Raw genomic sequence first — 72,089 nt, 5'->3', positions numbered from 1 at the left:
TCCAAACCTTTTTTCATGTGCTACTTCCTGCCTATCTCTGTTTTCCTCAACTTCTTTCCTTTCCATCAGCTTATCTTCTAGATGACTGATTCACTCTTCTGCCTCATTTACCCTGGTTGTTAGAGTATCCAGTTTAGACTGCATCCGATTCATAGCATTTTTAGTTCAGCCTGATTAGATCTCATTTCTGCCCTTAGAGATTCTATATGTCACTAATGCTTTTTTTCAAGACTAGCTATTGATTTTATGACTGCTATCCTGAATTCTATCTCTGACATCTTGCTTATATCCATATCCATTAGTTCTGTGGCAGAGGACATTGTCTCTGGTTCTTTTTTTTGTTGAGAGTTCCTCCTCCTAGTCATTCTGTTGAAGGATGGTTGAGTGAATGAGCAGAGTCCAAAATATCAACCACGACCCAAGCAAGATGCACCTGGCAAAATCTGGAGTGGTCAGAAGCCACCACTGAAAAACAAAGCCAAAATGAAACACAAGAATAAAATTTAAAAATTAAATTAAAAAAATGAAAAAGAAGAAAAGGGTGAGGGGAAGGGGGACTATAATCTCTCAGTGTGGACAAAGCTGGATGTTCCAGTTGTTCCTGGGTGTATTTTGGTCTGTGTGTTAGAGGACACTACATCCTAAAATTACAAGGAAAGTAAAACTTACATATATATAAAGGTAAAATTGAATAGAGTGAAAAAAGGGCTAAAATGAGGCATATAACTATAAAAATATAGGTGTGAAAAAATACAAGTTAAAAAGTGACTATGAAATATAAGTTGATATAATAAACATCTAGTTGAAATGAGGAAAAGGTTAAAAAAAAACAGAGAAAAAGCATAAGAAAAAGAAAAAAAAAGTAAAGGAGTGTTTTATCTGAAAAATAAACAAGTCATGAGGCTTTCCCCTGACGTTGGGATTTAAAGTCTTATGGTATCCATAGGGTTGTCATACACCTGTTCTGCCAGCCTGTCTTCTAGGGGAGGGGCCTGCCATGCTGTTTCTCAGGTAACCTTGCCTGCTGGAGTTTCCCCACCCCCTGTCAGGGGGATGGGCTTAGTAGAAACCGGTCTTCTGTGTGGCTTTTGTTCCCTGGAGGGTTTCTGTTCCTCTTCAGAGGATCAGAGCAAAAATGGCCACACCCAAATCTCTGGCCCAGAGCAGAAAAATCGCAGTCTGCTCTCTTTAATAAGCCTTCCAGGACAAACAGTCTCCACTTCTGTATGCCCCATGGAAAACTGCAGCCTCCCATGGTGCGAGCCCACTGCAACCTTTTAAAAGGTAGTTCCAGGGGCTGGGGAGTGCCACTGCCCTTTTTGATTCTAAAACCATGAGTGGCCACGGGCTCGTGCTGGCACCTGAAGCTCTGTATCATGTCCGGGTGCCCCTCTAAAGCCCTTTTTGGGCTGCTACCACCCTATGAGTTTTTGTTTAGTCAGGTGCATGTTCCGGGCTTTTTCAGGCTGCCCAGGAAAAGAGAGGTTACTGACAGGCCTGGCTTGCAGTTTATGGCATTCTGAGCTGTGAGTCCCTTCCTGGGCTCACTGACCATAACCTGCTTCCTGGCTCCACTGCTCAGGCACTCTGCCAGCCCAGGAAGCCCCTTATGCTCTGTGGCTCTTCATATCCTGAGACCACAATGCCCCACCTAGAATTCTTCATTTTCATTTCCAGAGCCCCTTTCAGAGAGGGATGTCTCTCACTAGAGCAGATTTCTAAGGGTTCTGATTTTATGCTCCAGTGTTATGTCACTTTCCAGGAGCCAGCTTATGGAAGCTCTCTCCCCCTTCTGTTTATCTTCCGATATTTCCCCTCAGATTCATGACTCTGCACATCCTACCTTGCAAAAAGCAGTCACTTTTCTGCTTGTAGAGATCCAGATATATATTCTTACATCTCAGGCTGATTTTGTGGGTTTTCAAAATGATTTGATAGATATCCAGCTAAATTCAGGAGACCAGGTGAAATGGGGTCCCCTACTCCTCTGCCATCTTGCTTCCCTCTAGCTAGCTTTTCAACAACAAGGTGAGAATGGATTTATATCTTTGTTGTGCTAAGAGAACAATGAAAGAAAACAAACAAAATCCATCAACTCAGGATTTTATATCTAGCAAAGGAATCTTTGAAAATCAGAATAAACGTATTTTTAGCAAACAAAAAATGAAAGTTTGTCACCAAAAGATCCATACTAAAGGAAGATGTAAAGAATGTTCTTCCAGCATAAGTAAAATAATCCCAGGTAGAATGTCTGAGAAACAATAAAAAATGAGAATGAAAGAAGTTATAAATATATTGATAAATCAAAATGAATAATAATTGTATAAAACTACCATAATAACACCATAAAAACACACCATAATAACAGTGATAACAACAACATCTTGTGTGTTTAAAAGAGAGACAAATCTAACATACGTGACAAAATTCAAATATGTCAGTAGTGGGCCATAAAACTATGGTGCTCTAAGGTCCTCATATCTTTCAGGTGAATGGTAAAGATAATGACTAATCTTTTTATTTTTCTTCTTTTTTTTTTACTTTTTAATGACTAGTCTTTTAAAAGTCAAGACTAGCTTTAAAATTCTCTAGTATAAGGGCGCCTGGGTGGCTCAGTCGTTAAGCGTCTGCCTTCAGCTCAGGTCATGATCCCAGCATCCTGGGATCGAGCCCCACATATTGCTCCCTGCTCAGCGGGAGGCCTGCTTCTCCCTCTCCCACTCCCCCTGCTTGTGTTCCTTCTCTCGTTTTGTTTCTCTCTGTCAAATAAATAAATAAAATCTTTTAAAAAGTAAAATAAAATAAAATTCTCTAGTATAGCAGTGAAAGAAATAGAGATAGAGAATTTAACTTCCTAGCAGAGTGAGAAAATGCAAAGAGAAACATGTATAATAACCTAAAAAAAACAACAACAAAAAGAAACTGAAAAAGTAAAACAATTAGAAAGCATAAAATAAGCTGTGGAAAATCCAAAAGTATCAGTATTACAATAAAAAATGACTTAGTACTCCATGTAATTTAAAAGACAAAAAAATCTGTCGATGGACATCTTGGCTCTTTCCACAGATGAATGGATAAAGAGGATGTGGTATATATATACAATGGAATATTATGCAGCCATCAAAAGGAATGAAATCTTGCCATTTGCAACGACGTGGATGGAACTGGAGGGTGTTATGCTGAGTGAAATAAGTCAATCAGAGAAAGACATGTATCATATGAACTCACTGATATGAGGAATTCTTAATCTCAGGAAACAAACTGATGGTTGCTGGAGTGGTGGGGGGTGGGAGGGTTGGGGTGGTTGGGTGATAGCATTGGGGAGGGTATGTGCTATGGTGAACGCTGTGAATTGTGCAAGACTTTTGAATCACAGATCTGTACCTCTGAAACAAATAATACATTATATGTTAAAAAAAAAAGAAGATAGCAGGAAGGGAAGAATGAAGGGGGGGAATTGGAGGGGGAGATGAACCATGAGAGACTATGGACTCTGAAAAACAAACTGAGGGTTCTAGAGGGGAGGCAGGTGGGAGGATGGGTTAGCCTGGTGATGGGTATTAAAGAGGGCACGTTATGCATGGAGCACTGGGTGTTATACGCAAACAATGAATCATGGAACACTACATCAAAAACTAATGATGTAATGTATGGTGATTAATATAACATAATAATAAAAAAATTAAAAAATAAAATAAAAAATAAAAAAATAAAAGACAAAAAAGCTCAGATTAAATTTTAAGACTAATTATAAGATACATATATACAACATAAGGAAAAAATACATTCCAGACAAATGTTAACCAACAAGAATATTGTATAGCTATAGTCATAGCAAACAAAAAATAAACAGAAGCATTACTGAACATAAAGATGACTTTATACTGAAAGAAGTTTTAGCTCACTGTGATGACACACCATATTTCATCAAATCAAGAGTTACATAAATTGTAGGATACATAGATATGTGCTAAATTAAAAGAATATAGCTAATTATTATTGTAAGACACCATCAATTATAAGACACAGATTGATTTCAGAAATGTGAAAATAAGGAAGAATTGTAAATCTTAGAATAGATGAAATAAGGTAAAACTTTTAAATTTGTTTTAAATTTGTATCAAATTTTGTATCAAAACATTTACAATAAACATTGACAAATATAAAGAATAATAAACCCATCATGACTGTGAGTGATTTTAACTTCTCTCACAATAACACAGAACAAGCAGGTAAAATATCAGTAATGATATGAAGGTTTTGATCAACATAATTGACAAGCATATGCAAAAAGATAAACATACCAATTTATTTATACCTACATCTATATATAAAACAATGTATATATATATGTCCACCTATATATGTGTATGTATATTTTTATATATTTAATGTATATGTGTATATATTTATACACACATCTATAATTACATATATATATAATTGCTGAATATGCATTCTTTTCAAGACCACATGGAATATTTCTTAAAAATGATCACACATTGGTAAATTTTAAAGCATTGATACCATACAGGCCATATTCTCTAATGCCAACAAAATTTAGACAATATTCATAATATATTTTTAAAAACCATAATTCCATGTATGCTAGAAAAATCCTCATGAATTTAGAAACTAAGAAACATAATTCTAAATAACTCATTGGTAAAAGAAGATAATAATGGATAATAGAAGATATTTAGATCTTGATAATGATAGCAATGTTACACATAAAAATTGTGAGATTTGAAAAATCTTTACAGCAAATTTTATAGCCTTAAATGCTTATATTAGAAAAAAAAAAGGTTAAAATTTAATGAACTAACCATTCAATTTAAGAAGTTAAAAAAAGGCAACAGAATAAAGCCAAAGTAGAAGAAAGGAAGAACTAAAGATAATTGAAATTAATAAAACGAACTAAATACACAGAGTATCAGCAAAGTCAAAGATTGTTGAAAAGACTAGTAATATGAACAAGTCTCTGGCAACATACATAAAAGAAACAACAAAGAAACAATTGTAAGAATGAAGAAGTGTAATAGTTACAGATGCAAAACATTAAAAGATAATAATATATTGAGTTTATGCTAAAATTTGAAAATTTAGATGACATGGACAAATTCTTAAAAATATATAACTTACTGAAATGGAATAAACTAGAAACAGAATATCTAAATAATTTTATAACAATTAGAGATAATAAATCTGTTATTTAAATTATCCTTCCCCACCCCACCACAAATACTGTAGATCAGACAATTTTACTGGACAGTCCTAATAAACATTTGAGGAAAAAATATATATAATTTGAGACAACTATATTCTTATAGTATAATAAGAAATATATTTGATCCTTATCCTCTATTCCTCACAGAGAGCTCCTAAAACTTTTGGAATTCCCTGAGTGATAGGAATATCTTTTGTTATTCATAATGAGCCCCTTTAAACACATCTGAGTTTATGCTAATAAGGTGACTTAGGGTGGGGCCCTTAGATAGCCGCAAGATGGGGCTGGTCACCAGAAACTAGTTTGGCTGCCCATCACTCAAAAGACCAGTACTCAAGAGATGAGCTTTGATTGGAAAGGAATATGAGCTTTAATCAGGAGGCTGGCCACATGGGGAAAAGGCAGACACTTGACTGAAGGCCAACTCCTAGGTTTCTGCCTGGCCCAGAGATTTTTAAAGGGGTTTAATCAGTTAAGAGCATGCAGTGGTCTGTGACATACCTTTTTTTAAAAAAACATTTTATTTATTTGTCAGAGAGAGAGAGAGATCACAAGCAAGGGGGAGGGTAGAAAGAGAAGCAGACTCCCCACTGAGCAGGGAGCCCAATGTAGGACTCGATCCCAGGACCCTGAGATCATGACCAGAGCCCAAGGCAGCCGCTTAACTGACTGAGCCACCCAAGCACCCTGTGACATTTCTTGATTACATGTAGACTCAATGATGTCAGCTACAGAGTTATCTCCATGCTCAGAGGTTGTGCAAGAAGTTCTAGCTCTTTGGTGCCCAGGGGAGTTGTGCAAGAAGGTCAGGTTCCTTGGTACCCATGGGTTGTGCAAGAGTACTCTGTTCTTTCTGCAAAGTAGGACAAAGTCTACAGATGTGCAAAGGTATGTCAGTAAAGTCATTTGTGTGCCTTAAAAAAGAAAAACATTTTGCTAAAAGATTGCTTGGCTAATCAGAAAGCTAAGTGGGCTTCAAACAGACTTGCTGTCCTCTGTGGCCTGGGGATGTTCTGGTCCTTTATTCCCCAAGGCACAGTGGTCTTCAAGTCTCAAAGAAAGTAAATTAGTTCTGTTACAGATGAAAGACCTTAAGTCAGTCAGCAAGCAAGCAAGGAGTATGTTAACTTTAAGTAAGTTAGCCCTTAAGACCAGCTAGAGTGCTGTGATAATTAGAGGGTTTGAACTTTTGGCCCAACCCACCAATCTTCAGGAAGAGGAGGGGTTCTGTTTGGAGTTTCTCCAAGGAAGAATGCACTCATTGGTGGGTGCAATTTTTGTTCTCCATCTACCTTGCTAGTGTCCCACAGCCAAGATTTCACCCAGCCCTGATCAAGTAGATAAAGTCTGCAGACTTGCTCTGCCCCTGTGATCTCCCACAGGCCCCTTGAAGCCAGTGGAACTGCCCCACCCCCAGGCACACCTTTAGTCCTGCTGTAACTCACATGCTCACTCTGGCCCAGGCTTCCTTGTCACCCTGCTGCAGCCAGTGGGCTTGCACCTGACCCCAGGCTCGCTCAAAGCCCAAAGCCCTGCTGAAGCTGGCTGTGTTGGCCTGCTCCCACATGCTCCCATAGCTTTGCCATAGCCAGCAGGACTCTCTTGCCCTGGGCACCCCCATAGTTCCACTGAAAGCCAGCAGCCTTGCCTGGACTCAGGCTCCCCCATGGCCCTGCTGAAGCTTGCAAGCCTGCCCTGACCCCAAGCTCCTTGGTGCTCCTGCTGAAGCTGACAGGCCTGCTCCAGCCCTAGGCTCCCAAAAGCCTATGCAGAAGCCAGCAGACTTGTGCATTCCACAAAGGGGACACCACTTAAACACCTGGCTCTGGTGACCAGGAGCACTTACATTGCTGAGCACCAGGGGACTGAAACAATTGGCAAAGTAGTTCTTGACAGGCTAACTACCCAGGGCACAACACAGCAGACTGAAACACACCCCCAGTCCTCCTGTGAAAAGGGCCTATTTACTTGTCCTAGAGCTCAGCCTGAGGGGCAGATTTCAGGTTAATCAAGTCTAGATGTTACAGAGGAGCTTTTAGAGAATATAGGCCAAGGGACACCTGTTTTGCATTCTCCCTAGGCCTCCCTACAGCTTGCTGGTACTGCTCAGAAAGGAGCTTATAAACTCATCTGGAGCCCCAGTTGTTGCAACTGTTGCCCAAGGGCCACCTTTAAATTACCTGGTCTGAAGACCAGCAGGGGTTATAATTGTAAAGTATGTTTGCATACTTTACAAGCTGCTGCTGGTGAGTCTGCTTGAAATCAGCCTGAAATTACATGCTGTTATCCCTCCCTTTGGAACACTGACAGGTTTTGGCATAACCTCAATAAGTGAGACCTATCAAGAATAAATCAGGCTACTGAGAAATATGAAAGTATGAAAAATAGTGAGGCCAAGGAGTAATGAGGTGCCACACATAAGTGAAGAAGTCTTCTTGGAAGGGATCTTCCAGTCTCAGGTATCAGAGCAGGCATCAGGTAGATCAGAAACTACCTAACCAAAGTCCTTACCAAATTCCTGACCTAGAAAATCATGAAATATAATAAAAATGGTTGTTTGAAGTCACTAAGTTTTGGGGTGGCTTGTTAAGTAGCAATAGATAACCAGAGCAATATTATACCCCTTTGTCCTACATAATGGTTTTATCCTTTAACTCCACTTTTTCCAACAATAACATTTCTCCTTTAGTATGTCAAAACATTTTTTTTAAATTCTCCTTTTCACCTTTTTTTTTTTTTTTTAAATGTTTCTCATAAGCATCATAGTTTGTGTCTTAATCCAATATTACAGATTCTCTTTTGCTTGGAGAATTCAGTTCTTTAAATTTTTAAAAAAATATATTTATTTATTTGACAGAGAGAGAGCATGCACAAGTAGGGGGAGTGGCAGGCAGAGGGAGAAGCAAGCTTCCCACTGAGCGGGGAGCCCTATGCGGGTCTCGATCCTAGGACTCCAAGATCATGACATGAGCCAAAGGCAGACACTTAACAAACTAAGCCACCCAGGTGCCCTGTTTGTTTACATTTATGTTGATAACTGAGACTTGGTTAATACTTCTATCTTTTTAAATATTTATTATACCTTGTTGTCATTTCCTCTTCTCTTTCTTTCTTTGGCTGACTCACTTTTCCCCTTTCCTTAATTTTTCTGGTTTTGTCAGCTTTCATTTATTCCCATTTTCCCCAATGTTATTTTGAAAGTTCTACTAGTTTTTTAAATTCAATTTTGATAATGGCTTCATTTTCATGTCTCACAACCTTAATTTTCTCTATTACTATTAATTGATATTTAATAACTGTATTTTTGCCAGGATGCTTTACTTACCCATAACCCTCTTCTCACCCATAGACTAAATTGGGACCTTTGCTCACTTAAACTTCCCTATTACCCAAGATTCATCTTTCTCTGCACTCTGACACAAACTGCCATCAGCCACATCGACTACCAATAGCAACAAGAAGAACAAAAATAACTACTACAGTGATTGCAAAGACTTTTAGACGTTTTAATTCCAGGTAATCATTATGTTTTCCTTATATCATTTTCATGACTCTTCTGTTTCAACAATCTTTAATTAACATTTAAATATTTTTGGCAGTATAGTATCATTACTCACTTAACATTAATTATATACACACACATTACAAGATTAATTGCTAACTACTCTTTTTTTTTTTAAAGATTTTATTTATTTATTTGACAGAGAGAGAGAGGGAACACAAGCACGGGGGAGCTGGAGAGGGAGAAGCAGGCTCCCCTCCGAGCAGGGAACCTGATGCGGGGCTTGATCCCAGGACGCTGGGATCATGACCCGAACCGAAGTCAGACGCTTAAGGACTGAGCCACCCAGGTGCCCCTAACTACTCTTTTCTTATACTTTTCATCATAGGTTAGCTTAAGAACACTGTTAACATTCCATTTACATTTGTTTAGGGCACTTCCTTAAATATTTTCCTCAAATAGAGGAAAGTAAGTGGCACTGTATCTCATGCTATATATGTACACATTTTTTTTTCCTTTTCCTATTTTAGCTTATTTCAGGATTCATTGCTCTTTTTCTCTTAATCATCTACATATATTGATTGTTTCACTGTCTTCTGGCTTTCTGTGTGTATTAGTTAGGATACAGATTAGGTTTCTGCAACAAAGGGAACATACAAAGAGTTATCTAAATAAGATGTAAGTTTATTTTTCTTTCATATAAAAGTCAAGGTAGGTAATCTAATGTAGGTATGTCAATTCAACAGTGGAAGAGACCCATGCTTCTTGTATTTTATTGCTCCTTCATTCTCAAAACATGGCTTACATCTCATGTACAAGTTGGAATAAATAGCTTTCACTATCATATTTAAAGTCCAGGCAACAGGAAGGCAGAGTAGAAGAGGGGAGGGCTTGTTTCTTCCCTCTAAGTGTATGACCCATATTTTGCACAAGTTACCTCCATTCCCACCAAATTAGTCACAATTTAGTTTTATTGCTGTTTAACTACTAAGAAAGAAGGTTAAAATGGATATTGGGGGATTTGTAGTTTTTTTCAACATTCTACCCTATTGACCATCTAAATGTGTACCCTTCCTCCCACATATAAATATGTTCACCCCTGTCCTCAAGAGACACACTTGCATCAAGCTCAAAGTATCTGAATGATGAGAAGTTATTGCCATCTTGTCTGGATGTGGCTTCCTGTAGCAGTGACCAATACACTAATAGACAAGTTATCTGTACACACACAATATACAATGGAGGAAAAGAGACAATATGCCTGCATTAAAACACCAATGTGGAAAAGAAAAAAAAAAGGGTCCATAAAAATTATAAGATCTTACTGAGTAGAAATTGTAACAATTCTCTTTCTTAATTGTGAAGTAATCTTGGTGAGCCCATGTTTCTTTAACCTTGGAGGCATTCATTCCCTTGTCCATTGACTTTCTTATTGCCTGGCTTTTCTTTCTGGGAGGTTCTCCCTTATCAGTTACCTTACAGGCACTGTTGGAAATGTCTTTCTTTTCCGCTTCTAGAATACTGTCTCTCTTTTGGTAGCATGGAAGATTAAATCCCATGCCAGCCCTTTCTTCTGTAAATCTCAGAAGAACCTATAGCCTCAAATGTGTACTACAGGACCAGAAAGCATGTCAATTGGTTGTTGTGCTAGTGCAGATAAAAAATTACAGGGGAGGGGCGCCTGGGTGGCTCAGTCATTAAGCATCTGCCTTAGGCTCAGGTCATGATCCCAGGGTCCTGGGATTGAGCCCCACATCGGGGTCCCTGCTCCACCGGGAGCCTGCTTCTCCCACTCCCCCCCTGCTTGTGCTCCCTCTCTCTCTCTGTCAAATAAATAAATAAATAAATAAATAAATAAATAAATAAATAATATTTTTTAAAAATTACAGGGGAGATGTGCCCTGAGGCCACAACCTTCCAGGATCCTTATTAGACAGCACTATTGTTTGGATTATAAAAATCTGGAATTAATTAAATGTCCCTCAATATGCAAATGGCTAAATTGCAGTACATCCACATTATGCATAAGGAGCCATTAAATAGTATGGTATCAGCCTACATGAACTAACATGCAAAAATGACTCATATACTACTAAGTAAAAATCATAAGTTTCAGAAGCATATGTATTGTATTTTTCCATTTATAGTAAGAAAACCATGTATCCATATATATGTTAAAAGGCATAGGAAAGTATCAGAAATATACCAAAATAGTTAATACTGGTTATCTCTGGTAGGAGAAAAGAATAAGGTGAGAGTAGTAAAGGGGGAATCTTCCATTTTTTTTCTGAGTATTCATATTATGGCAATATTTTAATATTAGACAAGTCAGTTTTAGTCCCTTTAATTCCTGTTGTCCTACACCCTCTCTCCTTTTTAGATAATGTTTGTGAAATATTAGTTTACTCTTTGAAAAGGAGGCCACAGAAGAATAACAAATGACAAGAGTTCATTTTTGGATTCTGATTTTCAAAATACGCTTTTGAATACTAACAGTCAAGATATATTCAATAGTTTATAGATTAGGAAGAATGAATGAACACATAAGAGTTAGTTATCCCACTCTAGTGGTGGGAGTTATCCATCTAGAGATGGAGATAGAGAGAGGGAAGTAAGAGGTACAGACTAGTGAGGGTCACTGAAAAAAGTGTCAATCTGATCCCTCTAAGAAATGGAACATTGGAAACCTCTAGATGGTTTTGTGCAGATGAGAAAATTATATCTTTATCTTGCTTCTCACTGTTTTCTTAGGAGGTGAATGAGAGAATAGAGTTGGTGGAATGGGGAGCTTAGTACAAATGGGCCTATGTTAGGCTCATGGAGCCTATCCTCTGTGTTCAAGGATAAAAAGTTTATATTAGATACAGTAAAATTGAGGTAAGGCTTAGAGGTATTATGGTCAGGCTGAGAACTCCAGAGATTTGTTTAGACCAATGAAAAGATGTTGGTTGAGGTTCCACACTTTTCAGTAGAAGTCAGTTGGCATAGATGTCAACCACTATGGACTAGGTAGTTCCTCCGACATGAAATGGACCATGTTGTTAATTTCCTGGAACTTAAAAACAACCCAGGAAAGATGGGAGAAAAATAACCTTAAATTACTTTGGACTTAACTGAAAAAAAAAAAAAAAAAAGCAACCCTAATTTGATGGGATTTTGATCTAGAAAATAATATCATCCTTTGCAACCAGAGTTTGTAGCCTATAAGAACTATTTTCAGTTAAGATGGTGGAGGAGTAAGGGACCCTAAGTTTGGTCCCTGGAATTCAGCTAGATAGTTATCAAATCATTCTGAACACCTGTGAAATCAATCCGAGATCTGAGAAAAGAAATGTTGCAATTCTACAAATAGAAAAGCAACCACTTTTGGAAGGTAGGAACTGCAGAAACTTGAATCCGGGTTGATATATCTGAGGATATGGGGGAAGAGGAGGTTAGGGAGCCAGCTTAAGAAGGCTACCACTAAGTATTATAAGCAGCAGAGTGCAAAATTGGAACTTTTAGAAATCTGTTACAGTGGGGGATGTCCCTAGCTTAAAGTTGCTCAAGTGGCAAAGCAGGGCAGAATCTGAGGTGGGACAGCATGGACTCAGGATCCCCGGAGTCATAAGAAGAATGGGGGTGCCTGAGTGTGGCAGAGTTCTCAGGCATTGGAGCAGGAAAGCCGGCTGAAAACAGTGAGTGTAGGTGCTGGCTTTATGCTCTGTATTGCCATAAACTGCAAACTGCTGCACAGTCATGCAACTGCTTTCAGGTCAGGAGACCAGCAAAAGGCAGAAGCATGGCGAGATCCCCCTCCCCCCAGGAGAAATGGTATGGGTCCTTGCTGCAGGAGTCCATAAAATTTGGAGTCTTGAAATTCAGTTCCATGTTTGAGATAAAAAAAGCTCCATCACAGGCTGGGTGAACAGAGTTCGGATGGAAACCAGGGATACAAGAGTTAATGACTGCTTTTCTGTGAGGGCTCACTAAAGAGTGGGGGGCATGAGCTATCAGTTCCAGGGCTAAAGAGCGGGGGGCCTGCCATTTTAACCCTGCCCATCCGTGCTGAATGCCTTCAGGGAGCAAAACAGCACCACATAGTGGAATCAAGGGCCAGTTACACTGATCCTGGCCCCCTGGCAAGGGAGGCACATTTCCACAAGGGCAAGGGCAACTGAGAATCAGCACAACAGGCCCCTCTCAAAGAACAACACAAAGTTTACTGACCATAGAGAACTGCAAAGTTTCAGTTCCTGGGGAAAAGAGTATATAGCATTTGTGGGGTTTTTTATTATTATTATTATTTAGTCTTTCAGATTTATTTTTTCAGTTATTGTCTTATTTTTTCAATATTTTATTCTTTTTAAAATTTTTATTTTCATATATATGATATATATATCAGATATACATATAGTTTTATTTTTGGTTTCCTTTCATTATATTTTATTTTATCTTTGTAAATATATGTTTTTCTTTCTTTCCTCTTTTGGGATCTAGTTTGTTTTAACAAGCAGACTGAAACACACACAGAATCTAGTTTTTTGTTTTGTTCTGTTTTGTTTCTTGTTTGATTTTTCTTATTTTGTTTAGTTTTTGTTTTTTTCTGGTTTGTTTTGGGTTTTTTTTTTCTTGTTACTGTTGTTGTGATTGTTGTCTTTTCTCTTTCTTTCTTCTTTTCATTTCTGGACAAAATGACAAAATGGAGAAATTCACCCAAAAAGAAAGAACAAGACAGAGTAGTACTCAGTGCTAGGGATTGAATTAATACAGATATAAGTAAGATGTCTGAACTACAATTTAAATGATTATAAAGATACTAGGTGGGCTTGAAAAAAGCATAGAAGACACTAGAGAATCCTTACTGTAGAAATAAAAGAATTAAAATCTACTCGGGCCAAAATTAAAAAATGTTATTACTGAGATGCAGTCCCAAATGGAGGCTCTAAAAGAGAGGATAAATGAGGCAGAAGTGAGAGTCAGTGATATATAAGATAAAATGATGGAAATAAGGAAGCTGAAAAGAAGAGAAAAAAGACAACTACTGAATCACAAAGGGAGACTTCGACAACTCAGCAATTCCATAAAGCAAAATAGTATCTGGATAATTGGGGTCCCAGAAGATAAACAGAGGGAGAGAGGGGCAGGAGGTTTATTTGAACAAATTATAGCTGAGAACTTCCCTAATCTGGGGAAGGAAACAGGCATTCAAATCCAGGAGGAACAGAGAACACCCCTCAAAATCAATAAAAATAGGTCAGCACCTTAACATATAATAGTGAAGCTTGCAAATTTCAAAAATAAAGAGAAAATCCTGAAAGCAGCTTGGGACAAGAGGTCTTTAACCTACAAAGGTAGAAACATAAGGCTGGCAGCAGACCTATCCACAGAGACCTGGCAGGCCAGAAAGGACTGGCATAATATATTCAATGGGCTAGATGGGAAAAATATGTAGCCAAGAATACTTTATCCAGCAAGGCTGTCATTCAGAGTAGAAGGAGAAATAAGGAGTTTCCAAGAAAAAAAAAAAAGGAATTTGTGAACACTAAACCAGCCCTGCAAGAAATATTAAAGGGGATCCGTTGAGCGGAGAGCCCAAAAGTAACAAAGACCAGAAAGGAACAAAGGAACAAAGACAATCTACGGAAACAGTGACTTTACAGGTAATACAATGGCACTAAATTAATATCTTTCAATAATTACACTGAATGAAAATGAACTAAATGCTCTAATCAAAAGACAAAGGGTATCAGAATGCTTAAAAAAAAAAAACAAGACCCATCAATACACTATTTACAAGAGACTTTTTTATTTTATTTTGTTTTGTTTTTTTACAAGAGACTTATTTTAGACCCAAAGGCACCTCCAGATTGAAACTGAGGGGGTGGAGTACCATTTTTCAAGGTAATAAACATCAAAGGAAAGCAGGAGTAGCAATCCTTATATCAGGAAAACTAGATTTTAAACCAACAACTGTAATAAGAGATGAAGAAGGACAGTATATCATAATAAAAGGGTCTGTCCAACAAGAAGATCTAACAGTTGTAAATATTTATGCCCCTAACTTGGGGGCAGCCAAATATATAAGCCAATTAATAACAAACTTAAAGAAACTCAATGATAATAATACAATAATAGTAGGGGATGTTAGCACCCCACTCACAGCAATGGACAGATCATTAAAGCTGATCAAGAAGGAAACAAGGGCTTTGAATGACACACTGGACCAGATGGACTTCACACATATATTCAGAGCATTTCATCCAAAAGCAACAGAATACACAATCTTCTTGATATACAATCTTCTTGAGAGCACACGGAACATTGTCCAGACTAGATCACATACTAGGTCACAAATCAGGTTTCAACCAATACAAAAAGATTGAGATTTTTTTTTTTATTATCCAGCATATAGTTTTATTGTCATAAGGGTTTTTTTTAAATTTTTTATTGTCATGTTAATCACCATACATTACATCATTAGTTTTTGATATAGTGTTCCATGATTCATTGTTTATGTATAATACCCAGTGCTCCATGCAGGACGTGCCCTCTTTAATACCCATCACCAGGCTAACCCATCCTCCCACCCCTCTCCCCTCTAGAACCCTCAGTTTGTTTTTCAGAGTCCATCGTCTCTCATGGTTCATCTCCCCCTCCAATTTCCCCCCCTTCATTCTTCCCCTCCTGCTATTTTCTTCAAAGATTGAGATTTTATCATGTATATTTTCAGAATAGAATGCTTTAAAACCTGAACTCAATCACAAGAAAAAATTGGAAGGAACACAAATACATGGATGTTAAAGATCATCCTACTAAAGAATGAATGGGTCAACCAGTAAATTAAAGAAGAATTTAAAAAATTCATGGAAGCAAATGAAAATGAAAACACAGATCTTCAGAACCTTTGGGATGAAGCAAAGACGGTCCTAAGAGGGAAGTGTATAGCAATACATGTATTTCTCAATAAACAAGTAAAGTCTCAAATACACAACCTAGTCTGACACCTAAAGGAACTGGAAAAAGAACAGCAAATAAAGCCTAAACCCAGCAGGAGAAAAGAAATAATAAAGATTAGAGCAGAAATCAATGATATAGAAATAAAAAATCAGTAGAACAGATCAACAAAACTAGGAGCTGGTTCTTTGAATGAATTAATAAGATCAATAAACCCCTAGTCAGACTTATTAAAAAGAAAAAAGACCCATGAAAGAGGAGAGATTACAACCATCACTGAAGAAATACAAATAATAAGAGACTATTATGAGTAATTGTATGCTAACAAATTAGGCAATCTGGAAGAAATGGATATATTCCTGACTGATACATGAAAAGATGCTCAACATCACTCATCATGAGGGAAATACAAATCAAAATCACAATGAGATGCCACCTCACACCAGTCAGAATGGCTAAAATTACCAACACAGGAAACAACAAATATTGGTGAGAATTCAGAAAAAGAGGAACCTTCTTACAATTTTGGTGGGAATGCAAACTGGTGCAGCCACTCTGGAAAACAGTACAGAGGTTTCTCAAAAAGTTTAAAATAGAACTACCCTATGACCCAGCAATTGCACTACTAGGTATTTACCCAACGGATACAAAAATACAGATTCAGATGGGTACATGTACCATTATCAACAATATCCAAACTATGGAAAGAGCCCAAATGTCCATCAACTGATGAATGCATAAAGATACTTTGTGCCTATATATATGTGTGTGTATTATATATATAATGGGATATTACTCAGCTATCAAAAAGAATGAAATCTTGCCATTTGCAATGATGTGGATGGAACTAGAGTGTGTTATGTTAAGTGAAATAAGTCAGAGAACTACAAATCCCATATGATTTTACTCATATGTGTAATATAAGAAACAAAGCATGAACATATGGAGAGGAGAAAAAAGAGAAAGAGGGAAGCAAACCATAAGAGACACTGATAGAAAACAAACTGAAGGTTGATGGAGGGATGTGGGTGGAGTATGGGCTAAATAGGTGATGGGTATTAAGGAGGGCACTTGTTATAATGAGCAATGGGCATTGTTATATGTAAGTGATGAATCACTAAATTCTACTCCTGAAAACAGTATTGCACTATATGTTAAAGAAGTAGAATTTAAATAAAATTTGAAAAAAATTAAAAAATAAGTTTAAAAAGGAGATCAAGGTTTTCTTGTCTTTTCTCCTTTGTTAATTTTTTGTTTCTTAAATTGCACATATGAATGAAATCATATGGTATTTTTCTTTCTCTGACTTATTTCACTTAGCATTATACTCTCCAGATGAATCCATGTTGTTGCAAATATCCATTGATAGATGAGTGAATAAAGAAGATACACACACACGCACACACACACACACACACACACACACTGGAATATTCCTCAACCATAAAAAGAATGAGATATTCTAATTTAAAAAAATTAATTCTACAAATAAATGAGATCATAAGGTATTTGTCTTTTTTTTTTACTTATTTCACTTATAATACCCTCCATGTCTATCCATGTTGTCATAAATGGCAAGATTTCCTTCCTTTTAGTGTATGAATAGTGTTCCATGGTATATATACTACATTTCCATTAACTATTCATTTGCTGATGCACACTTAATTTGCCTCTATGTCTTTGCTATTATAAATAAAGCTACCATGAATATGTTGGTACATATATATTTTTGAGTCAGTATTTTCCATCCCTTCAGAAAATGGGTATAGAATTGCTGAAAATCTTAAAGAAAAAAAAAAAAAAAGGAGGCACCTGGGTGGCTCAGGTGGTTAAGCGTCTGCCTTCAGCTTAGGTCATGATACCAGGGTCCTGGGATGGATCCTTTGTGGGGCTCCCTGCTCGGGGTGAAGGGGGGGGTCTGCTTCACCCTCTGCCCCTCCCCCCACTCATGCTCTCTCTCTCTCTCTCTCTCACACACACAAAGATAAATAAATAAAATCTTTTTAAAAAATAAAAAAAGAATTGCTATAGCATATGCTAGTTCTAGTTTTGATTTTTTGAGATATCTCCATACTGTTTTCTATAGTGGCTGTACTAGTTTACATTTCCTCCACTGCTGCACAAAGGGTCTGTTTTCTCCACAGACTCACCAACACTTGTTACTTCTTGTCTTATTAATAATAGGTATTCAAAGAGGTCTGAGGTGATATTTCACTGTGGTTCTGATTCACAATTCCTTTATTAGTAATGCTGTGCAACTTTTCATGTACCTGTTGGACATCTTTATGTCTTTTTGGGAAAACTTCTGATTCTTTGCTTACACTTTAATTGGATTGTTTTTATTTTCTACTTATTTTTATTTCTTATTGTTGAGTTGTATGAGTTCTTTACATATTTTGGATATTAACCCCAGACAGATAAATGATTTTCAGATATTTTCTCCCATTCTGTAGGTGGCCTTTGAATATTACTGATGGGTTCCTTTGCTATGCATAAGTATTTTAGCTTTTTTCAATTGAAAGACAATTAAAATACGGTGTTATAATAGTTTCAGTTGTATAAATAATGATTCACCAATTTTACACATTATTTAGTGCTCATCAGGATAAGTGCACTCTTAATCCTCTTTATTTTACTCATTCCCCAACCCACCTCCCCTCTGGCAACCACCAGGTTGTTCTTTATATTTCAGTCTGGAGTTTTTGTTTGTTGCTTTTTCCCTTGTTCATTTGTTTTGTTTCTTAAATTCCACATATGAGTGAAATAATGTTTTTCTCTTTCTCTGACTTATTTCACTAGGCATTGTATCCTCTAGGTCCATCCATGTTGTTGCAAATGGGAACATCACATTCTTTTTTATGGCTGAGTAATATTTCATTATATACATATAAGATATATAATGAGTATATATATTAAAAATATAAATATATTTATATATATGAAACATATTTATCCAATTATCTATGGATGGACACTAGGTTTGCTTCTTTATGTTGGCTATTGTAAATACTGCTGCAATAAACATAAGGATACAAATATGTTTTTGAATAAGTGTTTTCATTTTCTTTGGGTAAATACCCAATAGTAAAATTACTAGATCTTACAGTAATTCTATTTTTAATTTTTTGAGGAAACACCATACTGTTTTCCATGATGACTGCATAAATTTGCATTTGCACCAACAGTGCCTGAGGGTTCCTTTTTCTCCATGTCCTCACCAACACTTGTTATTTCTTGTCTTTTTGATTCTGGCCATTCTAGTGTGAGGTGATATCTCATTGTGGTTTTGATTTGCATTTCTCTAATGATTAGTGATGTTGAACATCTTTTCATATGTCTGTTTGCCATTTGTACATCTTCTTGAAAGAAAATGTCCATTCAGTTCCTCTGCCCTGTTTTTAATCAGGAAAAAGCTTTTTAGGTTCATATAATTCCACTTATTTATTTTTGTTTTTATTGCCTTTGGTTTTGGTGTCAAATAAAAAAAAAATCATCTCCAAGACTAATGTCAAGGTTTACCTACTCCCTTTGTTTTCTTGTAGGATTTTTATGGTTTTGTAAATGTAATTTCGCATAAGGCATAAGAAGTGGTCCAGTTTCATTTCTTAGCATGTAAGTTGTCTGGTTTCCCAAAGTATACAAATATATATACTCCTGTGGGATTTGAGCATAAGCCCCACTGGCCACCATATCTGGTATTGTAGAGTTGTTCTCTAGGCAGTAGCCACAAAAATCAGGGTGCAAGATAAGGTTAGAAGTTCCTTTTCAGAAGATACCAAGGGTCTTAAATGAGGCAGAAGGATAGAAAAAGATGGTATCTACCAACCACTTTCCCAAGAGAGACCCCCTCAGGAGGGTCCTGGATGTGTGCCAATCTAGTATCCTGCCTTTTAGGTCAAAGCTCCAAATTCAGAAAATAGGCATTTTTCACATAAAGAGCAGGTGTGCATTTCAGTCTGCTGTTTGTGCTAATAGGTGGCCATGAAATGCCTCTCCATCTGTTAAACTCTGATGGAACACGTGAGCAGAATCCTTATTCATCACTGAGCATGAGATCAAGGGACATCTACTTGGTGGTATACATAAAAACCAAAGTACCAGATATAAAAACAAGGGCACAAGATGTGTGTGCAAGTTCCCCTCCAGGTGATAATGGAAGAGGAATTTTATAGCAATAAATGCATACATCAAGAAAAAAAAAGATCTCAAATAAACAATTTAACTATATTCCTCAAGAACTAGAAAAAGAAGAAATTTAGCATAGAGCTACTGGACACAAGAAAATAGCAAAGATAAGTGAAGTAAGTGAAATAGAAACAGAAAATTAATAAAGATTGATACAAGTAAGCGTTGTGTTTTTTGAAAGGATAAACAAAATTTAAAAAATTTAGCTTGACTAAGGAAAAGAGAACATGTAAATAAATAAAAACAGAAAAGGAAGGAGTAATTAAAACATATCACAGAAGTACAAAGAATCAAAAATAAGTACTTTGAATAATTATATACTTACAAAATAGAAAACCTAGAAGAAATAAATTCCTAGAACATTCAACCTGCCAAAAATGAGCCATGAAATTGAAACTCTGAACAGATGAATAAAGTGCAAGGATATTGAATCACTAATCATAAACTTCCCATCAGGGAAAATGCCACGGCCAGGTGGTTTCAATGGTTACAAATGCACCAAAAAAAAAAACAATAAAATAGCTAGGAATAAACTTAACCAAAGGGGTAAAAGAACTGTGCTCTGAAAGCTATAAAATATTCATTAAAGGAATTGAAGATGAAACAAACAAATGAAAATATATATCATGCTCAGGGATTGGAAAAATTAATATTGTTAAAATGTCCATATTACACAAAGCAATCTACTGATCCAATACAATCTCTGTAAAAACACCAACAGCATTTTTCATAATACTAGAACAAATAATACTAAATTTGTATGGAGCCACAAATGACCCTGAATAGCCAAAGCAATCTTGAGAAAGAAAAACAAAGCTGGAGGTATCAATGCAAGAGTTCAAAATATACTACAAATCTGTAGTAATTGAAACAGTATGGTAAAATTCTAGGGAAGATGGCAGAGTAGGAGGATGCTAAACTTACCATGTCCAGTGAATACAACTAGATAACACCCACATCAGTGTAAATAACCCAGAAAATGACCCAAAGACTGGCAAAACAGACTCTCTACAACTAAATGTAGAGAAAAGGCCACATTAGTAGGCTGGGCACAGACAGCTGGTCTAACAGAAGGCCCTACCCACCAACAAAAGCTTCTCAGGTGACAACACAGGAAAAGTGCCTGCTACTTCAGTGGTATTGCATTTCTGGCAAATGGCTGGTCTGACTTAACTCAAACACAAGGTGGCCCCAGACTGGGCCACTAAATACAGAGGGACAAAACTCTGCTCACAGGGCAGATATTATAGAGAACTGGACTAAAGACAAAAGCTGTTCAGCCTCAAAACAGGACACATGCAACACATGGAAGGCACCCCTGAAGAGCCAGGGTCTGGTGAACAGGGGACAGTGTACTGCAGGGCACTACAGGAACTTTTCATCATAAAGCCACTACTCTCAAGGGCGGGAGACACAGCTGACTTTCCTGCATGCAGAAACAGTAACAGAGAGTTACACAAAAGGAGGAGACAGAGGAATATGTCCCAAGTGAAAGAACAGGGCAAAATCACAGCAAACGACCTAAGTAAAAGGGAGATAAGTAATATGCCTGATATACCTTTAGGTATGTAATGTATAACACCATATACATAAAATATGTGGAGGAGAGGAGTAAAAATGTGTTCAAACTTTAGTTGCCATCAACATAATATAGACTTATATATGCATAATATGTTATATACAAACTTAATGGTAATCACAAATCAAAAGCTAATAATAGATAAGCAAAATATACAGAGAAATGTATCCCAGCACATTGCTAAAGAAACCAGCAAACTGTGAGAAAAGAGAGCAAGAGAAGAAAGGAAGAGAGAAGAACTACAAAAACAACCATAAAACAACCATACAAAACCTCATGATAAAGAGGGAATTTTAAAAGCAACACATGAAAAGAAAGCAGTTACGTATAAAGGAAACCCCATAAGGGTACAAGGTGACTTTTAGGAGAAACTTTGCAGGCTAGAAGGTTGAGTCATGATCTATTCAAAGTGCTGAAAGAAAAAAAAAAACTTGGAACCAAAAATATACTATCAAGGAAGGCTACCATTCAAAATAAAAGGAACAATAAAGAGTTTCTCAAACAAAAGTTAAAGAAATTCATGACCACCAGCATCCCGATCAGAAATGTTAAAGGGCTTATTTGGGTGGAAAGAAAAACAAAAACAACCAAGATGGCAATAAGTACACACCTATCAATAATTATATTGAATGAAAATGGACTAAACATTCCAATTAAAAGACATAGTGTGATGGAATGGATAAAAACACAAGACCCATCTATATGCTGCCTACAAGGAACTCAATTCACACCTACAGACACATACAAAGTAAAAAGAAAGGTATGGGAAAGCATCATGCAAATAGGTGTGAAAAGAAAGCCAGGGTAACAATGCTTATATCAGATAAAATAAACTTTATAAAAAAGATCGTAACAAGAAACAAAAGAGGACACTAATAATAAAAGGAACAATACAAGAAGATAAAACAATTGTATATATTTATGTACCCAACATAGGAGCACTCAAAAACATAAAGGAGCTAGTAACAAACATAAAGAAGTAATTGATATTAATACAATAATAGTAGGAGACTTTAACACCCCACTTACATCAACAAATAGATGATCCAAATAGAAAATCAACAAGGAAACAGTGGCTTTGAATGACATATTGGCATGATGGATCTAACAGATATGTTGAGAACATTCCATCCTAAAACAGCAGAATATAGATTATTTCAAGTGCACATGGAAGCGTTGTGCTTATATTAGGTCACAAAACAAGTCTCAACAAATTCGAAAAGGTCAAAGTCATACCATGAATCTGTTCCAACCACACCACTATGAAACTAGAAATTAAGTACATGAAAAAAATCTGAAAAGAAAACAAATAAATGGAGGTAAAATAATGAATGAGTGAACTAAGAAATCAAAGAGAAATTAAAAAATACATGGAGAAAAAATGAAAACACAATAGTTCAAAAACTTGAGTTCACCAAAAGTTGATTTAAGAGGGAAAATTAACACTGTATAGGGGAGGAGCTAAGATGACGGCATAGTAGGAGAACCTTAGGATTGTCTCCACCCTCCAACACAACTGGATACCATCAAATCATTCTGAATACCAAAGAAATTGATCTGAGGACTGACAGAACAAACTGCACAGCTAGAGAAGAGAAGAAACCACATTGAAGAAGGTAGTAAGTGCAGAGATGTGGTTTGGGGGAGAATTTGATTGTTGGTGCTGCCAATGGGAGGGAGAAAGGTGAGAGAGAGGAGTTCACAGGCAAATGCACAAGGAGAACACTACTCCAAAGCCGTTGGCTGGGAAAACAAGAGGGGCTTTTTCATGAGTTTTTGCAACCAGTGGGGCTCAAAGAATGGAGTTTTAAATGTAGGTGGGCTTGGCTGAGATAGAGCCCTAAGGGCATTCCCCTACTTCTGGAGAAAAGGCAGGCAAACAATCCGTGGGAAGACAGAATGATCTGAGGATCACCCAAAGCACATCGGGGAAAGACTATTCCTACTTCTTGGAGTCCATCTGTGAGAGGTGGTGTTCACAGATGTCTCTCTTGGGACAGAATAGCTGGTGGGAGCCATTTCCTTCCTCTGACCCTCAGCATAGGTGCAGAGATACCTGCTGAGGGCAGCTAACCCTAACACTGGCTGTTTAGCTTACTTGCTCCAAATCCCACAACCCTGCACTCTGGTGTGACTGCCCTTCTCAGTCAAACCTGCATCTGTCTGAGTGTGGTGAGTCCGTCCCCCAGAAGACCAGTGCAGGCCCCTGCCACAGCACGACCCTAAAGTATGGAGTTTTAAAAGTCAGTAGGCTTGGCTGGGATAGAGCCCAAAGTGCACTACACTGCTCCAGGCAGACAAGCAACAAGAACAGACAGCATGAAAACGGTGATCTGAAAAAAGCCTGGGACACACAAGGGGAAGTTATTTGCTCTACTGGGAGTGCTTCCCTGAGAGCAGCAAGTATGGAGATCACTCTCCAGGGACAAAGGAACTGGCTGGAACCCTTTCTCTCCCCTGCCCCTCAGTATAACCACAGGGCCATGTGTGGGAACCACTGCAGCACCAACACTCACTACCTAACTTGCTTACACCAAGCCCTGACGCCCCACATTCAGGTAGAACTGCCCTTTCTAGTTATGCTTGCCTCAGTCCCAGCGTGGCATCAGGTCTCATTTAACAAACAGACCAGAGCACACCTAGTTAAAACTCCCCACACTCTGACCAAGGTCCAAACACTGCCCACTGCAGACAAGGAGAGCTTCTGCAGACAAATGGTCTGAAGGATAAGTCAGAAAAACACAGCAGCAGAATACGTGCAACACACACCAGAGACAGTCCCTGAAGAGCTAGGCTCTGGACACTATATGAAATGTTCTTTATAAAGCCTTTCTCTCAGAAGCAAGAAATATAATAGACTTTGATTACACACAGAAGAAGACAGAGACTTAGACAAAATGCCAAGATGGAGGAACTTATCCCAAAACAAAAAACAGTAAAAGGTCACAACGAGAGATCTATTCAAAACAGATATAATTAATATACCTGATGGAGATTTAAAGCAACAATCATAAGGATACTTGCTGGGCTTGAGAAAAGCATAGAAGACATCAGGAAGACCCTTACCACAGAGACAAAAGAACTAAAAAAAATAATCATGAGCAATACAATACAAAAATGAGCAATACAAAAAAGAGCAACACAATAACTGAGATTCAAAACAGGGTAGATGTAATTACCACAGGGGTGCAAAAAGCACAGGAATGAATAAATGATATAGAAGACAGAATAATGGAAAATAATGAAGCTGAACAAAATAGAGAAATTATGGATCACGAGAACAGATGTAAGGAACTCACTGACTTCATGGAACATAATATTCATATCATAGGAGTCCCAGATGAAGACAAGACAGGACAGAAGGTTTATTTGAGGAAATAATTGCTGAAAACCTCCCAAATCTGGGGAAGGAAATAGACATCCAGATCCGGGAGGCACAGAGAACTCCCATTAAGGAGTTCAACAAAAGCAGGCCAACACCAAGACATATTGTAGATAAATTTGCAAAATATACTGATAAAGAAAAAAATCCTAAAAGCAGCAAAAGAAGACCCTAACTTACAAGAGAAGAACCATAAAGGTAGCTGAACATGTTTCCACAGAAACTTGGCAAGCCAGAACGAGTGGCTTGATATATTCAAAGTGCTGAGTGGGAACAATCTGCAGCCAAGAATACTCTATCTAGCAAGGCTATCTATCATTCAGAATAGAAGGAGAGATAGTTTCCCAGACAAACAAAATCTAAAGGAGTTTGTGACCACTAAACCAACCCTGCAAGAAATATTAAAGGAGACTCTTCAAGTGGGAAGGATAGACCAAAGTGACAAAGACAAGGAAGGATCAGAGAAAATCTCCAGAAACAATGACAAAACAAGTAATAAAATGGCAATAAATACATATCAATCAATAATTACTGTGAATGTAAATGGACTAAATGCTCTAATCAAATGACATAGGGTGTCAAAATAGATTAAAAAACAAGACCCACCTATATGCTGCCTAAAAAAGACTCGTTTTACACCTAAAGACACCTGCAGATAGAAACCAAGGGATGGAGAAACACTTTTCATGCAGATGGAAGTCAAAAGAAACCCAGTGTAGCAATAATTATATAAGACAAACTAGATTTTTTTTTCTTAAGTAGGCTCCAGACACTACATGGGACTTGAACTCATGACCTTGAGATCAAGAGTTGCATGCTCTATAGACAGAGCAAGCCAGGTATCCAGAAACAAATTAGATTTTTTTTGTGCTTTTTTTATTGTTATGTTAATCCCCATACATTACATCATTAGTTTTTGATGTAGTGTTCCATGATTCATTGTTTGTGCATAACACCCAGTGCTCCATGCAGAACGTGCCCTCCTCAATACCCATCACCAGGCTAACCCATCCTCCCACCCCCCCTCCCCTCTAGAACCCTCAGTTTGTTTTTCAGAGTCCATCATCTCTCATAGTTCATCTACCCCTCCGATTTCCCCCCAAATTAGATTTTAAGACAAAGACTGCACAAGAGATAAAGAAAATATCTATATCATCATAAAGGGGGCTATCCAACAAGAATATCTAACAATTGTATATATTTATGCCCCCAACATGGGAGCATGCAAATATATAAAACAATAAGAAACATAAGAGAACTCATTGATAATAATACAATAATAGTAGGGGACTTGAACACCCCACTTACATCAATGGACACATTATCTAAGCTGAAAATCAACAAGGAAAAAATGGCATTGAATGACACTCTGTTCCAGATGGGCTTAACAGACATATTCGGAACATTTCATCCCAAAGCAGCAGAATACACATTCTTTTCAAGTGCACATGGGACATTCTCCAGAATAGATCACATACTAGGTCACAAATCAGGCCTCAACAAGCATGAAAGAATGAGATCATACCATGCATATTTACTCACCAGAACGCTATGAAACTTGAAGTAAACCACAAGAAAAAGTTTGGAAACAACACAAATACATTGAGGTGAAACAATATGCTACTAAAGAACAAACGGGTCAACCAGGAAATCAAAGAAGAAATAAAAAATACATAAAATAAATGCAAATGGAACCACAACAGTCCAAAACATTCGGGATGTGGCAAAAGCAGTGATAAGAGGGAAGTATATAGAAATACAAGCTTACTTCGATAAGCAAGAAAAATCTCAAATAAAAAACATAACTATACCTAAAGGCACTAGGAAAAGAACAACAAACAAAGACTGAAGCCAGTACATGATGGGAAATGATAAAAATGAGAGTAGAAATAAAGGATATAGAAATTTAAAAGAAAACATCAATGAAAGCAGGAACTGGATCTTTGAAAAAAAACTGATAACCCCCTAGCCAGACTTATCAAAAAGAAAAGAGAAAGGACCAGAATAAATAAAATCACAGAGAGGAGAAATAGCAACCAATACCACAGAAATACATACAATTATAAGAGAATATGATGAAAAATTATATGCCAACAAATAGGAGAACCTAGAAAAAATGATAAATTCCTAAAAATTTATACACTAGAAAAGTGAAACAGGAAGAAATAGAAAACTTGAACAGACTGATAACCAAAGAAACTGAATCAGTAATAAAAAATCTCCCAACAAAAGTCCAGGCCAGAATGCTTCACACATGAATTCTACCAAACATTTAAAGAAGACTTAATACTTATTCCTCTCAAATTAAAAAAAAAAAAAAAAGAAAGAAATGGAAAGAAACTTCCAAATTCTTTCCATGAGGCCAGCATTACCCTGATTCCAAAACCAGACAAAGACTCCAATAAAAAGGAGAACTACAGTCCAATATTGTTGATAGATATGGATGAAAAACTTTTCAACATGCTACTAAAAAATCGAACCCAAAAATACTTTAAAAGAATCATTTACCATGATCAAGTGGGATTAATTCCTGGATTTCAAGTGTGGTTCAGTATTCACAAATCAATCAACATGATACACCACATTAAGAAAGAGAGGATATGAACCATATGATCCATTCAATAGATGCAGAAAAAGCATTTGATAAAGTACAACATCCATTCATGATTAAAAAAAAAAAACACCCTCAACAAAGTAGGGATGGAGGGAACAGGGAAGTCCACTCTCATCACTATTATTTAGCATAGCACTGGGAGTACAAAGATTGTGAAAACAACTCTATTACCCAAAGCAATCTGCACATTTAATGCAATCCCTATCACAGAACTACAAGAAACCATCCTAAAATTTGCATGGAACCACAACAGACCCAGAATAGCAAAAGTAATCCTGAAAAAGAAAAGCAAAGCTGGTGGCATCACAATTCTGGACTTCAAGTTATATTACAAAGCTGCAGTGATAAAGACAGTATGGTACTGGCACAAAGACAGACACATAGATGAATGGAACAGGATAGGAAACTCAGAAATAAACCCACAATTACATGGTCAACTAATCTTCAACAAAGCAGTAAAGAATATCCAATGGAAAAAACACAGTCTCTTTAACAAATGGTATTGGGTAAACTGGACAGCCACATGCAGAAGAATGAAACTGGACCACTTTCTTACACCATACACAAAAATAAATTCAAAATGCATGAAAGACCTAAATGTGAAACAGGAAACCATCAAAATTCTAAAGGAGAACACAGGCTGCAATCTCTTTGACATTGGTCGTAGCAACTTCTTACTAGATACGTCTCTGGAGGCAAGGGAAACAAAAGCAAAAATGAACTATTGGGACTCCATCACAATAAAATCTTCTGCACAGTGAAGCAAACAATCAACAAACTAAAAGGAAACCTTCAGAATGGGAGAAGATATTTGCCAATGACATATCTGATAAAGGGTTAGCATCAAAAATCTATAAAGAACTTTTAACAGTGAACACCCAACAAAAAATAATTCAGTCAAAAAATGGGCAGAAGACTTGAATAGACATTTTGCCATAGAAGACACAGTGATGGCCAACAGACACATGAAAAGATGTTCAACATCACTCATCATCAAGGAAATACAAATCAAAACTATAATGAGACATCACCTCGCACTAGGCAGAATGGCTAAAATAAATGACACAAGAAACAACAGTTGTTGGTGAGGATGCAGAGAAAGGGGAATCCTCTCACACTATTGATGGGAATGCAAACTGGTGCAGCCACTATGGAAAACAGTATGGAGTTGAAAATAGAACTACCTTATGACCCAGCAATTGCACTGCTAGGTATTTATCCAAAGGATACAAAAATACTGATTCAAAGGGATACATGCACCCTGATGTCTATAGCAGCGTTATTAATAATAGTAAAATTATAGAAAGAGCCCAAGTGTTCATGGACTGATGAATGGATAAAGAAGTGATATATAGGTAATGGAATATTACTCAGCTATAAAAAAGAATGAAGTCTTGCCATATGCAATGACATGGATGGAGCTAGAGAGTATTATGGTAAGTGAAATAAGTCAGTCAGAGAAAGACAAATACCATGTGATTTCACTCATACATGGAATTTAAGAGACAAAAGAAATGAACATGGGGGGGGCGGGAAGAGCAGCCAACTAAGAAACAGACTCTTTACTATAGAAAACAAACTGATGGTTACTGGAGGGGAGGTGGATGGGGGATAAATTGAACAGGTAATGGGTATAGCAGGGGGCACTTATGATGAGTACCAGGTATTGTGCGTACATGTTGAATCACTAAATTCTACACCTGGTACTAATATTACACTCTATGTTAACTAACTGGAATTTAAATAAAAATTTGGAGAAGACAAAAAAATAACAGGGAAGATAATAGCAATATAGGCCTACCTGAAGATAAAAGAAAAATCTCAGATAAACAATCTAACCTTACACCTAAAGGAGCTAGAAAAAGAGGATCAACAACAAAAGAGAGGGAAGGAAATAATAAAAAGTAGAGCAGAAATAAATGATATACAAAATTTTAATAAACACAATAGAAGAGATCACTGAAACCAGGAGTATGTTCTTTGAAAAGATCAACAAAATTGAAAAACCTTTAGCAGACTTGAGAGAGAGAGAGAGAGAAGATTCAAATAAACAAAATCAGAAATGAAGGAGAAATTAAAAACTGACACCACAGAAATACAAAGGAATAGAAGATAATATTATGAAAAATTATATGCCAACAAATTGGATAAACTAGAAGAAAAAGATAACTTCCTAGAATCATATAAACTCCCAAAACTGAATCAGGAATAACCAGAAAATTTGAACAAATAGATTGCCAGGAATGAACGTGAATCGGTAATCAAAAAATTCCCAACAAACTAAACTCTAGGACCAGATGCCTTCACAGGTGAATTCTACCAAACATTTAAAGAAAGAAGAGTTAATACTTATTCTTCTCAAACGATTCCAAAAAATAGAAGGGGAAGGAAAGCTTCCAAATGTATATTCTATGAGACCATCATTACCCTGATAACAAAGCCAGCTAAATATAAAATGAAAGAGAACTACAGACCAATATCTCTGATAAGTATAGATGAAAAAATCCTCAACAAAACATTAGTAAACTGAATCCAACAATACATTAAAAAAAATCATTCATCATGGGATGCCTAGGTGGCTCAGTCGGTTAAGTGTCTGCCTTCAGCTCAGGGTCCTGGGATTGAGCCCTGCATCAGGCTCACAAGCAGGGAGCCTGCTTCTCCCTCTCCCTCTGCCTGCTGCTCCCCCTGCTTGTGCTCTCTCTCTATCAAATAAATAAAATATTAAAAAAAGAGAAAGTGGTCAAGTTTCATTCTTGTGCATGCTGCTGTCCAGTTTTCCCAGCACTAAACATTTAAGAGACTGTCTTTATTCATTCAGATATTCTTTCCTGCTTTGTTGAAGATTAGGTGACCATATAGTTGTGCTTTCATTTCTGGGTTTTCTATTCTGTTCCATTGATCTCTGTGTCTATTTTTGTGCCAGTACCATACTGTCTTGATGATCACAGCTTTGTAATATAGCTTGATGTCTGGAATTTTGATGCCTCTAGCTTTGCTTTTCTTTTTCAGGATTGCTTTAGCTATTCAAGGTCTTTTGTGGTTCCATGCAAATTTTAAGATTGTTTGTTCTAGTTCTGCGAAAAATGCTAGTGGTATTTTATAGGGATTGCATTAAATACGTAGATTGCTTTAGGTAGTATAGACATTTTAACAACATTTGTTCTTCCAATCCATGAGTATGGAATGTTTTCCCATTTCTTTGTGTCATCTTCAATTTCTTTCATCAGAATTTTATAGCTTTCAGAGTACAGGTATTTTACCACCTTTGGTTAGGTTTATTCCTAGGTATCTTATGGGTTTTGCTCTAATTGTAAATTGGATTGATTCCTTGATTTATTTTTCTGCTGCCTCATTATTGGTATATAGAAATACAACAGATTTCTGTACATTGATTTTGTATCCTGTGATGTTACTGAATTCATGTATCAGTTCTATCAGTTTTTTGATGGACTTCTTAGGGTTTCTATATAGAGTATCATGTCATTTGCAAATAGTGGAAGTTTTACTTCTTCCTTGTTGATTTTGATGCTTTTTATTTCTTTCTGTTGTGTAATTGTGGGGGCTACAACTTCCAGTTCTATGTTAAATAACAATGACAAGATTGGAATCCCTGACTTGTTCCTGACTATTGAGGAAATGCTCTCACTTTTTCTCTATTCAGGATGATATTACCTGTGGGCTTTTTCATATATGGTTAAAAACCACTGGGATACAGCAAATGGGCTCCTAGCTATACAGGCCCACCTCAACAAGCATGAAAATTCTCAATTAAACAACCTAACCTTACACCTCAAGAGCTAGAAAAATAACAACAAACAAAGCCTAATGCCAGCGGAAGAAAGGAAATAAGGAAAATTAGACAGAAATAAATTATATAGAAACTAAAACAAAGGGCGCCTGGGTGGCTCAGTTGGTTAAGCGACTGCCTTTGGCTCAGGTCATGATCCCGGAGTCCCGGGATCAAGTCCCGCATCGGGCTCCCTGCTCAGCGAGGAGCCTGCTTCTCCCTCTGACCCTCCCCCCTCTCATGTACTCTCTCTCTCATTCTCTCTCTCATTCTCGCTCTCTCAAATAAATAAATAAATCTTTTAAAAAAAAAGAAACTAAAACAAAAACAAAAACAGAAAATATCAATGAAACCAGGAGATGGATCTTTGAAAAAAAATAGTAAAATTGATAGAGCCCTCACCAGATTCATCAAAAAGAAAAGAGAAAAGACCCAAGTAAATAAAATAACAAATGAAAGAGGAGAAATAACAACCAGCACCACAGAAGTACAAACAATTATAAGAGAATATTAGGACAAACTATATGCCAACAAATTGGACAACCTGGAAGAAATGGATAACTTGCTACAAACATATAAATTACCAAAAGTGAAACAGGAAGAAATATAAAACTTGAACAGACCAATAACTAGCAAAGAAATTAAATCAGTAATCAAAACATTTCCTTGAAACAAAAGTCCAGGGCCAGAATGCTTCACACATGAATTCTACCAAACATTTAAAGAAGAGTTAATACTTATTCTCAACCTATTCCAAAAAAAAAAAAAAAAAAAGAGAAAGAAAGAAATGGAAGGAAAATTTCCAAATTAATTCTATGAGGCCAGCATTACCCTAATACAAACCAGATAAACACTCTACTAAAAAAGAGAACTACAAGCCAGTATCCCTGATGAACATGTATGCAGAAATTCTGAATGAAATACTACCAAACTTAACCCAATAGTACATTTAAAAAAATCATTCACCATGATCATATGGGATTTATTCCTGCATTGCAAGGGTGGTTCAATATTTGTAAATCAATCACATTAATAAAAGAAAGGATAAGAAACATATGATCATTTTAATAGAAGCAGAAAAAGCAATTGACAAAGGTCAATATTCATTTATGATAAAATCCCTCAATAAAGTAGTTTTATATGGAATGTACTTCAAAATAATAAGGTCATATATGAAAAACCCACAGCTCATATCATCCTAAATGGGGAAAATCTGTTGCATTTCTTTACAGTAATAATGAAGGAGCAGAAAAAGAAATTAAGAAAATAATCCCTTTTACAACTGCACCAAAAAAATAAAATACCTAGGAATAACCTTAAGCAAGGAGGTGAAAGTCCTGTACTCTGAAAAGTATAAAACACTGGTGAAAGAGATTGAAGACAACAGAAGCAAATGGAAAGATAACTCCATGCTCATGGAATGGAAGAACAAGTATTTTTTTAAATACATATACCACCCAAAGCAATCTACACATTTAATGCAATTTCTTTCAAAATACCAACAGCATTTTTAACAGAACTAGAACAAACAATCCTAAAGTTTTATGGAACTACAATATACCCCCAAATAGCCAAAGCAATCTTGAAAAAGAAAAGCAAAACTGGAGGTATTCCAGATTTCAAGTTATACTACAAAATTGTAGTAATCAAAACAGTATTGTACTAACACAAAAATAGACACAGATAAAATAGAACAGAATAGAAAACCCAGAATTAAACTTACAATTATATGGTAAATTAATCTTTGACTAAGGAAGGAAGAATATCCAATGGGGAAAAGATGGTCTCTTCAACAAATTGTGTTCAGAAAACTGGACATCTTCATGCAAAAGAAAGAAACTGGACCACTTTCTTACACCAAACACATAAACAAATTCAATGGATTAAAGACCTAAGTGTGAGAGCTGAAGCCACAAAAATCCTAGAAGAAAGGACACACAGTAGTTTCTCTGGGATTGTTTATAGCAACAGTTTTCTAGATATGTCTCCTGAGGCAAAGTAACCAAAGCAAAAATAAACTTGGGACTACATGAAAATAAATGGTTTCTGCATAACAAAGGAAACAATCAATAAAGCTAAAAGATAACCTACCAAATGGAAGAAGATATTTATAAATGACAAGTTTAATAATAGGTTAGTATCCGAAATATATAAATAACATATAAAACTCAATACCCACAAAACAAATAATCCAATTTAAAAATGGGCAGAAGACATGAGCAGTCATTTCTCCAAAGAAGACATCCAGAAGGCCAACAGACACATGAAAAAATGTTCAACATCACTCAGCATCAGGGAAATAGAAATCAAAATCAAAACCATAATAGATATCACCTCACATTCATCAGAATGTTTAAAATAAAAAAACAGAAGAAACAAGTGTTGGAAAGGATGTGGAGAAAAATGATCCCCCTTGCTTTGTTGGTGGGAAGGCAAACTGGTGCAGCCACTGTGGAAAACTGTAGAATTTCCTCAGAAAGTTAAAAATAGAAGTACCCTATGATCCAGTAATCACACTACTAGGTATTTACTAAAAAACAAAAACAAAAAGCAAAATCAAAAACAAAAACCACACACACACACACACACACACACACACACATACACACACTAATTCAAAAGGCTACAGGCACCCTTATGTTTATTACAGCATTATTTACTGTAGCCAAATTATGGTAGCATCCCGTGTCCACTGATAGATGAATGGATAAAGAAGATGTGATATATTGTGTGTGTGTGTTATATATTATATATTATATATTATATATTATATATTATATATTATATATATATATAATTGAATATTACTGAGACATATAAAAGAATGAAATCCTGTATTTTGCAACATGATGGATAGAGACACTAAAATGCTAAGTGAAATAAGTCAGTCAGAGAAAGACAAATATGATTTCACTCATATGTGGAATTTAAAAACAAAACAAATGAACAAAGTAAGAGACAAACCAAAACACAGACTCTTAATTATTGAGATAAAAATGATGGTTACTGAGTGGAAGTGGGTAGGAGGATGGGTGAAATAGGTGCAGAAGATTAAGAATATACTTGTCATGATAAGCACTGAGTAATGTATAGAATTGTTGAATCAAAGGGAGAGGATCAGGGGGGCAGAGCAAGATGGCGGAGGAGTAGGAGACCTGGATTTCGTCTCCTCTCAGGAATTCAGCTGGATAGGGATCAAACCATTCTGAACACCTACAAACTCAACAGGAGATCGAAGAAAAGAATAGCAACAACTCTCTGAACAGAAAAGCGACCACTTTCTGGAAGGTAGGACATGCGGAGAAGTGAATCCGAGGCGATATTCGGGAGGATAGACGGCGGGGGAGGGGCCTCCGTCGGCCGCTTCTGGCAAGTGATAGAGCAGCGGAGCACAAAATTGGAACTTTTAGAAGTCTGCTCCGCTGAGGGACGTCACTCTGGTGGCTAAGTGGGGGGTAGAACCCTCGCGGGACAGGGTGGTCTCAGGACCCTCGGGGTCACAGAAAGACCGGGGGTGCCTGAGTGCGGCAGAGCTCCCAGGTATCGGAGCGGGGAAGCCGGCTGCAGAGACAGAGCCCAGGCGCGGGCTCTCAGCTCGGGGTGACCATAAACCGTGATCCGCGGCACAGTCGGGCCACTGCTCCTCTAGCAGGGACCCAACGAGCGGCAGATCCGGGGAGACTCCCCTTCCTCCCCCGGGAGGAGCGACACGGGAGCGCACCGCAGGGATCTGCTGGGTTTGGAGATTCCACCCGGGGTCGGGTGCCAGAGATAGAAATGCACGGTCACAGGCCGGGTGAGCACAGAGTACGGCCGGAGACTGGGGACGTGGGAGTGACTGAGGGCTTTTCTCTGGGGGCGCGCTGAGAAGTGGGGCCCCGAGTTCTTGGCTCCTCCAGGGCGGAGATTGGGAGGCTGCCATTTTCACTCTCCACCTCCAAAGCTGTACAGAAAGCTTGCAGGGAACAAAAGCTCCGGAGAGCAAACCCGAGCAGATTACTTAGCCTGGACCAGCAAGGGTGGGGCAATTCCGCCTTGGGCAAAGACATTTGGGAACCACGGCAACAGGCCCCTCCCCCAGAAGATCAGCAAGAACAGCCAGCCAAGACCAAGTTTACCGATCAATGAGAACAGCAGAACTCCAGTGCTAGGGGAATACTGCACATAGAATTCATGGCTTTTTTACCATGATTCTTTAGTCTTTCAAAGTTAATAATTTTTTTTAACTGTCTTTTTTTTTTTTTTTGAATTTTTCTTTTTCCCATTTTCAACCAACATCTTATCAATCCCTTTTTTAAAAAACATTTTTATTTTTCATTTTTAGAGTCATATTCTATCCCTTCATAGTAGTTACCCGTATTTCTGGCATATATATATAATTTCTTCTCTCTTTAAAATTTTGAGATAGTTTCTTCTAACAGATCAAAATATACTCTAAATCTCTAGTGTATGGTTTTTTTCTACTCCCCTGCCTGATCACATTCTCTCCCTTTTTTTTTCTTTTTTTTAAATCCTCTTCTTTCTTTTTTCAAACAACTTATCAATTCTTTTTATAAAATTTTTTATAATTTCCATCTTTACAGTCATATTCCATCCCTTCATCATATCAACCCTTATTTTTGTACATATATAAGTTTTTCTTTCTTTAAAATTTTGGGAAGCACTTTCTTTTAACAGGCCAAAATACACCCAAAATCTAGTGTGTGGCACTGATCTGTATACCAGCCTGATCACATTTGATCACATTCTGTTTTTGTTTTGTTTTGTTTTGTTCTGTTTTTGTTTGTTTTTATATTTATCTTTTTCTTTTTCTTTTTTCTTTTTTTTCTTCTTCTTTTTTCTCTCTTTCCCTTTCTTTTCCAACTGCTTCAGGTCTTTTCTGATTTGTTTAGAGTATATTTTCTGGGGACGTTGTTACCCTGCTAGCATTTTGTTCTCTCATTCATCTATTCTCCTCTGCACAAAATGACAAGATGGAAAAAATCACCTCAACAAAAAGAACAAGAGGTAGTACCAACTGCCAGGGACCTACTCAATACGGACATTAGTATGATGTCAGATCTAGAGTTCAGAATATCACTTTAAAGATACTAGCTGGGCTTGAAAAAAGCATGGAAGTTATTAGAGAAACCCTTTCTGGAGAAGTAAAAGAACTAAAATCTAACCAAGTAGAAACAAAAAGGCTATTAATGAGGTGCAATCAAATATGGGGGCGCTAACTGCTAGGATAAATGAGGCAGAAGAGGGAATCAGTGATATAGAAGACCAAATGATGGAAAATAAAGAAGCTGAGAAAAAGAGAGATAAACAACTACTGGATCACGAGGGCAGAATTCGAGAGATAAACGATACCATAAGATAAAACAACATTAGAATAATTGGAATCCCAGAAGAAGAAGAAAGAGAGAGGGGGCAGAAGGTATAATGGAGCAAATTATAGCAGAGAACTTCCCTAATTTGGGGAAGGAAACAGGCATCAAAATCCAGGAAGCACAGAGAACCCCTCTCAAAATCAATAAAAATAGGTCAACACCCCGACATCTAATAGTAAAACTTACGAGTCTCAGAGACAAAGAGAAAATCCTGAAAGCAGCTCGGGACAAGAGATATGTAACCTACAATGGTAGAAACATTAGATTGGCAACAGACCTATCCACAGAGACCTGGCAGGCCAGAAAGGACTGGCAGAATATATTCAGAGCACTAAATGAGAAAAATATGCAGCCAAGAATACTATATCCAGCTAGGCTGTCATTGAAAATTGAAGGAGAGATAAAAAGCTTCCAGGACAAACAAAAACTAAAGGAATTTGCAAACACAAAACCAGCCCTACAAGAAATCTTGAAAGGGGTCCTCTAAGCAAAGAGAGAGCCTAAAAGCAACATAGACCAGAAAGGAACACAAACAAGATACAGTAGCAGTCAACTTACAGGCAATACAATGGCACTAAATTCCTATCTTTCAATAGTTACCCTGAATGTAAATGGGCTAAATGCCCCAATAAAAAGACACAGGCTATCAGATTGGATTAAAAAACAAGACCCATCGATATGCTGTCTGCAAGAGACTCATTTTAGAACCAAAGACACCCCCAGATTGAAAGTGAGGGGGTGGAAAACCATTTACCATGCAAATGGACACCAAAAGAAAGCTGGGGTGGCAATCCTTATATCAGACAAATTAGATTTTAAACCAAAGACTGTAATAAGAGATGAGGAAGGACACTATATCCTACTTAAAGGGTCTATCCAACAAGAAGATCTAACAATTGTAAATATCTATGCCCCTAACATGGGAGCAGCCAATTATATAAGGCAATTAATAACAAAAGCAAAGAAACACATCGACAACAATACAATAATAGTGGGGGACTTTAACACCCCCCTCACTGAAATGGACAGATCATCTAAGCAAAAGATCAACAAGGAAATAAAGGCTTTAGATGACACAATGGACCAAATGGACTTCACAGATATATTCAGAACATTCCATCCCAAAGCAACGGAATACACATTCTTCTCTAGTGCCCATGGAACATTCTCCAGAATCGATCACATCCTAGGTCATAAATCAGGTCTCAACCAGTACCAAAAGATTGGGATCATTCCCTGCCTGTTTTCAGACCACAATGCTTTGAAACTAGAACTCAATCACAAGAGGAAAGTCGGAAAGAACTCAAATACATGGAGGCTAAAGAGCATCCTACTGAAGAATGAATGGGTCAACTAGGAAATTAAAGAAGAATTAAAAAAATTCATGGAAACCAATGAAAATGAAAACACAGCTATTCAAAATCTTTGGGATGCAGCAAAGGCAGTCCTAAGAGGAAAGTATATAGCAATACAAGCCTTTCTCAAGAAACAAGAAAGGTCTCAAGTACACAACCTAACCCTACACCTAAAAGAGCTGGAGAAAGAAGAGCAAATAAAGCCTAAACCCAGCAGGAGAAGAGAAATAATGAAGATCAGAGCAGAAATCAATGAAATAGAAACCAAAAGAACAGTAGAACAGATCAACGAAACAAGGAGCTAGTTCTTTGAAAGAATTAACAAGATTGATAAACCCCTGGCCACACTTATCAAAAAGAAAAGAGAAAGGACCCAAATAAATAAAATCATGAATGAAAGAGGAGAGATCACAACCAACACCAAAGAAATACAAACAATTATAAGAACATAATATGAGCAACTCTATGCCAGCAAATTAGATAACCTGGAAGAAATGGATGCATTCCTAGAGATGTATCAACTACCAAAACTGAACCAGGAAGAAATAGAAAACTTGAACAGACCTATAACCACTAAGGAAATTGAAGCAGTCATCAAAAGTCTCCCAAAACACAAAAGCCCAGGGCCAGATGGCTTCCCAGGGGAATTCTACCAAACATTTAAAGAAGAATTAATACCTATTCTTCTGAAACTGTTCCAAAAAATAGAAATGGAAGGAAAACTTCCAAACTCATTTTATGAGGCCAGCATTACCTTGATCCCAAAACCAGACAAAGACCCCATCAAAAAGGAGAATTAGAGACCAATATCCCTGATGAACATGGATGCAAAAATTCTCACCAAAATACTAGCCAATAGGATCCAACAGTACATGAAAAGGATTATTCACCACGACCAAGTGGGATTTATCGCTGGGCTGCAAGGTTGGTTCAACATCCGCAAATCAAACAACGTGATACAATACATTAACAAAAGAAAGAACAAGAATCATATGATCCTCTCAATAGATGCAGAAAAAGCATTTGACAAAGTACAGCATCCTTTCTTGATCAAAACTCTTCAGAGTATAGGGATAGAGGGTACATACCTCAATATCATAAAAGCCATCTATGAAAAACCTACGGCGAATATCATTCTCAATGGGGAAAAACTGAGAGCTTTCCGCCTAAGGTCAGGAACGTGGCAGGGATGTCCACTATCACCACTGCTATTCAACATAGTATTGGAAGTCCTAGCCACAGCAATCAGACAACAAAAAGAAATCAAAGGCATCCAAATCGGCAAAGAAGAAGTCAAACTCTCACTCTTTGCAGATATGATACTTTATGTGGAATATCCCAAAGACTCCACCCCAAAACTGCTAGAACTCATACAGGAATTCAGTAAAGTGGCAGGATATAAAATCAATGCACAGAAGTCAGTGGCATTCCTATACACCAACAACAAGTCAGAAGAAAGAGAAATTAAGGAGTCGATCCCATTTACAATTGCACCCAAAACCATAAGATACCTAGGAATAAATCTAACCAAAGAGGCAAAGAATCTGTACTCAGAAAACTATAAAATACTCATGAAAGAAATTGAGGAAGACACAAAGAAATGGAAAAATGTTCCATGCTCATGGATTGGAAGAACAAATATTGTGAAGATGTCAATGCTACCTAGAGCAATCTACACATTCAATGCAATCCCCATCAAAATACCATCCACTTTTTTCAAAGAAATGGAACAAATAATCCTAAAATTTGTATGGAACCAGAAAAGACCCCTCATAGCCAGAGCAATGTTGAAAAAGAAAAGCAAAGCTGGCGGCATCACAATTCCGGACGTCCAGCTCTATTACAAAGCTGTCATCATCAAGACAGTATGGTACTGGCACAAAAACAGACACATAGATCCATGGAACAGAATAGAGAGCCCAGAAATGGACCTTCAACTCTATGGTCAACTAATCTTTGACAAAGCAGGAAAGAACGTCCAATGGAAAAAAGACAGTCTCTTCAACAAATGGTGTTGGGAAAATTGGATAGCCACATGCAGAAGAATGAAACTGGACCATTTCCTTATACCACACACAAAAATAGACTCCAAATGGTTGAAAGACCTCAATGTGAGACAGGAGTCCATCAAATCCTAAAGGAGAACACAGGCAGCAACCTCTTGGACCTCAGCCGCAGCAACTTCTTCCTAGAAACATCGCCAAAGGCAAGGGAAACAAGGGCAAAAATGAACTATTGGGACTTCATCAAGATAAAAAGCTTTTGCAAAGCAAAGGAAACAGTCAACAAAACCAAAAGACAACTGACAGAATGGGAGAAGATATTTGCAAATGACATATCAGATAAAGGGCTAGTATCCAAAATCTATAAAGAACTCATCAAACTCAACACCAAAGAACAAAGAATCCAATCCAGAAATGGGCAGAAGACACAAACAGACATTTTTCCAAAGAAGACATCCAAATGACCAACAGACACATGAAAAAGTGCTCAATATAGCTCGGCATCAGGGAAATCCAAATCAAAACCTCAATGAGATACCACCTCACACCAGTCAGAATGGCTAAAATTAACAAGTCAGGAAATGACAGATGTTGGCGGGGATACGGAGAAAGGGGAACCCTCCTACACTGTTGGTGGGAATGCAAGCTGGTGCAGCCACTCTGGAAAACAGTATGGAGGTTCCTCAAAAAGTTGAAAATAGAGCTACCATATTATCCAGCAATTGCACTACTGGGTATTTACCCCAAAGATACAAAAGTAGGGATCCGAAAGGGTACGTGCACCCCGATGTTTATAGCAGCAATGTCCACAATAAACTGTGGAAAGAGCCAAGATGTCTATCAAAAGATGAATGGATAAAGAAGATGTGGTATATATATATAATGGAATATTATGCAGCCATCAAAAAGAATGAAATCTTGCCATTTGCAATGACGTGGATGGAACTGGAGGGTATTATGCTGAGCGAAATAAGTCAAACAGAGAAAGACATGTATCATATGACCTCACTGATATGAGGAATTCTTAATCTCAGGAAACAAACTGAGGGTTGCTGGAGTGAGGGGTCGGGTGGGAGAGATGGGGTGACTGGGTGATGGACACTGGGGAGGGTATGTGCTCTAGTAAGCGCTGTGAATTGTGCAAGACTGTTGAATCTCAGATCTGTACCTCTGAAACAAATAATGCAATATATGTTAAGAAAAAAAAAAAGAATAAGAAGAATGTAGCAGGAGGGGAAGAATGAAGGGGGGGAAATTGGAGGGGTAGACGAACCATGAGAGACGATGGACTCTGAAAAACAAACTGAGGGTTCTAGAGGGGAGGGGTTTGGGAGGATGGGTTAGCCTGGTGATGGGTATTGAGGAGGGCACGTTCTGCATGGAGTACTAGGTGTTATGCACAAACAATGAATCATGGAACACTATATCTAAAACTAATGATGTAATGTATGGGGATTAATATAACAATAAAAAAATTAAAAAAAAAAAAAGTGAGAGGAGCAAGATGGCAGAGGAGTAGGAGACCTAAATTTAGTCTGGTCCCAGGAATTCAGCTAGATAGTTATCAAACCATTCTGAACACCTACAAACTCAACAGGAGATCAAAGGAAAGAATAATAACAATTCTGTGAACAGAAAAGCAACCACTTTCTGGAAGGTAAGGTGTGCAGAGACATGAATCTGAGGTGATATTTGGGAAGACAGACCGCAGGGGGAGGGAGCTTCTGCCAGCCAGCTACCAGAAAGTGATACAGCAAGTGACATCGCTCCAGTGGCTAAGCGGGGGGTGGAACTCTTGCTGGGACAGTGTGATCTCAGGACCCTCGGGGTCACAGAAAGACTGGGGGTGCCTGAGTGTGGCAGAGCTCCCAGGTATTGGAGCAGGGAAGCCAGCTGCAAAGACAGAGCCAAGGAGTGGGCTCTCAGCTCGAGGTTGCCATAAACTGTGATTCTTGGCACAGTTGGGCCACTACTCTTTGAGCAGGGACCCAACAAGTGGCAAATCCAGGGAGACTCTCCTTCCTCCCCTGGGAGGAGCAGCGCAGGAGTGCACCTCAGGAATCTGCTGGGTTTAGAGACTCCAAACGGGGTTCTGTGCCAGAGATAGAAATGCTCAGTCACAGGCCGAGTGAGCATGGTGAGTGGCTGGAGACCAGGGAGATGGGAGTGATTGACTGCTTTTCTCTGAGGGCTTACTGAGAAGTGGGGCTCCAGGTTCACAGCTCCTCCAGGGTGAGAGATTGTGAAGTCACCATTTTCATTCTTGTCTTCCAAAGCTCTACAGAAAGCTTTCAGGGAACAAAAGCTACCGAGAGCAAACCCAAGCAGATTACTTAGCCTAGCCCCTGGCAAGGGCGGTGCAATTCCACCTTGGGGAAAGACATTTGAGAACCACTGCAACAGGCCCCTCCCCCAGAAGATTAGTAAGAATATCCAGCCAAGACCAAGTTTACCAATCAATAAGAACTGCAAAACCCAGCGCTAGGGGACTACAGCACGTATAATTCATGGCTTTTTTCCCCATGATTCTTTAGTCTTTCAAAGTTAATGTTTTTAATTTTCTGTATTTTTTCTTTTTCTATTTTTTTAAATTTTTATTCTTTCTTTTTTCAACCAACATATTACCTTATCAATTCCTTTTTAAAAAACTTTTTAAATTTTCATTTCTATGGTCATATTCTATTCCTAAGTTTTTCTAACTTTAAAATTTTTGGATACAGTTTCTTCTAGCAGACCAAAATATATCCTAAATCTAGTGTATGGCTTTGTTCTAGTCTCACACCTGATCATATTCTCTCCTTTTTTTCTTTTTAATTTTTTTCTTTCTTTTTTCAACCTTCTTATCAGTTCCTTTTTAAAAATCGTTTTTAATTTTCATCTTCACAGTCATATTCCATTCCTTCATCATATTTACCCTTATTTTTGTATATAGATAAGTTTTCTTTCTTTAAAATTTTGGGAGTCAGTTTCTTCTAACAGACCAAAATACACCCAAAATCTAGTGGGTCGCTCTGGTCTATTCACCAGCCTTATCATATTCTTTCTTTTTTTTTTTTTTAATTCTTTTCCCCCTGGTTTCGGGTCTCCTCTGATTTGTTTAGTGTATATTTTCCTTCTAGGATTTTTTTCTCTCATTCATCTATTCATCTCTGGACAAAATGACAAAATGGAAAAACTCACCTCAAAAAAAAGAACAATAGGCAGTACCGACTGCCAGGGACCTAATCAATACGGACATTAGTAAGCTGTCGGAACTAGAGTACAGAATGACGATTATAAAGATACTAGCTGGGCTTGAAAAAAGCATAGAAGATACAAGAGAATCCATTTCTGGAGAAATAAAAGAACTAAAATCTAACCAAGTCAAAATCAAAAAGGCTATTTATGAGGTGCAATCAAAAATGGAGGCTCTAACTGCTAGGATAAATGAGGCAGAAGAGAGAATTAGTGATATAGAGGACCAAATGATGGAGAATAAAGAAGCTGAGAAAAAGAGAGATAAACAACTACTGGATCACAAGGGCAGAATTCGAGAGATAAGTGATACCATAAGACAAAACAATATTAAAATAATTGGGATCTCAGAAGAAGAAGAAAGAGAGAGGGCAGAAGGTGCAAATTATAGAGGAAAACTTCCCTAATTTGGGGAAAGAAACAGGCACCAAAATCCAGGAGACACAGAAAACCCCCCTCAAAATCAATAAAAATAGGTCAACACCCCAACATCTAATAGTAAAACTCACAAGTCTCAGAGACAAAGAGAAAATCCTGAAAGCAGCTCAGGACAAGAGGTCTGTAACCTACAATGGTAGAAACATTAGATTGGAAGCAAACCTATCCACAGAGACCTGGCAGCCCAAAAAGGACACTGGCATGATATAATCAGGGTACTAAACAAGAAAAATATGCAGCCAAGAATACTATATCCAGCTAGGCTGTCACTGAAAATAGAAGGAGAGATAAAAAGCTTCCAGGACAAACAAAAACTAAAAGAATTTGCAAACAGGAAACCAGCCCTACAAGGATTGCCACCCCAGCTTTCTTTTGGTGTCCATTAACATGGTAATAGATCACATCCTGGGTCACAAATCAGGTCTCAAACAGTACCAAAAGATTGGGATCATTACCTGCATATTTTCAGACCACAGTGCTTTGAAACTAGAACTCAATCACAAAAGGATAGTTGGAAAGAACTCAAATACATGGAGGCTAAAGATGCTCTTTAATGGGTCAAGCAGGAAATTAAAGAAGAATTTAAAAAATTCATGGAAACCAATGAAAATGAAAACACAACTGTACAAAATCTCTGGGATGCAGCAAAGGCGGGCCTAAGAGGAAAGTATATAGCAATACAAGCCTTTCTCAAGAAACAAGAAAGGTCTCAAATACACAACCTAACCCTACAACTAAGGGAGCTGGAGAAAGAAAAACAAATAAAGCCTAAACCCAGCAGGAGAAGAGAAATCATGAATATCAGAGCAGAAATCAATGAATTAGAAACCAGAAGAACAGCAGAATAGATCAACAAAACTAGGAGGTGGTTCTTCAAAAGAATTAATAAGATTGATAAACCCCTGGGCAGACTTATCAAAAAAAAAAAAGAGAAAGGACCCAAATAAATAAAATAATGAATGAAAGAGGAGAGATCAACAACCAACACCAAGAAATACAAACAATTATAAGAACATATTATGAGCCAATATATGCCAGCAAATTAGACAATATGGTAGAAATGGATGCATTCCTAGGTATGTATAAACTACCAAAACTGAACCAAGAAGAAATAGAAAACATGAACAGACCCTAACAAGTAAGGAAATTGAAGCAGTAATCAAAAATCTCCCAACAAACAAGAGCCCAGGGCCAGATGGCTTCCCAGGGGAATTCTACCAAACATTTAAAGAAGAATTAATACCTATTCTTCTGAAACTGTTCCAAAAAATAGAAATGGAAGGAAAACTTCCAAACTCATTTTATGAGGACATCATTACCTCGATCCCAAAACCAGACAAAGACCTCATCAAAAGGGAGAATTACAGACCAATATCCTTGATGAACATGGATGCAAAAATTCTCACCAAAATACTAGCCAATAGGATCCTACAGTACATTAAAAGGATTATTCACCACGACCTAGTGGGATTTATTCTTGGGCTGCAAGGTTGGTTCAACATCTGCAAATCAATCTATGTGATACAATACATTAATAAAAGAAAGAACAAGAACCATATGATCCTCTCAATAGATGCAGAAAAAGCATTTGACAAAATACAGCATCCTTTCTTGATTAAAACTCTTCACATCGTAGGGATAAAGGGTACATACCTCAATATCATAAAAGCCATCTATGAAAACCCACAGCGAATATCATTCTCAATGGGAAAAACCTGAGAGCTTTCCCTTGAGGTCAGGAACACAGCAGGAATGTCCACTCTCACCACTGTTGTTCAACGTAGTACTGAAATTCCTAGCCTCAGCAATCAGACAACAAAAAGAAATAAAACGCAGGGCGCCTGGGAGGCTCAGTTGGTTAAGCGGCTGCCTTCGGCTCAGGTCATGATCCCAGAGTTCTGGGATCGAGCCCCACGTCGGGCTCCCCACTCAGTGGAGAGCCTACTTCTCCCTCTCTCTCTGCCTGCCTCTCTGCCTACTTGTGCTCTCTCTCTCTCTGTCAAATAAATAAATAAAATCTTTAAAAAAAAAAAAAAAAGAAATAAAAGGCATCCAAATTGGCAAAGAAGAAGTCAAACTCTCACTCTTTGCAGATGATATGATACTTTATGTGGAAAACCGAAAGGACTCCACCCCAAAACTGCTAGAACTCATACAGGAATTCAGTAATGTGGCAGGATATAAAATCAATGCACAGAAATCAGTGGCATTCCTATACACCAACAACAAGACAGAAGGAAGAGAAATTAAGGAGTCAATCCCATTTACAATTGCACCCAAAACCGTAAGATACCTAGGAATAAATCTAACCAAAGAGGCAAAGAATCTGTACTCAGAAAACTATAAAATACTCATGAAAGAAATTGAGGAAGACACAAAGAAATGGGAAAACGTTCCATGCTCATGGATCGGAAGAACAAATATTATGAAGATGTCAATGCTACCTAGAGCAATCTACACATTCAATGCAATCCCCATCAAAATACCATCCACTTTTTTCAAAGAAATGGAACAAATAATCCTAAAATTTGTATGGAACCAGAAAAGACCCCAAATAGCCAGAAGAATGTTGAAAAAGAAAGGCAAAGCTGGTGGCATCACAACTCCGGACTTCAAGCTCTATTACAAAGCTGTCGTCATCAAGACAGTATGGTACTGGCACAAAAACAGACACATAGATCCATGGAACAGAATAGAGAGCCCAGAAATGGACCCTCAACTCTATGGTCAACTAATCTTCGACAAAGCAAGAAAGAATGTCTAATGGAAAAAAGACAGTCTCTTCAACAAATGGTGTTGGGAAAATTGGACAGCCACGTGCAGAAGAATGAAACTGGACCATTTCCTTACACCACACACAAAAATAGACTCCAAATGGTTGAAAGACCTCAATGTGAGACAGGAGTCCATCAAAATCCTAAAGGAGAACACAAGCAGCAACCTCCCCAACCTCAGCTGCAGCAACTTCTTAGAAACATCACCAAAGGCAAGGGAAGCAAGGGCAAAAATGAACTATTGGGGCTTCATCAAGATAAGAAGCTTTTGCACAGCAAAATAAACAGTCAACAAAACCAAAAGACAACTGACAGAATGGGAGAAGATATTTGCAAATGACATATCAGATAAAGGGCTAGTATCCAAAATCTATAAAGAACTTATCAAACTCAACCCCCAAAGAACAAATGATCCAATCAAGAAATGGGCAGAAGACATGAACAGACATTTTTCCAAAGAAGACATCCACATGGCCAACAGACACATGAAAAAGTGCTCAACATCGCTCGGCATCAGGGAAATCCAAATCAAAACCTCAATGAGATACCACCTCACACCAGTCAGAATGGCTAAAATTAACAAGTCAGGGAACGACAGATGCTGGCGGGGATGTGGAGAAAGGGGAACCCTCTTACACTGTTGGTGGGAATGCAAGCTGGTGTAGCCACTCTGGAAAACAGTATGGAGGTTCCTCAAAAAGTTGAAAATAGGACGGCTGGGTGGCTCAGTTGGTTAAGTGACTGCCTTCAGCTCAGGTCATAATCCTGGAGTCCCAGGATCGAGTCCCACATCAGGCTCCCTGCTCAGCAGGGAGTCTGCTTCTCCCTCTGATCCTCCTCCCTGTCATGCTCTCTATCTCTCATTCTTTCTCTCTCAAATAAATAAATAAAATCTTTTTTTAAAAAAAGTTGAAAATAGAGCTACCCTATGATCCAGCAATTGCACTACTGGGTATTTACCCCAAAGATAGAAATGTAGGGTTCCGAAGGGGTACGTGCACCCTGATGTTTATAGCAGCAATGTCCACAATAGCCAAACTGTGGAAAGAGCCAAGATGTCCATCGACAGTTGAATGGATACAGATGTGGTATATATATATAATGGAATATTATGCAGCCATCAAAAGGAATGAGATTTTGCCATTTGCAATGACGTGGATGGAACTGGAGGGTGTTATGCTGAGCGAAATAAGTCAATCAGAGAAAGACATGTAGCATATGACCTCACTGATATGAGGAATTCTTAATCTCAGGAAACAAACTGAGGGTTGCTGGAGTGGTGGGGGGTGGGAGGGACGGGGTGTCTGGGTGATAGACATTGGGGAGGGTATGTGCTATGGTGAGTGCTATGAATTATACAAGACTGTTGAATCACAGATCTGTACCTCTGAAACAAATAATACAATATATGTTTAAAAAAAAAAGAAGAAGAAGATAGCAGGAAGGAAAGAATGAAGGGGGGGAATCGGAGGGGGAGATGAACCATGAGAGACTATGGACTCTGAAAAACAGACTGGGGTTTCTAGAGGGGAGAGGGGTGGGAGGATGGGTTAGCCTGGTGATGGGTATTAAAGAGGGCACATTCTGCATGGAGCACTGCATGTTATACACAAACAATGAATCATGGAACACTACATCAAAAACTAATGATGTAATGTATGGTGAGTAACATAACAATAAAAAATTTAAAAAAAAGAATTCCTCATATCAGTGAGGTCATATGATAAAAAAAGAACACATACAATTAGTATTTGAATTTAATAAAGTTTCAGGTTATAAAATAAATATACAAACATCTAATAATGAACTATCAAAAGAGAAATTAATAAAACAATCCCATTTATAATTGCATCAAAAAGAATGAAATACTTACAAATAAATTCAGTGAAGGTGGTTAAAGACCTGTATATTGAAAACAAGACATAAATGAAAGAAATAAAAGACACAAATGAATAGGAAGGTATTCCACGCTCATGGATTGGGAAAATTAACATTGTTACAATTTCCATACCACCAAAAACAATTAACAGATTCGTTGCAATCTCTATAAAAATTTCTTTTTTTAATCTCTCAAAAGAATAAGTTCAGTTTATTTATATAATAAAATACTGATGAAAATAATCTACATCTGCCAACATGGATAAATCTCAAAAGCAATGGTGAATTAAAAGTCATTTGCAAGAAAATATATACAATATAACATTCATGTAAAATGTTAAAATATAAAGCAATTCTTAACAATCTATGGATAATCACTACAGCAAGAATACAGAAATATTAAAAGTACAAAGACGCCAAATTTGCAACCACCCAATAGAGAGCTTTCTGTGGTGATGAAAATGTTTTATAGCTGCATTGACCCCAACATGGTAACCACTAATTAGGGAACTATCCTGAAAGTCCAAAACAAAAATTAGTGATTTTGCTGAGGTATCACTGAACAATGTACACGTAGAGCTTGGTATTCAGAGCTAGTCACTTACCTATTCCCTGAGCCTAAGCAACCATTAATTCTTTAATAATGATCTCAGATTTTATTTGAAATTTTAAATATAACAGTGGTATAACAGATCCACAAATAACTTAGGGTATACCCTACTGTGCGTGTCAAGGACTTATTTATTCAAATATTATATAAAGAGTTTCAAAACATCCTTGGACTGTCTTCAAAAATCATTCATTCTAGTATTTTCCTCTTAAGGGAAAAATAAAGACACCAGAACCTTATAATTAAAACATCTTAATTTGATTATTCATTTCTAAAATTTTTGTAGAAGATACATTCTGAGTAAAATTAAGAGTTTTAGGCAGTTTAAGAAATAGGGCTTATGGGACACCTGGATGGCTCAGTCGTTAAGCATCTGCCTTCTGCTCAGGTCATGATCCCGGGATCCTGGGATCTAGCCCCGCATTGGGCTCCCTGCTCCATGGGAAGCCTGCTTCTCCCTCTCCCGCTCCCCCTGCTTGTGTTCCCTCTCTTGCTGTCTCTCTCTCTGTCAAATAAATAAAATAAAATCTTAAAAAAAGAAATAGGGCTTAGGTCCAGTTATTTATATTTAAAAGAAAAAATAAACCAAATTTAGTGTGGAAAAAAGCATCACATTTGAAATATAGTTGTGAAGAAATTTTTGTGATCTACAGTTCGGTCAGAGAATATTCCATGGCAACAGTCCCATCCTATTGTGTACTATCTTAGAGATTCTCTCTTGGAGAGATAGAAGGAGGTGTAGTAGGATGAATTTAAACAGCATCCAACAAACACTTCACTGTATTTGCTTCATACTTTTTTTTTTTTTTGGAACTGCTTCTGGAATCCTTTTTCTATTTGAAAATCAGAGAATTCAAGAAACATAAATATGTAAAATGATATCCTCTTCTCAGTTTTGAAGCGAGTGTGTGTTCCTTGTAATTCATACTGACTGCACACCTGCGCTTAGGCAGAGACACTGCTGGGTTTTCTTTCTTTTTTGGAGAACAAGAAAGTTTACTGATTTTCACTACAGGATACAAGGGGACATTGGTGATATCCTTCAGGCTAAAATGAAGTGAGCAGTGAGTTTTAGGTAGTGCACTGATAGTTGTTTTTGTAAGCTTAGAATCTTCCATCTCTTTTTCATCTCCATATTTTAGTGCTTTTTTAGGTTGAGACCTGGTGACTGGGCTCCTATCTGATTCACTGGAGAGATCTTGACTCTACTTGCAAGTGGGCAAATAGAGGTCGTCAGAATAATCTCCTGAACTACTTGATTCACAGATGCTCACTTCAAATTCATTGTTTTCTTCTCTGTTAGAATCGTTGCTCATTTTTTGTCGGAAAGGAGTGAGATGAATACCCTCTTCCAAATTAAAATTGTAAGCATCACTGGAAGTGACAGATTCATCCAACTTTTTTTTTTTTTGGAAACAGTTTTTTTTTTATTTTCACTTTTGCTCCCTTCATACTTTGATACAGATTTTGATTTTCTCCTGTTAGCTTTTGTTTTCTCCTTTTCTTCCTTGTGCACCTCTATGCTTACTTTTAGTTTGTTCAAGTTTATATTCTAAAATGTTTTCTTTTGTTTTAGTAGGTCTTCCTGGGTCAATCAACTTTGGTGATAAGTTAATTTGATCCTTATTTCATTGACAAACACTTTGTTCTACGTTTTCAGGGTCTACACATCTAATTCTTTTGGATTCAAAGGGCTGCACTGAGAAATGACTGATTTCAAAATCATCCAAGGTATTGAACTGACATAGATTGTTAAAATGTTTCTTTAAACTTCAATGGACAGATACAGTTCTAGGTAAGACATTATCAACAGATTTATCTTCATCTGAATCCAAATCAAACCCCAGTCTATCTTGAGAAATAGGTATTTGCTCTTCTATTTGGAATGATTCTCCTTGTCTTAGAAGGTGAGCTTCCTGAAGAGGAACTTGTGTTATATACTTCACAAATAAATCCCCAGAGTTGTTGTCACTATTGGAGTTCATTCCAGAGGGACATATTTCCTGGTTCTGAGAAGTTTCTTCTGTTTGTTGTGAAGTCAGTTTTTCTTTCAATGCATATAGCTGACACATGAGGTAGTAACATTCTTTTCTAAGTTGGAGGATGGTATCTTGGGCTTTTCTCACTTTGGATTTTTCATTTTCCAAAGCTAAAATTAACATTCTGTTGTTGTCATGGTAGTTTTTTAGCAGTATAGAAGTGTTGGAGATTATTTGGCATGGTGCAGTTATAAAAGAATTTTGTTTGCCAATCTCTGCCAAATTTTTATTCCTTTTCTCTTTCATCCATTTCTTTATGTCTTCAAGATTGTCTTGAAACGACTTTTTAAGGCACCTTTCCTTGGCCACCACTTCTGCCACAGCTGTCGCCCTCCTTCTTACATTCTAAGGTTCCGTGAGGCTGTCCAGCTGGTGTATCCCACACTTTGGACCCTCTGGGTCTAGGTTCCATCTACTATCCCCCATCAAAATTTCAATGGCATTTTTCACAGAAATAGCAGACAATCTTAAAATTTGTATGTATCTGCTAAACATCATGAATACCCAAAACAGTGTTGAGAAAGAAGAACAAAGATGGAGGCATCACATTCTTTATTTATAAGTGTATTACAGGGTATAGCAATTAAAACAGTATGATATTGTCAAGAAACAGACACACAAATCAATGGAACAAAATAGAAAGCTCACAAATAAACCCACCTGAATTTTATGACAAAGAATCTATGTATGTACAATGGGGAAAGTATAATCTCTTCAGTAAATGGTGTTGGGGAAACTGGACAGCCTCATGCAAAAGAATGAAACTAGACTATTATCTTACACCATACACAATGAACTCAAATGTTTTAGACTTAAAAGGAAGACCTAAAAACATAAAACTCCTAGAATAAAACACACACAATAAGCTCCTTGACATTGGTTCTAGCAATGATCTTGTACCTGACCATAAAAGAAAGGTAAAAAAAAAAAAGAACAAAAACAAAAATAAGCAAATGGGACTATATCAAACTGAAAAACTTCTGCTCAGCAAAGGAAACCAAGAAAATGATAAAGAAACCTACTGAATGATGGGGTACCTGGGTGGCTTAGTTGGTTAAGCATCTGCCTCTGGCTCGGGTCGTGATCCCAGGATCCTGGGATTGAGCCCACCATCGAGCCCTGCATAAAGCCCCACATGAGCAGGGAGCCTGATTCTCCCTCTCCCTCTGCCACTCCCCCTGCTTGTTCTTTCTTGCTCAAATAAATTAAAAATCTTTAAAAAAAAAAAAAAAAGAAACCTACTGAATGAAAGAAAATATTTGCAAGTCATATCTGGTAAAGGATTAATATCCATAATATATAAAGAACTCATAGAACTCAACAGCAAAAAAAATCTGATTGAAAAATTGTCAGAGGACCTGAATAGACTTCTTTTTTGCAAATAAGACATATAGTGGCCAACAGGCCTATGAAAAGATGCTCAACATCACTAATTATCAGGGAAACGCAAAAGAAATTCACAACAAGATACCGCCTCACATCTGTTAGAATGGCTAGTATCAAAAAGACCAGAAATAATGAGTGTTGGCTAATATGCGGAGAAAAGGGGACTCTCATGCACTGTTGGTGGGAATTTAAATTGGTGCAACCACTATTTAAAACAATATGATTTCTTCCCAAAATGAAAAATGAAACTACCATCTTATCCAACAATTCCACTACAATGTTTTTATCTGGAAAAATAAAATGAAAACACTACTTCTAAAAGATATGTCCACCCCTATGTTCATTGCAGTATTATTTACAATATCCAAGATATGGAAATACCTAAGTGTCTATCAGTGGATGAATGGATAACAAAGATGTGGTATATAAATGCAATGTAATACTACCCAGCCATTAAAAAAGAATGAAATCTTGCCATTTGTGACAACACTAATGGACCTTGGGGGAATTATGGTAAATGAAATAAGTCAGACAGAGAAAAACAAATACTATATTTCACTTATATGTGGAATCTAAAACCAAAACAAAATTCATTGATACAGAGAACAGAACTGTAAGTGCTAGAGTGGAGGGGGCTTTGGGCTGGGTGAAATGGTTAAAGGGGGTCAAGAAGTAAAAAGTTTCAAATATAAAATACATGTTATGGAGATGTAATGTACAGCACAGAGACTATAGCCAATAACACTGTAGTACATATTTGAAAGTTGCCAAGAGAGTAAATCCTAAAAGTTCTCATCACAAAAAAATTATAACTTTGTATGGTGAAAAATGATAACTAGGCTTATTGTGGTGATCATTTAGCAGTGTAGGCAGATATTGAATCATTATGTTGTATATCTGAAACTAATATAATATTATATGTCAATTATACTTCAATTAAAAAAAAAAAACTTCAGGTCAGGGTTAAAAAAAAATCAAATTATCACCTATACAAATGAAGAAAGAGCATTTGACAAAATTCAACATGTGTTCTTACTAAAACTCTCAATAAGTTGAGTATAGAAGGAATGTATCTTAAATGAAGGCTAAATATGACAAACCCACAGCTAACATAATACTTAATGGTGAAAAGTTGAAAAATTTTCCGCTTAAGAGATCAGGAACAAGATATGAATGACCACTCGAACCACTCTTAATTATCTTAGTACTGGATGTCCTAGCCAGAGCAATCAGATAAAAACAAGAAATAAAAAGCATCTAAATCACAAAGGAAGAAGTAAAATTATCTTTGTTTGCAGATGACGTGATTTATATATTGAAAATCCTACAGATTCCACCAAAAAACATTTAGATCTAATCAATAAATGCCATAAAGTTGCAGGATATAAAATCAACATTAAAAAATCAATAACGTTTCCATACACTAACAACAAAATATATTAAAAAGAAATAAAGTGAACAATCCCATTTACAAAAGCTTCAAAAAAACACTTTAGGAATAAATTTAACCAAGGAGGTGAAAAATCTCTACACTGAAAACTGACATTGGTGAAAAATTTGAATAAGACATAAATAAAGGAAATATCATGTCCATGGCTTATAGAATTAATATTGTTAAAATATCCCTACTACCCAAAGTCATCTGTACATTGAATGCAATCTTTGTAAGATTCAAGTGGAATTTTTATAAAAATAGAAAAAAAATCCTAAAATTTATGTGAAACCACAGAAGGTTGTGAATAGAAGATTGAGAAAGAAGAACAAAGCAGAAGACATTATGCTTCCTGATTTTAAACTATATTACAAATCTATAGTAATCAAAACAGTATACTATTTGCATGAAAATAGATATATGGAAGAGAATCAAGAGCCCATAAATAAACCCATGCACATCTGTCCAACTAACATTTGACAAGGGGTTCAAGAATATTTAATGGTGAAAAGATCATTTCTTCAGTAAATGGTACTGGGAAAATTGGATGTTTACATGCAAAAGAATGAAATTGGACCACTATTTACACCATTCACAAAAATTAACCTGAAATATATTAAGGACTATATGTATGACCTGAAATCATAAAATTTCTAACAACAACAAAAACAAAGGCAAACACATCCTTGACATTGGTCTTGGAAATTATTTTTGGACATGACACCTAAAGGACAAGCAATAAAAGCACAAATAATTAAGTGGGATTATGTCAAAATGAGAAGGTTTTTTAGATAGTGAAAGAAAATAATCAGATTCAAGAAGATGGTAGTGAAGTAGGAGGACCCTAGGCCCATCTCTTCCATGAACTCAACTAAATAACTATAAACTCATACTAAATACCCCAAAAATCAATCTGAACACTGACAGAAGAAACTCCATAATGTAAGGGAGAGAAGAGGCCACGTGAAAGAAGGTAAGACATACAGGGACTGCAGGTGATACAGAGGAGAGGGAGCAGTGGGTGAGGAGAAGGGCAAGAGAGAGAGGAGCATACTGGGAAATGTACAAGGAGAACATTTCCCCAAAGCAATTGGTTTGGAAAGTGAAAGGAGCTGAATTATCTGAATCCTTAACAACCAGCAGGGCTTAAGAGTTTTAAAGAACAGTGGGCTTGGCTGGTATTAGCCTGGAGGGCACTGGGCTGCTCCTGGAGAGAAGGCAGGCAAACAACCTGGGGGCAGACAAAGTGGAAACAGTGATCTGAAGAATGCCTGGGGCACACTGGGAGGAGATTATTCACTCAAAGTGCTTCCCTGAAAGGCAGCATTCAGGGAGACTCCTCTCCAGGAACAAAGGAGTTGACTGGTGCCATTTCCCTCCCCCTCCCCTCAGCATAAACACAGAGCCACCTGGGGGAATCAGCTCAGGGCTGATACAGGCCGCCTAACTTGGTTACATCAAGTCCCACACCCATGTGCTCTGGTGTGATCTCCCTTCTCTCTCAAGCTCACCTCAGTACCAGTGCTGCAGGCCACTCCTCCAGAAGACCAGCACAGGCCCCTGCCCAAACCACTTCCCTAAACCCTGGAGTTTTAAAGGTCAGCAGGCTTGGCTGGGATAAAACCAGGAAGGCACTGCGCTGCTCCTGGAGAGAAAGCAGGCAAAAACCTGGAGGCAAACAGCATGGAAACAGCAATCTGAATAATGCCTGGAGTTCATGTGGTGGGGGGCAAGGGGGTTTATTCACACCTCTGGGAGTGCTTCCCTGAGTGGCAGCATTCAAGGACATGCCTCTCCAGGGAGAAAGGACCTGGTCAGTGCCATTCCCCCCACTCCCACCCCTCAGCAGACACACAGAGGCACTTGCTAGTAGCAGCACAGAGCTCACACTGGCTGCCTAACTTGCTTACACCAAGCCACACACCCTGCTCTCTGGTGGAGCTGCCCTTCTCAGTCAAGCTTGCTTCAGTTCCAGCATGGCAGGCCCCTCCCCCAGAACCAGCACAAAATCCAACCCACACCACATCTCCCAACCAGAGATCTGCAATGCCTCAGTTCTAGTGGAACTAGTATCAGGTCTCATTTCACAAGCAAACCAGAGTACAGCTAGTTAAAACTTGCCACATTCTGACCAAGAAACAAACACTGCACGCAGCAGGCAAGGAAAGCCTCTGCAGACGACTGGTCTGAGGGACAGAGCAGCCAAAACACAACAGCAGAGCACAGGCAGCACACACCAGAGTCTCTATGAAGCACCAGGTTCTGGACACTACATAGCCTCTTCATAAAGCCATTACCTTCAGGAGCAGAAGCATAATTGGCTTTTCTAATACATGAAAGAAGAAGGCAGAGATTTAGACAAAATGCCAGGAAAATAAATTTATCCCAAATGAAAGAACAAGTTAAGGCTATAGCCAGAGATCTAAGTGAAACAGATATAAGTAACACACCTGATGGAGAATTTAAAGGAAAAATCATAAGGATATTCACTGGGCTTGAGATAAGAATAGAAGATATCAAAAAGATCCTTACCACAGAGATAAAAGAGTTAAAAAAAATCGATCAGAAATGAAGAAAGCAACAAATGAGATTGTAAACAGGTTTGATGCAATAACAGCAGGCTGGAAGAAGCAGAGGAATGAATTAGTGATATAAAACACAAAATAGTGGAAAATAATGAAGCTGAACAAAAGAGAGAAAGAAGACTTATGGAATACGAGAATAGACTTAGGGAACTCAGTGACTCCATCAAACATAATGACAAGCATATTATAGGAGTCCCAGAAGAAGAGAGAGGAAAGTGTGCAGAAAATTTATTTGAGGAAATGATAGTTGAAATCTTCCCTAATCTGAGGCAGGAAACAGACATCCAGATCCAAGAGGCACAGAGAACTCCCATCAAAATCAACAAAAGCAGGCCAACACCAAGACATATTGTAATTAAATTTGCAAAATATACTGATAAAGAAAAAAATCTTAAAAGCAGCGAGAAAAAGTCATTCACTTACAAGGAAGACCCATAAGGCTAGCTGCAGATTTCTCAACAGAATCTTTGCAAACCAGAAGAGAGTGACATGATATATTCAAAGTGCTGAATACGAAAAATCTACAGCCTACAATACTCTATCCAGCAAGGCTACCATTCAGAATAGAAGGAGAGATAGAGTTTCCCAAACAAACAAAAACTAAAGGTGTTCTTGAAGCCATCCCTGCAAGAAATATTAAAGGGAATTCTGAGTGGAAAGGAAAGACCAAAAATGACAAAGACAAGAAAAGATCAAAGAAAATCTCCAGAAACAACAACAAAACAAGTAATAAAATGGCACTAAATACGTATCTGTCAATAATTACTCTGAACACAAATGGACTAAATGCTCAAATCAAAAGACATAGGTTGTATGAATGGATTAAAAAGAAAGAAAAAAAAAACTAGACCCATCTATATGATGCCTACAAGAGAGTCACTTTAGACATAAAGACATGGCAGATTGAAAGTGAAAAGATGGAGAAATATTTATCATGCAAAAGGATATCAAAAGAAAGCCAGGGGCACCTGGGTGGCTCAGTTGGTTAAGCGACTGCCTTCGGCTCAGGTCGTGATCCTGGAGTCCCGGGATCGAGTCCCACATTGGGCTCCCTGCTCAGCGGGGAGTCTGCTTCTCCATCTGACCCTCCTCCCTCTCATGCTCTCTCTCATTCTCTCTCTCGCAAATAAATGAAATCTTAAAAAAAAAAAAAAGAAAGCCAGAGCAGCCATACTTATATCACACAAACTAGACTTTAAAACAAAGATTATAACAAGAGACAAAGAAGGACACTATGTAGAATAAAGGAGATAATCCAACAAGAATATCTACCAAATGTAAATATTTATGCACCCAACATGAGAGCACCCAAATATATAAAACAATTAATAACAAATAAAAAAGGAACTCCTTGATAATAATACAATAATAGTAGGGGACTTGAACACCCCACTTACATCAAGGACAGATTATCTAAGGAGAAAATCAACAAGGAAACAATGGCTTTAAATGACACTCTGGACCAGATGGACTTAACAGATATATTCAGAACATTTCATTCTAAAGCAGCAGAATACACATTCTTTTCAAGTGCACATGGGGTATTCTCCAGAATAGATGACATACTAGGTCACAAATCAGGCCTCAACAAATACAAAAAGATTGAAATTACACTATGCATCTTTTCTGACAATATTGCTATGAAACTTGAAGTCAACCATAAGAAAAAATCTGGAAAGACCACAAGTACATGGAGGTAAAACAAAATGCTAACAAACAATGAATAGGTCAACCAGGAAATCAAAGAAGTAATAAAAAATACATGGGAAAAATGAAAATGAAAACAAAACTGTCCAAAACCTTTGGGATTCAATGAAAGCCATCCTAGGAGGGAAGGACAGAACAATAATGGCCTACAACAAGATGCAAGAAAAATCTCAAATGAACAACCTAAACTTACACCTAAAGGAGCTAGAAAAAGAAAAACAAATTAAGCCTGAAGCCAAAACAGAAAGTGAGTAAATAATAAAGATTAGAGCAAAAATAAATGATATAGAAACTAAAAAACAGTAGGGGAATATGTGTGGCTCAGTTGGGTAAGTGTCTAACTCTTGATTTCAGCTCAGGTCATGATCTCAGGGTCCTGGGATTGAGCCCTAAGAGGGAATCAGTCCTCAGTGGGGAGTCTGCTTGAGGATTCTCTCTCTCCCTCTCCCTCTGCCCTCCCCCTGCATGTATGCACACACACACTCTCTCTCAAATAACTAAATCTAAAAAAAAAAAAAAGAAAGAAACTAAAAAACAAAACAAAACAAAACAAAAAACAATATAAATGATCAGTGAAACCAGAAGCTGGTTCTTTGAAAAAATTAAGAAAATTGATAAGCCTTTTGCCAGGCTCATCCAAAAGAAAAGAGAAAGGACCCAAATAAATCAAATCACAAATGAGAGAGGAGAAATAACAACCAAAACCACAGAAATACAAAGAATTATCAGACAATATTTTGAAAAACTATATGCCAACAAATAGGAAAACCTGCAAAAAATGGATAAATTCCTAGAAATATATAAACTAGCAAAACTGAAACAAGAAGAAATAGAAAACTTGAACAGACTGATAACCAGCAAAGAAATTGAATCATTAATCAAAAAACTCTCAAAAACAAAAATTCAGGGCCAGAATGCTTCACACATGAATTCTACCAAATATTTAAAGAAGAGATAATACTGATTCTTCTCAAATTATTCCAAAAATAGAAAAGGAAAGAAAACTTCCAAACTCATTCTATGAGGCCAGCATTACCCTGATAGCAAAACCATATAAAGACTTCACTAAAAAAGAGAACTATAAGCCAATACCCCTGATGAGCATGGATGCAAAATTTCTCGATAAAATACTTGCAAACAGAATCTAAAATATATTTAAAAAATCATTCACCACAACAAAGTGGGATTTGTTCCTGGTTTGCAATGGTGGTTCAATATTCACAAATCAATCAACATGATACACCAGATTAATAAAACTAAGTATAAGAGCCATATGATGTTTCAGTAGATGCAGAAAAAGCATTTGACAAAGTGCAACAATGATTCATAATAAAAACCCTCAACAAAGTAGGTTTACAGGGAATGTACCTCAACATAATAAAGGCCTTATATGAAAAAAAACACAGCTAATATCATCATAAATGGGGAAACACTAAGAGCATTTCCTCTTTAGTCATGAACAAGACAGGCATGTCACTCTCACCACTGTTATTTAACAGTACTAGAAGTCCCAGACTCAGCAAATAGACAACAAGAAGAATTAGAAGATATCCAAATCAGCAAGGAAGAAGTAATACTTTGACATGATATTCTATATAGAAAACCCAAAAGACTCCACAAAAAATTGCTAGAACTGATGCATGAATTCAGTAAAGTTGCAGATAAGAAAATTAGCATACATAAATCTGTTGCATTTCTATACACTAGTAATGATACAACAGAAAGAGAAATTAAGGAATCAGTCCCATTTACAATTGCACCAAAAACAATAACATACCGAGGAATAAACCTAACCAAAGAGGTGAAAGACTTGTATTTTGAAAACTATAAAACACTGATGAGAGAAATTGAAGAGGATACAAAGAAGTGGAAACACATTCCATGCTCATGGATTAGAAAGACAAATATTTTTAAAATGTCTATTCTACCAAAAACAATCTACACATTTAATGCAATCCCTATCAAAATACTAACAGTGCCTCTAGCTGCCATCTTGCATCCCTGCGTGTGTGCACCTAATCTCAGCTGGTCCACAGGAGACCCCCTGAACACCAACCCTATTCCTCCGTGCCATCCCATTTCTGCTCCAAGATGAAAGAAAAACTATCATGAACCGGGAGAAACTCACCAAATTGCAAGCACAAGTGTGCATTGGTGGGAAAAGAACTGCTCCCTGAAAGAAGATGGTTCATAGAATGGCTACAGCAGGTGATAAAAAACTTTAGTTCTCCTTAAAGAAGTTAGGGGTAAACAACATCTCTGGTATTGAAGAAGTGAGTATGTCCACAGACCAAGGAACAGCGATCCACTTTAACAACCCCAAAGTTCAGGCATTGCTGGCAGCAAACACTTTCACCATTACAGGCCATGCTGAGATAAAGCAGCTGACAGAAATGCTACCCAGTATCTTAAACCAACTTGGTGCAGACAGTCTGACTAGTTTAAGAAGACTGGCTGAAGCTCTGCCCAAACAATCTGTGGATGGAAAAGCACCACTTGCTACTGGAGAGGATGATGATGATGAAGTTCCAGATCTTGTGGAGAATTTTGATGAAGCTTCCAAGAATGAAGCAAACCGAATTGAGTCAACTTCTGAAGAAGATAAAACTCGAAGAAGTTACTGGGAACTGCTATTTTATATTATGATTGCTTTTTACAATTTTGTTCATGGATCTGATAAATTCTAGATCTCTAATATTTTTAAGCCCAAGCCCCTTGGACATTGCAGCTCTTTTCAGGTTTTGCTTATACACAATTCATTCTTTGCAGCTAATTAAGCTGAAGAAGCCTGGAAATAAAGTTTGAAAAAAGGTTAATAAAGTTCTTTGCCTAGGATATGGTTTTATTTTTTATTCCATTGACACTGATTTGTACACAGAAAGCAAAGTTGTTTATAGAAAGCTAATCATGGCATATAATATGGCTGGTAATCTTTGATGAAATTTGATTAAAGATTTTAAATGGCCATATAATATATAAAAAAAATTCTAACAGCATTTTTCACAGAACTAGAACAGACAATCCTGAAACTTGTATGAAACCCCAAAAGACTCCAAATAACCAAAGCAACCTTGAAAAAGAAAAGTAGAAGGAGGCATCACAATTCCTGACTTCAAGTTATATGATAAAGCTGTAGCAATCAGAACAGTATGGTACTGGCACAAAAATAGACACATAGATTGATAGAACAGAATAGAAAATCCAGAAATGAACATAGAACTATATGGCAAATTAATCTCAAACAAAGCAGGAAAGAATATCCAATGTGAAAAAGACAGTCTCTTCAACAATTGGTGTTGGGAAAAGTGGACAACAATATGCATAAGAATGAAATGGGACCATTTTCTTACACCATACACAAAAACAAATTCAAAATGGACTAAAGACCTAAATGTGAGACAAGAATCCATCAAATTCCTAGAGGAGAACACAGGCAGTAACCTCCTTGGCCTCAGCTGCAGCAACTTCTTGCTAGACATGTCTCCAGAGGCAAGGGAAACAAAAGTGAAAATGAACTCTTGGGACTTCATCAAGATAAAAAGCTTCTGCACAGCAAAGGAAACAGCCAACAAAACTAAAAGGCAATCTACAGAATGGGGGGAAGATATTTGCAAATGTCTTATCAGACAAAAGGCTAGTATCCAAAATCTATAAAGAACTTTTTTTTTTTAAGATTTTATTTATTTATTTGACAGAGAGAGACACAGGGAGAGAAGGAACACAAGCAGGGGGAGTGGGAGAGGGAGAAGCAGGTTTCCCACAGAGCAGGGAGCCCAATGCAGGGCTTGATCCCAGGGACTGAGCCACCCAGGCGCCCCAAAATCTATAAAGAACTTATCAAACTCACCCCCCCCCAAAAATCCAGTCAAGAAATGGGCAAAAGCCATGAACAGACATTTCTCCAAAGAAGACATACAAATGGCCAACAGACACATGAAAAAATGCTCAACATCACTTGGCATCAGGGAAATACAAGTCAAAACCACAATGGGATACCACCTCACACCAGTCAGAATGACTAAAATTAACAACTCAGGAAACAACAAATGTTGGTGAGGATGCAGAGAAAGGGGAACCCTCTTACACTGCTGGTGGGAATGCAAACTGGTGCAGCCACTCTGGAAAACAGTGTAGAGGTTCCTCAAAAAGTTAAAAATAGAACTGCCCTATGATCCAGTAATTGCACTACTGGGTATTTATCCAAAGGATACAAAAATAGTGATTCAAAGGGGCACATACACCCCAATGTTTATAACAGTAATGTCCACAATAGGCAAACTATGGAAAGAGCCCAGATGTCCATTGACAGATGAATGGATAAAGAAGATGTGGTGTATATATATACAATAGAATACTACTCAACCATGAAAAAGAATGAAATCTTGCCATTTGCAATGATGTGGATGGAACTACAGGGTATTATGCTAAGTGAAATAAGTCAGTCAGAAAAAGACAAATACCATATGACTTCACTCATATGTGGAATTTAAGAAACAAAATAGATGAACATAGGGGAAGGGATGGAAAAATAAAATAAGATAAAAATAGAGAAGGAGGTAAACCATAAGAGACTCTTAACTATAGGACAGAAACAAGGTTGCTGGAGGGGAGGTAGGTCGGGGGGATTGGGTAATTGGGTGATGGGCATTAAGGAGGGCACATGATGTAATAAGCAACTGATGAATCATTAAATTCTACCCCTAAAACTAATAATACACTATATGTTAATGAAATTGAATTTAAATAAAAATTTTTTAAAAAGATAATAAAAAGGTGACAAAAAAAGGGAAAAAATCAATGGAATAGAAAAGGGAACCTATGGAATGGGAGAAAATATTTGCAAATCACATATCTGATAAGGGGTTAATATCCACAATACATAAAATATTCATGAAATTTAACAGGAAAAACAAATAATAAACAAAAAACTGAGATAATCTAATTTAGAAATAGACATAGGTCCTGAGTAGTCATTTTTCTAAATAAAGTATTCAAATGGCCATCAGACATGAAAAGGTGCTAATATCACTAATCATGAGGGAAATGCAAATGAAAAATACAATGAGATATCACTTCACACCTATTAGAATAGCTTATGAAAAAGACAAAAGATAACAAACACTGGCAAGGAAATGAAGAGGGAACCCTTGTACACTCATACTAGGCATGTAAATTTGTGCAGGCTCCATGGAAAACAGTATAGAGGGCTTTGAAAAATTAAAAATCAAGTTATCATATGATCCAGCAATTCTACTTCTGGGTGTATATCCAAAGGAAATTAAATCGCTATCCCAACATGATATTTGCATCCCTATTCTCATTGCAGCATTATTTATTTATTTATTTATTTATTTATTTATTTATTTATTTATTTTAAGATTTTATTTATTTATTTATAGGACAGAGAGAGACACAGCGAGAGAGGGAACACAAGCAGGGGGAGTGGGAGAGAGAGAAGCAGGCTTCCCGCCCAGCAGGGAGCCTGATGCGAGGCTCGATCCCAGGAACCCAGGATCATGACCCGAGCTGAAGGCAGACGCATAATGACTGAGCCACCCAGGCGCCCCTCATTGCAGCATTATTTAAAATAGCCAAGTCATGAAAACCTAAGTGTTCGTCGGCAGATAATGTATGGATAATGTGGGATATATATATATATATCCCTCATCAACCTACACTCTCATGGTATACAGTCATGGTACTCTCTCCCACCAAGCCCAGATAGAGCCACACAATCCTTTCCAAAATGGTACACAACACAGTCACAATTAATTAGTTAGTACATGCAATGTTATTCCATATATATTCCATATATATATGGAATATTATTCAGCCAGAAAAGATGACAGGAATGAATCTTGAGGGTGTGATGCTAGGTGAAATGTCAGAGAAAGACAAATTCTGCATGATCTCATTTATAAGTAGGACCAGAAATACTGAACTTATAGAAACAGATTAGTAGTTGCCAGCATGGATGGATGGGATGAGAAAAATGGGTGGAGGTGGTGAAAATGTATGAACATCCAGTCATAAGAAGTTATGAGGGTGTACTGTACAGCATGATGACTATAGCCTGCAATACAGTATTGTATATTTGAAAGTTTCTAAGAGAGTAGCCCTAAAAGTTCTTGTCACTAGAAAAAAAATGTAACTATGTGAGGTGATAGATATTAACCAAAGGTATCGTGGTAATCATTTTGCAATATATTCATATATTCAATCACTATGGTGTATACCTTAAACTTATATGATGTTATATGTCAATTATATTTTAATAAAACTGGAAAAAAGAAAAAACAATATTTATAATTCAGTGTAGAATTAAGACAGCTTTTCAAATCAATAGGAAAACTATAGATTACTTACAAATGGTACTAATACAATTTATCATTATTTATATTTGTATTATCATTATTTGTACACACATATATACATATATATCTGTAAAAATTGGATGTATTTTACAACAATCATGCAAGCTAGGCATTATCACTGTTAGGTTTGAAAAATTAGGTCCATAGAGTTTAGGTGAGTTGCCCTAATGTAGAGAACATGCCTGTCCTACTCACCGTTGTGTCCCCATTGTCTAGAATAGTACCTGGCACATAGTAGCTCCCTCAAAATATTTTTGAATGATTGAATCTTACAATTGTTGTGGAAAATATATTCCATCAATGCATTAGTCGACTTGTCTTTCATATTAAGAGAATTATGATTTCTGTGTGTAACAATTTTCTCAGTTTAAAAGAAGATATACATTTCCCAGCCTTCTATGTAATTAGGAGTGGGCATGTGACAGAGTTCAGTCATTGAGATGTAATAGAAATCTCCAGATTGAACTTCTAGAAAAGCTCTTAAGGTCAGGATGACTCATCTTGTGTATTTCTTTTGTTCTCTGCCCTTTTTTTTCTTCTTATCTATTATATGTATGTGATACAGGAAGTAGAGTAGCTATTTTTTGTCTTGAGAAGACATGGTTAACCATAGCCAAACCATATAGCTTTGTCATGAGAAAGAGAAGGTGTTACTTCTAAACACAAGGTTAATTTCTTCTTTCACTTACCCCCTTATTGAGCACCACTGGACAGTGAAAATTGTTAAAACCACATGTTGCAGTCCCGATTGAATAGAAGACCAGAATAGGCTTAGATATCTCAGGGCATCATAAAGCCACCTACCTCTGGAATTCTCCTGTGAAAAAAATAAAATCCCTAATAACAACAACTGTTTGGAATTTTCTGTTATTCACAGGTAAAGACAATGCTTAATTTATAAAACTATGGACAAGCCTCTTTGTGGGGGGACCATCATTGCCAGGGCAAGAAATCCATATATTTTGGGGGGCACTTGGTAAAAATAGATTTTCCTGAAGAATGTGAAAACCCTATTTGAAAATTAGAGGGAGGAGTTACCAGGCCTAGTTGTGAAAAAACTACAATAATTTATTTCCTAGGAGTTTACTTCCCTCTAAAATGCCTAGCAAGGAAAAGGTTATCGCTGGAATTAGGAGTTCTGATAATAGCCCAAGAGATATTTGAGCCTGGGCATGTAAGCAGAATTTGCATAAAGCAGTGAGTTGGTGTTCCCTTTATCCTATCAGTTCTGTTCTGATACTGGACTGGACACACACACACTATTAAATGCATAATGGTTGTAGCTTTCCTATCTTCTGCACTCTGCACTTACTCTCTGTTCCCCCGAACATATGCCTCCTAGACAGAAGCCCAAAGTCCTACTACTGACTGGGTCAAGAAGTCCTCAGAAATTATTCAGTACTCAAGAACACAGGCTGTCCCAAAGTGAGTGGGACAAGTAAGAGTGATGGTGATGGTTGAGCTTGATCCAAAAGTTAGTATTTTAAATAAGCCAAAAATAAAGCCAAGTACACTCTGAAACCATTTATCCAAAGGGGCTCATCTCTGTCAACAAATATACAGACTGCATACTGCCACTCACAGTCCCTCATCAACCTACACTCTCATGGTATACAGTCATGGTACTCTCTCCCACCAAGCCCAGATAGAGCCACACAATCCTTTCCAAAATGGTACACAACACAGTCACAATTAATTAGTTAGTACATGCAATGTTGTTCATGTTTCACTCTAGGACTGGGTAGAAAGGGAGAATGTGGATGTAAAGGCAGTGATGTGGTAAATGGGGATCAAGACAAAAGCAAAAGGATTAAAAATGGAGTGCAGAATTGTGGCTTTCAAAAATCAGCTGATACAGAGAGGGTGGATACAGAAGCTCTGTGGAGGGTAACTAAGGCTGAGAGAGAGTCAAGGACAAAATTGTTAGGATTCCTGGCTCAGCCTAGGTAGGAGTACCTCAACAGTGCTGTCTCACAGGAATCTTGTGGACACAGGCCTCTGCGGAATGCAGGCAGAGGTGAAAGTCAGATCAGAGAACTGTGATATTGGGGCTATAAAGAGAAGAAAGAAAACAAGAAGAGAGGACTATAGGTTTCTAGTATATGTTTAGTTTAGTCCTGGTTACTAGGAGTTTAAACATTCTATCCCTACCTCTTAGCCTTCCTTCACTGGACTATGACCTGTGACTTAGTATTTTAAAATTTTCCTCAAAATCCCTGAATTGGGTGCTGCACTATTTGGCCCTTGCTAAAAGGCTGTTTTATATGTTTGGTTCCTTCAGTTTCTTTGAGGTCTATTGATGTTGATTTCTCGTTTTCAACCTCCGAGGCTAATTCTGGAAAACAGAATCTGTTCAACTTCTCCTCAGAAGGTTGCCTTCTTGAATGGACTTCAGTTCTCAATGCTAGCTTTTGGAAATCCCTCTTTATAAGACCAGTTATTTGGAGGCCCCCAAAAGGCTTCAAATTTTTTCAGAAACTTGTCAGAAGAAACTCCTTAGGGACAGACCACCATCTTTTGTTATGGCCCAAACATCTTTCACAAGATAAATAACTCATGGTTCTAAGAATGGGTACATGTTTGTTTGTTTCCCTCTTTTCTCAGGGTGAGCATTATACCTCTCCTGGAGCAATGGTTTCCCTCTTAACTAAATCGGCTCACTTTTTGTCCTCTCTTTTTGTTCCAGAGTTTATATTCAGTTACAAAGTTGTCTCACTGCGTTTATCGGGAGGGCTTGGGCCCTGCCTGGTTGAACCAATTCTCCAGGTCTTAGGCTCTACTAGCTCAAAATTCCAAGGGTGGATGTGCAGATTAAACCCTATGACATAATAATAACACATGTGTAAATAGAGCAGTAAAGCTTTTAAAGCACGCATGCCCATGATTTATTTTAATCCTTCCCTGTGAAATAAGTAGATCAGAGGTTATTACCCCCACTTTCAAAAGAAAAAAACCGTGTTCCAGAGAGGGGCTTTGACTTGTGCAAGGACACATTGTATGACTACATAATTCCCCCTCTAATGTTCTTTCTGCTCTACCATGGGCCTCTGAATCAGGGTAGTTTACACCCACAGTGGGATCAGCCTTCTCTTAACAAGCCCCTTTTACCACAGCCAAGGAGCTGGAGGCCTTAAAGCCCATCTGGTCTCCAGTGGATAAAGCTTTTAGTGATTGGTGACAAGCCACACCCTCCAGTCCACGCCATTAGGGAATGTTCTGTCTGAACTGCTGGAGACACGCAAAGCTCTGTGGTATGTGAGTGTGTAGTCAAAATCTGCTTTGCATTTGCAGACTGCAAACCCCAGAACATTGGCATGGGGCTTAAAAGCATGAGAATGTTTGAGTGTGCCCACACTTTAAGAAAGGGAAACATTTCCCGTGCCAGATTCCTGGAAGAAGACAGGGAAGATGTACTTAAAACAGAAACTCAAGATATGGAAGCAAGTGGGAAAGCACTTCATTGAAACCCACTTTACACCATTTTCCAGATGAGGGAACAGTGAGTCTCAGAAAGATGAAAGGACCTAGTAGAGGTTCTAAAGCAATACTTGACAGCGGTGGGATTTTAACTCAGTCTGTGTGTTCTCAGACCTGGTAATCTCTCCACTGTACCACACTGCCATGCTAGGTGCCCTCAAGGAAAAGTTTCTTATTCTGGTTCACTTCCTTCCTCCCCTTTAGTCAAGGTTTAGGGTGCTCAACTTTCAAGTCCACGAGAGAAACTTGGTGAGGAGGAAGTAGGGAGCAGTGGCAAAATGACTTGGGCTTATCCTGCATGCATGATGAACAAAGATGAGGGCTCCTCTTTTTAGCAGGCTCACAAGGGGTGCAGTTCCTGCTGGCTTTCAGGCTGGCTTATTTCTTTTTATCACTTTTAAAGCATTTAATAATTCATTAGGAGTGATTGATAGTGTGCCTGACTCACAGGGAGGGATGCAATAGGGAGAGATTTCCAATAACTTCATTTTGTAAGTGAAATAAGAAACAACCTAGTCTCGGCAAGTTTATGACCTGGGGCCTAAGCTAGAGAGCTATGTGACTGCTTGCACCTAAATGTCTGGAAGATGGTGTTCTAGCCAGGTTCAGACCCTGAATGGGCTTTTCACTTGCTTTGTGAATTCTGAGTAGTCACTGAAGTCTCTGTTACCTCAGCGGGGAGAAGATGCTCACCATTCTTCCAGTGCAGGGCGCTGAAGGATCAGGATTAGCTCACATTCGATTTTGCAATATAACATAAATATTTACCCTGCTTCTTGGAATTGGTGAGTATAGACATTCCAGGTGGTTGCTGTCTATTCCTGACTACGTTTAAACTAAGATGTTTAATTAAATGAGGTAGTAAGAGAGATCAGGGGGCTAGAAGTCAGGACATCAAAATTCTAATCTTAGCCAAGTGTCTACTTTTTTGGGCATTTGTTTCCACATGAGAACACCAAGAGGTAGATTACCTAGTATCTAGGGGCCTTTCTATTTCTGACAGTCTCCTTTGGGCCTCTTCATACTCTCATACAGATTTAAGAATTTTTAATATAGTTTATTTTAATTTAAAAATATTACACAAGTATTACAAGGTCACTGCACAACAATAAAAAAATATAAACAACAAAAGAAAAAGAAAAATAAATTAGAATTTCATTTCTTAGAGATAACTACAATTAAAATTGAGAGGTATATACCCGTCTGAACATTTTCTATGCACCTTTATCTATGCTTATATATTGAGTTTGTACTTTTCTTTTTTTTAAATAGATTCATACCATACAGACTACTATTTTGTAATCTACTTTTTTTCAATTCACAATGCATAATGAATATTGTGCAGAGATGGAAAATTTATGCCACTCTCTTCATGTTGTGGATTTGAAACATAGGAGATCTCTGTTCTCTCTCTTTATACAGGTATAAGGTAGAGAGGGATTATTTACCCCTCTTGTCACAATCTCATTAATTCCTTATTTGCTCCTTCCCAGTAGTTACTTTTTTAAGTTTTTATTTTAATTCCATTAATTAACATACAGTGTTATACCAGTTCAGGTGTACAACATAGTGATTCAACAATTCCATACAACACCCAGTGCTCTTCACAATGTGCACTCCTTAATCCTCATCACCTATTTAACCCATCACCTCAACCACCTGCCTTCTGGTAACCACCAGTTTGTTCTCTATTGTTAAGAGTCTGTTTCTTGGTTTGCCTCATTCTCTTTTTCTTTTTACCCTATGCTCCTTTGTTTTGTTAAATTCCACATATGAGTGAAGTTGTATTTGTCTTTCTCTGACTGACATTTCACTTAGCATAATACTCTCTAGCTCCATCCATGTTGTTGCAAATGGCAAGATTTCATCATTTTTATGGCCAAATAGTATTCAACGGAATATATATTCCATGAAATACTATATATATACCATGGAATACTATTTGGATATATATATATATCATGCCCTCTTTATCCATTCATCAATCCATGTACACATGGACTGCTTCCATTGCTTGGCTATTGTACACAAGCTGCTATAAACATAGGGGTGTAGGGCGCCTGGGTGGCTCAGTTGGTTAAGCGACTGCCTTCGGCTCAGGTCATGATCCTGGAGTCCCTGGATCGAGTCCCGCATTGGGCTCCCTGCTCGGCAGGGAGTCTGCTTCTCCCTCTGACCCTCCCCCTCTCATGTGCTTGCTCTCTCTCATTCTCTCTCTCTCAAATAAATAAATAAAAAATCTTTAAAAAAAAAAAAAAAACATAGGGGTGTATATATCCCTTTGAATTAGTATTTTTGTATTCTTTGAGTAAATATCCAGTAGTGCAATTGCTGGATGATAGAAACGTTCTATTTTTAAATTTTGAAGCACCTCCATACTGTTTTCCATGGTGGCTGCATCAGTTTGCATTTCCAACAACAGTGCAAGAGGGTTTCTTTTCCTCCACATCCTTGCCAACACCCTGTTTCTTTCTTTCTTTTTTTTGTAGAAAAAAAATTATTTATTTATTTTTTTACTTTCCTCCAAATATTTGTGGGTTTTTTTTTGTTTTTCTTTCTTTATTTTATTTTTTAGTTAACATATAATGTACTATTTGTTTCAGGGGTACAGGTCTGTGATTCATCAGTCTTAACACAACAGCCAGTGCTCACCACAACACATACCCTCCCCAATGTCCATCACACAGCCAACCCATCCCCTCACCCCACGCCTCCCCTCCCCTCCAGCAACCCTCAGTTTGTTTCTTAAGATTAAGTCTCTTATGGATTGTCTCCCTCTGTGGTTTTGTCTTGTTTCATTTTTCCCTCCCTTCCCCTATGATCCTTTGTCTTGTTTCTCAAGTTCCTCATATCAGTGAGATCATATGATAATTGTCTTTCTCTGGCTGACTTGTATTTCACTTAGCATAATACCCTCTAGTTCCATCCATATCGTTGCAAATGGCAAGATTTCATTTTTTGATGGCTGTGTAATATTCCATTGTATATATACGCCACCTCTTCTTTATCCATTCATCTGTTGATGGACATCTGGGCTCTTTCCATAGTTTGGCTATTGTGGACATTGCTGCTATAAATATTGGGGTACAGGTGACCCTTTGGATCATTATATTTGTATCTTTGGGGTAAATATCCAGTAGTGCAATTGCTGGGTTGTAGGGTAGCTCTATTTTCAACTTTTTGGGTAATCTCCATACTGTTTTCCAGAGAGGCTGCATCAGCTTGCATTCCCACCAACAGTGTAAGAGGGTTCATTCCCCTTTCTAGAAATCCTTGCCAATACCTGTCATTTCCTAACTTGTTAATTTTAGCCATGTTTCTTGTGTTTTGATTTTAGCCATTCTGATAGGTGTGAGGTGATATCTCATTGTAGTTTTGATTTGCACTTCCCTGATGGTATGTGAGGATGAAAATCTTTTCGTGTGTCTTTTGGCCTTCTATTATTCTTCTTTGGAGAAATGTCTGTTCAAGTCTTCCACCCATTTTTTAATTGGATTATTTGTTTTTTGGATGTTGAGTTTTTAAGTTCTTCATATATTTTGGATACTGACCCATTATTGGATACATAATTTGCAAATATCTTCTTTATATTTTTTGGATACTGACCCAGTTTTGGATATGTAATTTGCAAATATCTTCTCCCACTCATCAGGTTGTCTTTTACTTTGGTGATTGTTTCCTTCATTGTGCAGAAGCTTTTTATTTTGATGAAGTCCCAATAACTTATTTTTGCTTTTGTTTCCCTTGCCTGAGGAGACTTTTCTAGAAAAAAATGTTAGAGCCGCTGTGAAAGAGGTTACTGCCTATGTACTCTTCTAGGATTTTTATGGCTTCAGGTCTCACATATAGGTCTCTAATCCATTTTGAATTTACTTTTGTGTATGGTGTAAGAAAATGGTCCAGTTTCATTCTTCTGCATGCTGCTGTACAGTTTTCCTGACACCATTTGTTGAAGAGACTCTTTTTTCCATGGGATACTCTTTCTTGTTTTGTTGAAGATTAATTGACCATATAGCTATGGGTTCATTTCTGGTTTTCTTATTCTGTTACATTGATCTATGTGTCCATTTTTGTGCCGGTGCCATACTGTTTTGATTACTACAGCTTTGCAATAATAATGTGAAATCCAGAATTGTGATGTCCCAGCTTTGCTTTGCTTTTTCAAGATTACTTTGGCTATTCAGGGTTCTTTTGTGGTTTCATACAAATT

At 37.5% G+C, this 72,089-nt stretch overlaps 1 protein-coding gene and 1 pseudogene across 2 annotated transcripts; one reads left to right on the top strand and one right to left on the bottom strand.

The window, feature by feature from the left end:
* Positions 1-49,712: 49,712 nt before the first annotated feature.
* On the bottom strand, positions 49,713-51,164 carry LOC118535050 (shugoshin 1-like). 2 transcript variants are annotated; one of them, XM_078064303.1, is made up of 2 exons: positions 50,699-51,164; positions 49,713-49,957 (listed from the first exon to the last, which is right to left on the bottom strand). In XM_078064303.1, exons 1-2 carry the CDS (start codon positions 51,162-51,164, stop codon positions 49,713-49,715), a joined length of 711 nt encoding a protein of 236 aa, XP_077920429.1. The 2 variants fall into 2 exon arrangements, with proteins under 2 accessions (XP_077920429.1, XP_077920430.1); XM_078064304.1 differs by having other exon boundaries at positions 49,713-49,962; positions 50,752-51,164.
* A 9,143-nt stretch (positions 51,165-60,307) lies between these two features.
* On the top strand, positions 60,308-60,715 carry LOC118535049 (transcription factor BTF3 pseudogene; annotated as a pseudogene).
* The last annotated feature ends 11,374 nt before the right edge of the window (positions 60,716-72,089 follow it).

This window comes from Halichoerus grypus, chromosome X (assembly GCF_964656455.1).
Source record: "Halichoerus grypus chromosome X, mHalGry1.hap1.1, whole genome shotgun sequence".
In the NCBI taxonomy this organism is placed as follows: Eukaryota; Metazoa; Chordata; class Mammalia; order Carnivora; family Phocidae; genus Halichoerus; species Halichoerus grypus.
This window is presented reverse-complemented; position numbering and strand designations above follow the sequence as displayed.

Coding starts and splice junctions, on each gene's coding strand:
- LOC118535050 (XM_078064303.1), bottom strand. CDS start 51,164: ATGAAAGAGAAAAGGAATAAAAATTTGGCAGAGATTGGCAAACAAAAT. Junction 49,958..50,698: donor TGATTTGGATTCAGATGAAG/ATAAATCTGTTG, acceptor CTATCAGTGCAC/TACCTAAAACTCACTGCTCA.